This window comes from Balaenoptera borealis (genome assembly GCF_965194805.1).
Source record: "Balaenoptera borealis genome assembly, chromosome: 15".
Taxonomy (NCBI): Eukaryota; Metazoa; Chordata; class Mammalia; order Artiodactyla; family Balaenopteridae; genus Balaenoptera; species Balaenoptera borealis.
In genome coordinates, this window is record NC_138871.1 from 34896817 (window position 1) to 34968905 (window position 72089).

General features: G+C 39.0%; 1 long non-coding RNA gene across 1 annotated transcript; it reads right to left on the reverse strand.

Annotated features, from left to right (window-relative positions):
• Positions 1–25731: 25731 nt before the first annotated feature.
• LOC309612056 lies at positions 25732–56227 on the reverse strand. Its single transcript, XR_014234910.1, has 2 exons — positions 38803–56227; positions 25732–34190 (listed from the first exon to the last, which is right to left on the reverse strand). It is a non-coding gene; the product is annotated as an uncharacterized lncRNA (long non-coding RNA).
• Between the last annotated feature and the right edge of the window lie 15862 nt (positions 56228–72089).

Sequence of the window (72089 nt, forward strand, 5' to 3'; positions counted from 1 at the left end):
GGCTACAGAATACTGCCCACCTGATTCTATTACTTCTCTACATGCAAATCTTTCTCTCCACCATACTGTACATTTCTGAAGAGCAAGAACTTCATCACCCATATATAGAGTATCTTCCACCACTCCTAGAACAGAGTTATATCCATTTGGAAAGGAAGAAAGTTTCAGGGAAAAATGAAGCATTTTAGTAGTTAATGAGAGGGTCAGTAAGCCAGGTCTTGCAGAGGAGATAGGTTCTTCACACGGATAAGCCTTGGACAGGGTATTTGGAAAGTTTGCTTGCCAAGAATCTCATTGATTGGAGGCCATCAGCTCTATGGAAGAAGTTGTGAATGTGAATCAAATTACTTGTGAAGAGTTAAGTCTGTCCACATTTGTCTCCCATTTGAGGGTGTTGAGCAAGGGTGGAGGGACCTACCTTCGGCACACTTACACTTAGAGGTACTCTGTAGGAGGCAGTAATCTATAGTTATGGAATAAAGTTGTGTAGGTATTCAATGAAACTCTATTTTGGGGGTGCTGTGTATAGCTGATTGTTCATTATAGGTAGAGCCATCTTCATTTGGACAATACTATCAACCATAATTCTAGCTCTAGAGAACTTCTTTTTTGGCTTCAGGATATACACTTAGAGAAATTTCCTAAAATCCTTCTTGGAAGAAGCATCTATTGGCAGCTGCTTACTTTAAGGTAATATGAGCCATTATCAAAATGAAACTTAAGTGACATACGTTATTTAATTTTTTAAAAAAATTTTTTTAAGTACTTTTTTTAAAAAAATTAATTAATTAATTTATTTATTTTTGGCTGTGTTGGATCTTCGCTTCTGTGCGAGGGCTTTCTCTAGTTGTGGCAAGTGGGGGCCACTCTTCATCGCGGTGCGCGGGCCTCTCACTATCACGGCCTCTCTTGTTGCGGAGCACGGGCTCCAGACGTGCAGGCTCAGTAGTTGTGGCTCACGGGCCCCGTCGCTCCGCAGCATGTGGGATCTTCCCAGACCAGGGCTCGAACCCGTGTCCCCTGCATTGGCAGATGGATTCTCAACCACTGCGCCACCAGGGAAGCCCCCGTTATTTAATTTTTATTGTTCACTCTTAGTTCTATATTTTATCTTGCTATTCTGCATTTTATGCATTTTTCAAAAATAAAAATATTACATTTTTTAGAAATTATAAACAGCATACAAATTTTAAGTAATAAAGGAATTATTTGACTCCTATTTGGCTGGAAACTTCCTAACCAATTTCTTCCTTTGTTATGCAACTATATATTTACCTCATGCTCAGTGGTTGTACTGAATGGAGATCATCAATTTAAATAATTCATATCCTTAGAAAGGGGTTGGATGATTTGTGATATAAAAAGAAAATGCTGTTTCAATGGTTCAGCTGTACAGTGACTGCATGTGGGATTAATGTGATCTTTGAAAAGGGAGACTGGCCAATGCAGCTATTGTTTTATTCATTCTAAAAACTTTAGAACTTAGTGTACCATCTTTGTAAGGTGAGCAGTATCACTGTTGCCCAACTTCAGGGAGCATTACTCACATTTATTCTTGTGTGTGAATGGAATTCCTGGAGCAGTTGCCTTCTGACATTTACATAGAACACAATTTTGAATGGTGCCTCTTGAAGAATGGTTGCCCCGAGGAATACTAGGGTGGGTATGAAGAGTTAACTAGAGAGAACTAGAGGGGGGAAAGTCTTCCAGCCACCCTGGAATCTATAACAAGTTCTCCCAGATGCTACCCACCAATTGATGATTCTTTCTTACAATTTTAAAATAAGCTAAGTATAAACACAAATAATAAAATCATTATATTCAAGATTGAACAAACATGACAAAGATTCTCTTAAATGAAAAGTTTTTCTTTTCAAGTTTAAAGTAAATAATGGAAAACTAGGTGACATTAAATAAAAATAAAAGCAAAATTTCCTCATGACCAATAAGATGATAAAGTCAATAGCAAGTAACAATGGCATAAAATGATAAACTAATTAAATGATTAATTAATTAAAAAATAGAATATTGGCCAGCTCATGGTTCCAGAAATCTCCTAGATATTGGATTGGAGGCTAGAGAGAGTAGTGACCCATGCGCAGAAAGTTTGCAGTACTGGTTTCCTTTTCCTGTCCTGTCTATCTTTTCTCTTCCTTAGCAAATCAGGAAAGGCCAGGATGGATGAGGGTGCAGTGAACACTTCTGCACAACCTATTTTTTATGTATATGAATTCCTCTCATGACCATGAGACCTAGGCTTTTTAAATTCAAAAGCCAGAAATTGAAAGAGAAAAAAACATTTAACAAAGCTCAGTAATATTTATGAGAATACATACATATTTGATAAACCTCTCAATAAACTAGGAATAGAAGGGAAGTCCCTCAACTTCAGAAGGAACTATTAAAAACCTATAGTGGACTTCTGGTCTGGAGCCAGCAGCAGCGGCGGTGGTGGCAGCGGGTAGAAAATGGCTCTGGTGCAGCACCTCAGGCTTCTCCCCATGGTGCTACAGAGGGCTTGAGGCTCATGAGCCTCACTTGCCATGCCCCACTTGCTCGTGCACTTTACACACATGAGAGAATTGGAAGCTAAAGCTACCAAAGACGTAGAAAGAAATCTTAGCAGATATTTCTGTGTCCCTCCCAACAGGAAGCTTCCACAAGCCTCTTAGGTAACCTCATCCACCAGAGGGCAGACAACAGAAGCAAGAAGAACTACAGTTCTGCAGCCTGTGGAACGAAAACCACATTCACAGAAAGATAGACAAAATGAAAAAGCAGAGGACTATGTACCAGATGAAGGTACAAAATAAAACCCCAGGAAAACAACTAAATGAAGTGGACATAGGTAACCTTCCAGAAAAATAATTCAGAATAATGATAGTGAAGATGATCCAGGACCTCGGAAAAAGAATGGAGGCAAAGATTGAGAAGATGCAAGAAATGTTAAACAAAGACGTAGAAGAATTCAACAACAAACACCTAGAAGAATTAAAGAAAAAACAAACAGAGATGAACAATACAATAACTGAAATGAAAAATACACTAGAAGGAATCAATACAAGAATAACTACGGCAGAAGAACGGAAAAGTGACCTGGAAGACAGAATGGTGGAATTAATTGCCATGGAACAGAATAAGGAAAAAAGAATGAAAAGAAATGAAGACATCCTAAGAGACCTCTGGGACAACCTTAAATGCAACAACAATTGCTTTAAAGGGGTCCCAGAAGGAAAAGAGAGAGAGAAAGGAACTGAGAAAATATTTGAAGAGATTATAGTCGAAAACTTCCCTAACATGGGAAAGGAAATAGCCGCCCAAGTCCAGGAAGTGCAGAGAGTCCCAGGCAGGATAAACACAAGGAGAAACACACTGAGACACACAGTAATCAAATTGACAAAAATTAAAGACAAAGAAAAATTATTGAAAGCAGTAAGGGAAAAATGACAAATAACATACAAGGGAACTCCCATAAGGTTAACAGCTGATTTCTCAGCAGAAACTCTACAAGCCAGAAGGGAGTGGCACAATATATTTAAAATAATGAGAGGGAAGAACCTACAACCAAGATTACTCTACCCTGCAAGGATCTCATTCAGATTCGATGGAGAAATCAAAAGGTTTACAGACAAGCAAAAGCTAAGAGAGTTCAGCACCACCAAACCAGTTCTACAACAAATGCTAAAGGAACTTCTTTAAGTGGGAAACAAAAAAGAAAAAAAGGACCTACAAAAACAAACCCATACCAATTGAGAAAATGATAAAAAGAACATACATATGGATAATTACCTTAAATGTGAATGGATTAAATGCTCCAACCAAAAGACACAGGCTTGCTGAATGGATACAACAAGAAGACCCATATATATGCTGTCTACCTGAGACCCACTTCAGACCTAGGGACACATACAGACTGAAAGTGAGGGGATGGAAAAAGATAATCCATGCAAATGGAAATCAAAAGAAAGCTGGAGTAGCAATACTTATGTCAGATAAAATAGACTTTAAAATAAAGAATGTTACAAGAGACAAGGAAGGACACTACATAATGATAAAGGGATCAATCCAAGAAGAAGATATAACAATTATAAATATATATGCACCCAACATAGGAGCACCTCAATACATAAGGCAACTGCTAACAGCTATAAAGGAAGAAACTGACAGTAACACAGTAATAGTGCGGGACTTTAACACCTCACTTACACCAATGGACAGATCATCCAGACAGAAAATTAATAAGGAAACACAAGCTTTAAATGACACAATAAACCAGATAGATTTAATTGATATTTATAGGACATTCCATCCAAAAACAGCAGATTACACTTTCTTCTCAATTGCACATGGAACATTCTCCAGGATAGATCAAATCTTGGGTTACAAGTCAAGCCTCAGTAAATTTAAGAATAATGAAATCATATCAAGCATCTTTTCCGACCACAAGGCTATTAGAAATAAATTACAGGGGAATAAACGTAAAAAACACAAACATATGGAGGCTAAACAATACGTTACTAAATAACCAAGAGATCACTGAAGAAATCAAAGAGGAAATCAAAAAATACCAAGAAACAAATAACAATGAAAACACAACTATCCAAAACCTAAGGGTTTATAGATCTAAGAGGGAAGTTTATAGCAATACAATCTTACCTCAAGAAACAAGAAAAATCTCAAACAATCTAACCTTACACCTAAAGGAACTAGAGAAAGAACAACAAACAAAACCCAAAGTTAGTAGAAGGAAAGAAATCATAAAGATCAGAGCAGACATAAATGAAATAGAAACAAAGAAAACAATAGCAAAGATCAATGAAACTAAAAGCTGGTTCTTTGAGAAGATAAACAAAATTGATAAACTTTAGCCAGAGTCATCAAGAAAAGGAGGGAGAGGACTCAAATCAATAAAATTAGAAATGAAAAAGGAGAAGATACAGTGGACACGGCAGAAATACAAAGCATCATAAGAGACTACTACAAGCAACTCTATGCCAATAAAATGGACAACCTGGAAGAAATGGACAAGTTCTTAGAAAAGTATAAACTTCCAAGACTGAACCAGGAAGAAATCAGTGAACCAGTAATGATATTGAAACTGTGATTTAAAATCTTCCAACAAACAAAAGTCCAGTACCAGATGGCTTCACAGGTGAATTCTATAAAACATTTAGAAAAGAGCTAACACCCATCCTTCTCAAACTCTTCCAAATAATTGCAGAGGAAGGAACACTCCCAAACTCATTCTACGAGGCCACCAACACCCTGATACCAAAACCAGACAGAGATACTAAAAAAAAAGAAAATTACAGACCAGTAGCACTGATGAATATAGATGCAAAAATCCTCAACAAAATACTAGTAAACAGAATCCAAAAACACATTAAAAGGATCATACACCATGATCAAGTGGATTTTTCCCAGGGATGCAAAGATTCTTCAATATGTGCAAATCAATCAATGTGATGCACCATATTAACAAATTGAAGAATTAAAAACCATATGATCATCTCAATAGATGCAGAAAAAGCTTTTGACAAAATTCAACTCCCATTTATGATAAAAACTCTCCAGAAAGTGGGCATTGAGGGAACCTACCTCAACATAATAAAGGCCATATACGACAAACCCACAGCAAACATCATTCTCAATGGTGGAAAACTGAAAGCATTTCCTCTAAGATCAGGAACAAGAGAAGAATGTCCACTCTCGCCACCTTCAACATAGTTTTGGAAGTCCTAGCCAAAGCAATCAGAGAAGAAAAAGATATAAAAGGAATACAAATAGGAAAAGAAGTAAAACTGTCACTGTTTGCAGATGACTTATACTATACATTGAGAATCCTAAAGATGTCACCAGAAAACTACTAGCACTAATAAATGAATTTGGTAAAGTTGCAGGATACAAAATTAATGCACAGAAATCTCTTGCATTCCTATACACTAACAATGAAAAATCAGAAAGAGAAATTAAGGAAACAATCCCATTCATCATTGCAACAAAAAGAATAAAATACCCAGGAATAAACCTACCTAAAGAGGTAAAAGACCTGTGCTCAGAAAACTATAAGACACCAATGAAAGAAATCAAAGATGACAGAAACAGATGGAGAGATATGCCATGTTCTTGGATTGGAAGAATCAATATTGTGAAAATGCCTGTACCACCCAAAGCAATCTACAGATTCAATACAATCCTTATCAAATTACCAGTGGCATTTTTTACAGAATTAGAACAAAAAAATATTAAAATTTGTATGGAGATGGAAATGACTCCAAATAGCCAAAGCAGCCTTGAGGGGAAAAAATGGAGCTGGAGGAATCAGACTCCCTGACCTCAGACTATATTACAAAGCTACAGTAATCAAGACAATATGGTACTGGCACAAAAACAGAAATATAGATCAATGGAACAGGATGGAAAGCCCAGAGGTAAACCCACAAACCTATGGTTAACTAATCTATGACAAAGGAAACAAGGATATACAATGGAGAAAAGACAGTCTCTTCAATAAGTGGTGCTGGGAAAACTGGACTGCTACATGTAAAAGAATGAAATTAGAACACTCCTTAACACCATACACAAAAATAAAGTCAAAATGGATTAAAGACCTAAATGTAAGACCAGACATTATAAAACTCTTAGAGGAAAACGTAGGAAGAACACTCTTTGACATAAATCACAGCAAGATCTTTTTTGATCCACCTCCTAGAGTAATGCAAATAAAAACAAAAATAGACAAATGGGACCTGATGAAACTTAAAAGCTCTTGCATAGCGAAAGAAACTACAAACAAGACGAAAAGACAATCTTCAGAATGGGAGAAAATATTTGCAAACAAATTGACGGACAAAAGATTAATTTCCAAAATATATAAACAGCTCATGCAGCTCAATATTGAAAAAACAAACAACCCAATCATAAAATGGGCAGAAGACCTAAATAGACATTTCTCCAAAGAAGACATACAGATGGCCAAGAGGCACATGAAAAGCTGCTCGACATCACTAATTATTAGAGAAATGCAAATCAAAACTACAGTGAGGTATCACCTAACACCAGTTAGAATGGGCATCATCAGAAAATCTACAAACAGCAAATGCTGGAGAGGGTGTGGAGAAAAGGGAACCCTCTTGCACTGTTGGTGGGAATGTAAATTGATACAGCTACTATGGAGAACAGTATGGAGGTTCCTTAAAAGACTAAAAATAGAATTAACATATGACCCGTCAGTCCCACTACTGAGCATATACCCTCAGAAAAACATAATTCAAAAAGACACATGCACCGCAATGTTCATTGCAGCACTATTTACAATAGCCAGGTCATGGAAGCAACCTAAATGCCCATCAACAGACGAATGGATAAAGAAGATATGCTACATATATTCAATGGAATATTACTCAGCCATAAAAAGTAACGAAATTGGGTAATTTGTAGAGACGTGGATGGATCTAGAGACTGTCATTCAGAGCAAAGTAAGTCAGAAAGAGAAAAACAAATATCGTATGTTAACGCATATGTGTGGAATCTAGAAAAACAGTACAGATGAACCAGTTTGCAAGGCAGAAATAGAGACACAGATGTAGAGAACAAACGTATGGACACCAAGGGGGGAAAGTGGCGGAGGGAGTGGTGGTGGTGGTGAGAGGAATTGAGAGATTGAGATTGACATATATATACTAATATGTATAAAATAGATAACTAATAAGAACCTGCTGTATAAAAAATAAATTAATTAAATTAAATTAAAAAGTTTAAAAAAAAAACCCTATAATGAACAACATTGAATTCTGAAACACTACAGGTTTTTTCCCTTAAGATCAGGAACAAAACAAGGACGTCCACTCTCACCACTTCTACTCAACATATTATAGGGGTGTCTAGCCAGTTGAATACAGCAAGAAAAAGAAACAAAAAGCATCCAAATTAGAAAAGAAGATATAAAACTCTATTAGCAGATGTCATAATAGTCCCTATACAAAATCCCTTGAAATCTCCTAAAAAGTCAATAAAATCAATAAATGAGTTTAACAATATTACAGATTATAAAACAAAAATCAATTGCATTTATATACATTAACCATGAACAATCAGAAACTGAATTTAAAAATTAAATCATTTACATTAGCATCAAAGTGTGAAAAATTTATGAAAAATATATGACAAAATATATGCAAAAACTTTATACTAAAATTTACAATACATTGCTGAGAGAAATTAAATAATACCTAAGTAAATGGAAAGATATACCATGTTCATAAACTAAAAGACTCAATATCATCAAGGTGAAAATTCTCCCCACACTTACCTATAGTTTCAATACAATCCAAATCAAATTCCAGCAAAATTTTGTAAAAATTGGTGAACTGATTCTCAAAATCATATAGAAATGCAAAGTATCTAAAATAGGCGAGATAACCTGGAAAAGATAAAGTTGAAGAATTTACTGTACCTAAATTCAAGATTTATTCAAAAGCTACGGTGATTGTGGCATTGACATCAACATATACAAATAAGTCATTGGAAAATAGCTGAGAAACAAGAAATAGATCTATGCATATATAGTCAAATGATAATGTTTTCAACAAATGGTGTCAGAACGATTGTATATCCATTTTTTAAAACATCCCTGATCAATATCATTTATTGCAAACAAATATTAACTTAAAATGGATCATAGACCTAAATGTAAAAACTAAAACTTCTAAAGAAAGGAAAGTAGAAGAAAATCTTTGTAAACTCAGTTGGCCAAGATTTCCTAGATAGAACACCAAAATATAATACTCTTAACAAAAATTTGATGAATTGGGCTTCATTAAATTAAGAAATTCTGCTTTTTGGAAGACACTGTAAATGAAAAGATAAGACACAGACTAGGATAAAATATTTGCAAGTCACATATCTGATAAAGAACTTGTATCAGCAATATAAAAAGAACTCTCAAATTCTACGCTAAAAAAGAAATCAAATAAATCCTCAGTAAAAAAATGAGCAACAGATTTGAACAGACACTTTAGCAAAGAAGATATATGGATGACAAAACACATGAAAATGCTCAATATCATTAGTCATTAGAGAAATGCAAATTCAAGCCACAATCAGATACTAATTTACCTTGTAAGATGGCTAATATTAAAAAGACAGATCTTGCCAAATGTTGGAAAATATCTGGAGCAACTGGAATTTTCATACACTGATGGTGGAAATGTAAACTTACATAACCACTTTAGAAAACAGTTTGCCAGTTTCTTAAAAAGTTAAAGATACACCTACCACCTGACTCAGCCTTGCCGTTCCTAGGCATGTATCAAGAGAAATGAAAGCATATGACTAGACAAAGACTTACACATAAGTGTTCACAGCAGCTGTATTTGTAATAACTGAAAAACTGGAAACTTAAGTGTCTATCATCAGGTGAAAGAATCAACAAATTGTGGAACAGTACTCAGCAATAAAGAGTAATGATCCATGCAACAAAATGGATGAATGTGAAAATAATTATGCTGAGTGAGAGAAGCTAGAGAAAAAAAAAGTACACACTGTATGATTCCATTTATATAAAATTCTAGAAAATACAAACTAATCTATACTGACAGGAGTATATCAGTGGCTTTCTGGGAATTGATGGGGGATAGGATAGGGGGTAGAGCTGGAGAGGGATGAGAATGAGAAATCAGGAAGGAACACAAGGAAACTTTTGGAAGTGATGGATATGTTCATTATCTTGATTATGGTAATGATTTCACAGGTGTATATATGTCAAAAATCATTATATTGTACACTTTGAATATATGCAGTTTATTTTGTCATTTATACCCCAATAAAGCTGTTAAAATTTTTAAAAAGGTGTTTAATTAGAGGAGTAGTATGTTCAAGTCATTCAGTGAAAACTGATTGGATTCTAACTATAGATCAAGTTTTTTAAAAAAGGAAGTTTAGAAAAATTTTCTAGATTGGTTATATGCAGATAAAATTTGAAGTTGAAGAAACCAGAAAAGGAGTAACTAAAGGAAAAAGCATAGACTCTGGAGTTAGAAGGACATAGGCTCAGATCCAGGATCTTCCACTTAATGCCTGTGTGACCTTAGGAAAGTTGACTAACTTCTCTGAGCTCAGTTACTTCATCTGTAGAAGAAGAAAGCATGTATCTGAGAGTCATCACGATGTTTAGAAATCACGGACACAAAGTATCTGGTGCAAAGCAGTCACCCCTTAACAGGAGAGCAGGTATCAACTGTATTTGTTAATAGGTAAGAAATATATTTTTGTTGGTCAGACATGAGGTTATAGAGGCCAAAACTGGGGAAGGGAGACAAAGTGAAAGCAGTGAAATATCTTGGATTTTATATAAAAAGACAAGATGTGGTGACTAGTTAGTTTTTAGAAGCATGGGAAGCAAGAATCAATCACTAAAAGAATGATAGCTCCATCACTAGAAGTTTTTCTAGTAATCAGGGGGGAGGGTCAAGGATAGTATAGACTAGTATACATCCACACAGATAGATCCTAAAAGTGGTTTTTTGATGCAAGTCTGAAGTTGAGTCTAGTATATGTTATTAATAATTGGAAGCCTCCCTGGCTGCAAGGCTCACCAGCTTCTGTGTTGCAGCAATGGCTATCAAATTTCAGTTCCATACCCAGCATTGACCAGGGCTGGAGTCCCTGGGAAGGTGCTTCACTGCTGGGGCTGCTAGAGACCAGAATCACCACATTCTACTGCTGCCATAGAGACCACCGGCACCTGTGAGTGAGCGCTGCACTGAGGGGACCGGGAGAAGGAGCTTCTACTTTTCTCCTGCTTTCTGACCTCCCCCGGTGCCTCTACTGCCTGAATTAACAGCAAGCCAGCTAGTGAACAAGCCCAGGGAAATAAGAGTTTGCTGACCCCCAGCCCGGGCAGCACAGAGCAGAACGTAAAAGTGCAGGACTGAGAGGGGACAGGTAAATAACCAGCACAGCGTCTACAGGAGTCACTGCAGAGAGAGAGAACAGGGATGAAGGTGAAATGGAAGCAATGAAGAAAGAAACATAGTTAGAAAGAAGTGAATCAGAAAAATTAAGTACCCCAGAAGTTCAATGAAGAGAGAATTTGAAAAGGCAGGCATTCAAAGGTGTCCACTGCTAGAGAGAGAGCAAGGTCTAAGAGAAGGCCACTGGATTTGATGATCAGCGGTCCTACTGACCTTGAAAATCTAGTGTTAGTTTCTCAACTATTGCAGGAGCAGGTGCCAGATTTCAGAAAAGAATCAATTTCAGCATATAAGATTGTGGGTATAAACTCATCGTAAACTTCAACTCATCGTTGCAGTTTAGCAGAAAGTGTGAGAAGTCAACTGACTTATACACCTTTCTCAGAAATTGGACTCTAATGGGGTGACCAACCTGTTCCCATTTGTCTAGAACTTTTGCAGGTTTAGCTTGGAAAGCTCCTGGTTCCAGGAACCACTTAGTTCCAGGCAAGCTGAGATGGCTGGTGACCATGACCCAGAATGTCTTAGAGAATGTGCACAAATAAGTTATATTCAGATTTCAACAAAGGATGCGGGTGATGGTAACGTGTAACTTCTAATGTATTTCCAGAACAACCATTGTTTTGCTCCCTGGTTCACTAATAATGCAGTCATTCCACTTGACTTTAAATGTGATTCTTCTTCATCCAGGTCTTACCCTTTTTAGTCTGTCTACTGGCTGCAATGACATCCCAAGAGAAACATTCTCCTACTTGGCTTTTTTCAAGCTCAACCTTTTCACGATACCCCAGTTAATTAATATCTGCCCTGGGTCAGCCTGGAGGGAAACGTGTTGAGCTTGGAGATTTCCATTTGAACACTGAACCCCAGGAAGGAGCAAGGCAAATTTATACCAGTGGGTCTAATTGCTAGAAAGATAATTCTGCAAAGATGGAAATCAGCTGAAAGATTAACACTGCTATACCAGCTTGAGTGCCCTGGCTAACAGAGAGAAAATAATGTTTCAATTAAATGAAGGGATACTGAATTAGGTAGATTACTCAGGAGACTGGTAATGGAATACAGAGCCTTTCACCTCCAGGTCACCATTACCAATCTGGTCCAGGGCAGTTCTAGACCATAGTTTTGAGGAGCTGAGGGCTCACCCCAGCCCTTACTGTCTGCAGAACTTGATGAACTGGTCTCTCAAAGCACCTGCATCAACCTCTCAAGGTCACTGTGGTTCACTGAAGATGTAAGAGGAAGCAAAGCCCCTCTTTGGAGGGGAGGGGCTGGCCCTGCGGATAGCCAAGGGCCACTACAGGGAAATTAGGATGGGGGAAATGATTCAAGATGGGGAGACACACAGAGAGGGGGGGGCGGGAATCATGTTTCAACTCTCATAGGAGGCAGTTAACTGTTTCACTTTAGAATTGAGATAGAAGTGAAAATGGTGATTAAGAGTTTGTTCTTTGTTTGGGGAGGGAGTGGCAAGCGAAGAGGAGATTTGCATTAGAAGTCAAAACTTCATTAGAGGGCAGAACAAGATGAGCAAAACTGAGTCATGATATCACTTGTTACCACTCATGTTTGAATATGTCCCAGGGCTTATCTTATTCCACAGAATATTACCACAGACGGATAAAGTCTGATATAAGGAGATTAGCTTAATTCCTGGTGCCAGTGTAACAAAAACCCTCTCCCATAATGGAACCCATATGTCAGCTGGGATCTCCCAGTCATTTATGATCCAGATAAGACTGTCTCAAACTGCACATTCCACACTTTGTAGGAGTCTAAAAAGTCCCCAAGATTCCTGCAAATTCTCAGAGGTTGTGCGCTAATGGTTACCTCTGTATTGAAATTCCTGCTTTTCCTAAATACATTCAGTGGATAGGTTATCTGACCATTTGGGGCCCTCTCTGTCTGAGAAGATCTAAATGAGAAACTCAGCTGCTTCCTCCATCTCCACGATCACTGTATTAAAATGCACAGAGACTTCAGTCAAAATGGGATGTGGGGTGTGGAAGGGTGGAGGCCATTTCTGTCACAGCAACACAGACCACAAATGGGGGCAGTCCCTGATTTTAAAAGTCTCAGAACACCCCACCACAGGGACATTCTCCTGCCCCCTTCACTCAGCTTGTGACTGTCCAACTGCCCCTCTCTTTTCCCCTTGACCTTCTTGAGTGCCCCAGAAACCCCACATTCTTATTTCCTTTGCAATTCTCACTTCCAAAGTCTCTGGGACCGCCTTTTTGAGCATCTTGGCAAGGCAAAAGGGCTTCCAGGTCAGGAATCCACCCTCTAGAGGAGGCAGTCTAGGTTTTAAGAAATACTTTTTTTTTCCTCCCCACTACAGAAATACACCAAAGAACTATTTCAACAGTAGCCCGAGAGACAAAACTCTAATTCAAAAAGATACACGCACCCCTATGTTCATAGGAGCACTATTTACAATAGTCAAGACATGAAAGCAACCTAAATATCCATCGACAGATGAATGGATAAAGAAGATGTGGTACATATATAAAATGGAATATAACTCAGTCATAAAAAGAATGAAATAATGTCATTTGCAGCAACATGGATGGACCCAGAGATTATCATACTAAGTGAAGTAAGTCTGACAAAGACAAATATCATATGATATGGCTTATGTGTGGAATCTAAAATATGATATAAATGAACTTATCCATGAAACAGAAACAGACTCATAAATATAGAGAACAGACTTGTGGTTGTCAAGGGGGAGAGGGGGTGGTGGAGGGGTGGATTGGGATTTTGGGATTTGGGGATTAGCAGATGCAAACTATTACATATAGAATGGATACATAACAAGGTCCTACTGTATAGCACAGGAAACTATATTCAATATCCTGTGATAAACCATAATGGAAAGGAATATGAAAAAGAACATATATATGTAGAACTGAATCACTTTGCTGTACAGCAGAAACTAACACAACATCGTAAATCAACTATGCTTCAATAAAATAAATTAAAACAACAACAAAAAAATAGCTCGAGAAAAGGAACTTCCCAGTTCAGCTCATTTCTCAGGATATAAAAAAAAACATGGAAATGTAGTACCATTCAAATACATTGGCAGATTGAGTTCCCCCAAGTAGAAGGCATAACTAGAATTTTGGCACCTTGATGAAGAATTACATGGAATACTGAGCAGGGACGGGCTGTGGCCATGTTATTAGACATAGACATGAGTGGTCCTACAATAATTCCAAATTGATGAACCAAACCTTTAATAAAGACAGTTTGGGGACATTTGGTTTGAGAGGGACTACTTAGGGTTGAGTGCCTTGGAATGTGTTTCTGATGGGGGCGGGGGAAAGATGTGTAACTTCAATAGAGAATGCAAGTTTATCATCACCGGCTGCTGGAAAAATCTATAGGCATCAAAGTTGTTTCCAGAAAGGTAACTGTGGTAAGTACATAGTTTTTCACTTTCCTATTAAATATTATAGCAATGTACCCTTTAAGCAGAAGATACTGCTTAAAATACCTTCATTCTCATCTAATTCAAGCCATCATTTTACAGGTAAGGAAACTGAGGCCCTAAGAGGCTGGTGGACCTAGGGCAGGAAATGGGAGCTTTTCTCCTTGTCCTCCCATGTTACCATCCCCTGGTTCTCATGCATTAAAGCCATGTAGATTTATAAGAGCAAAAAATGATTTATGAATCCTGGGGAATGACAACGAGGAGAATTTTTTAAACATATGTTTAAATATTCTGTGCCCTTGATTTGATGGGAGATGTAAGAGAGCACGGGAAAGTTGACCTATAGATCATTGGGATGATCCAGCTGAGCCAAATAAGACAGCTTTTCATTAGCTGGGTACTTTGGAGTAGCTGGGATATTTTTATTCTGGTAATGGAGAGATAGATATGGCCTCTGGGAACACTTCTTGGAAATTGTACTTTCTCCAGATGCTCAATTTGGGTGTGGGACAGATTGGCTTCAAGGCCAAAAGCAACAAACATTACCACAATCCCACTGGTCAGAGAGCTGAGGATCTTCAAAAGTTTGGAGGCTTGCCACGAGACCCTTGGGTTTTTGTCATCAGTCTCAACAGCAACCTTAAAATTCTTTTGACAGCAATAGCCATCAAAGCTGATGGTTGATAGAGCTTGCGCAGGCAGGAGTGAGCCATGGCTGCTGAGCTCTGGTAGTTAATGCCCCTCTCCAGACACTCACTCCATCAGGCTCCAAGACAGGCATTGAGCGAGGTTAGCCATTTACCTAATGGTTCCCTACCACTCAGTGGGAGGTAATAAAGTTCCTCCTGCCCCAGGCTGCCACACTTACTGGCAGAAACTGGCTGAATAGAAAATATCTGGGAGTATTTTTAAGTACACAATCTGGTCCTGATAAGTAGTTATCTCCATAAAGCCATCTAATATTAAATTTTATTGAATCTTTTCAAAAGCACACTTGGAAATCTCAAGTTTGGAAGTGAGGGGGGGTGGGTGGTGAGTAAGCCAAGACATCAGAAATTTATTATATGGGCAAATATAATATCAACCTCAGTAGTTGATATGTACGAAGGTCCATATTGGAAATATAGCTTGGAAAGCATAGACAGTTCCTACCCACATCTGTATAGCAAGTGTGTGGGGAAACAGTCTATATGCAAGTCGGTAAGAAATAACCTCTATGTGCAGCAAAATACGCACTCAGAAAACATGTCATTCTAGTGTCAGAAAATGTCAACAGATAATTGCTCTCTTTCTTGCCTGACTTTCATATGCATCACACCCTCACTTACGGTATGTTGGTACTTGCCTTAATCTGGAAAAATCTGAATTCCAGAGTTTGTTGGAAACGAAATGCTGTTTCACTAGTTTTAAGAATGTACTTATCTGTGTATTTCAGTAAACTCATTCATATTTTGAATTTTTTTTAAATTGAGGTAACACTGGTTTATATCATTATGTATATTTCATGTGGACAACATTATATTTTGACTTCTGTATACACTATAGTGTGCTCACCAATAGTTTAGTTTCCATCCATCACCATACAGTGGAGCCCTTTAACCATTTTGCCTAACCCCCTAACCCCCTTCCCCTCTGGCAACCACTACTCTGTTCTCTGTATCTATGTATTTGTTTTTGTTTGGTTCAGTTTGTTCATTTATTTTTTTTAGATTCTACATATGAGTGAAATCATATGATATTTGTCTTTCTCATCTGACTTATTTCATTTAGCATAATACCCTCAAGGTCTATCATGTTGTCACAAATGGCAAGATGTTATCCTTTTTTTATGGCTGAATAATATTCCATTATATATTCCATTACATTACACAAACACACACACACATATACACATATATACATATACATATATATACCACTTCTTCTTTATCCATTTATACAGGGATGGGCAAGATATAGACTGTTTCCATATCTTGGCTGCAGTAAATAATGCAGCAATGAACATACGGGTGCATATATATCTTTTCAAATTAGTGCTTTTGTATTACTTGGATAAATACCCAGAAGTGAAATAACTGGATCATATGGTAGTTCTAGTCTTTGTTTCTTTGAGGAAACTCCATACTGTTTTCCACAGTGGCTGTACCAATTTTCATTCTTACCAACATTGTGTGAGGGTTCCCTTCCCTCCACATCCTCCCCAAAATTTATCATTTCTTGTCTTTTTGATAATAGCCATTCTAATGGGCGTGAGGTTATATCTCATTGTGGTTTTGATTTGCGTTTCCCAAATAATCAGTAATGTTGAACATCTTCTCATGTGCCTGTTGGCTATCTGCATGTCTTCTTTGGAAAAACGTCTATTCAGATCCTCTGCCCATTTTTAATTGGGTTATTCGTCTTTTGTTGTTGAGTTGTATGAGTTTTTGATACATTTTAGACAATAACCCCTTTCTGGATATGTGCCTTGCAAATATCTTCTCCCATTTGGTGGGTTGTCCTTTTGTTTTATTGAGGGTGTTCTTTGTTGTGCAGAAACTTTTTAGTTTGATGTAGCCCCATTTGTTTATTTTCGCTTGCTTCCCTTGCCTGAGGAGACATATCCAGCAAGATATTGCTATGACTTATGTCAAAGAGTGTACTGACTGTATTTACTTCTAGGATTCTTGTGGTTTCGGTTCTTACCTTTAAGTCTTTAATCCGTTTTGTGTTCAGTTTTGTATATTGTATAAGACAGTGGCCCAGCATCATCCTTTTGCCTGTAGCTGTCCAGGACTTTTTAAAATTTTTCCTTTTATTTCTTCATTGACCCAGTGGTTGTTCAGTAGCACATTCTTATAGTCTCCACGTATTTGTGATTTTTCAAACTTTCTTCATGTAGTTGATTTGTGGTTTTATACCATTGTAATCTAAATTTAAAAATAAGTTGCTCATCCTTATATATGGATTTACTTGAGGTTATTCCAGCCATTTTATAATCTAATTTAAATTCTTAATTTTCTTCTCAGTGATATAAAATATAGGTCTCAGTCTATTTCTTAACCAAAGATATATCAGTTCCACTGAGATTTCTACTGTTTCCCTGTTTTCACTGCATTTCTAAATGCTTTTCATCTTTCTACTTGACTTACTTGTTTCTTTCTTTCCTTTTTTTCCTTTGTTTGTTGTATTTTTTGAGGAACATCTTAAAATTGAACTGAGATGATTTAAATGAAGAATGTCAAAGCCAATTATGGATTGACTGGAAATGACAACTGAAGATTTGATAGCTATGATATAATAGGACTTCTCCCTCACAAAGTGCATACATTTTTTCCAATTGTTCTCATTATGAAGATGGCACAACTTTTATATAATTGACTTATTTTATAGGAGAGGTGATGAACTGAACCAAAGGACTAACTGCTTTCATCATTGTCAAGTCACCACATATATTCCCCTGAAAAGAGGGAAATAGCCCTACCGAATTGGTTTGAAGGAGAGATTAATAGGGAATTAGGGCTTGGTCTGGTCTGATGGCCAGTGTAGTAAATGCTGGGACCCAGTCTCCTGTAGTAGTGAATGCCCAACAAATGAAATGGTCGCATTATTACTCTTAGACTGTTCATTGAACTCCATACCTACCAGAAGCCAAGGGAGAAAAGACCACTGACTGTTAAAGATCACAAACTTTTAGCAAACATGCATGTGTACATGTGACCAAAACATCTTGGCCAATGAGTTCACCTAAAACAGAGCTCCTATTTCATGTACATAGAGTACATTTCATTCACTTCAAAGTTTGGAAAGAGTATGGGGCTGAGACCCAGAAGATCTGCGTCCAGTCTGGCCCTGCTAATAGCTAGCTGTGTGACTCCTGGTTTGATAGCGTCTACATCTCCAGGAGTTGCACCCGTGGCACAACTATTGGGAGAGGGAAGGCATTAGAGCCTGGGAGGTAGAAACTTTGATTTCCCTTTTTGGTTGTTGGTCTGTCAGAAAAATATGTTCATCATCTTGAACCCTCCCCTGTGCCTCCCTTTTTCTCAATTTCACCTCCCCCCCAAATCTTTCCTTTGCTAGCCATAAACACAGAATTCTAAAGTGATAGGCTTTCAGGATATATTGCACTAATACATCATCAACATTGTCATTATGATGTATTAACACAATGCATCATCATAGACCTGTCAGAGCCGTGATTTATGACTCAAAAATGTGTTGTAGTGTGGCAAGGCATCGGGGACCCGACTGACTGAATACTTGTTTATTTTTACACTTAAGGGCTTTGAAAGTAAGTTTCACACTACTTCTCCTCAAAGAAAAATTAGGGGAAAACTTTGAAAGGAGGACTCCATTTCAAAACACTGTAGGGGCCAGTGGGTCACACTTAAGATATAAAGGTTTATGTTTTCCCATACCACTTTAAGTTCAGAATCAAACTTCCACACGTCAGGTCATTTGGCTCCCACTGAAGAAATCTAGCCTTTTCCATGCCTTTCCACCCCTCTATTTAGAACTCCTTTAATAGTAAAGTGTGAGAGGTGTGGTAGGAAAGGTATACGTTAGAGGCTTTCTTTTACTGCCAAAAGTAATAAGGATAGTGTTATATTTTATGAGAATAATAAATGTGATTATGCAGGGAAAATCTGCTTGTGCGGTAGCTGGGTGCTGGCATTACACATTTTCTTTCTGAGCATTAAGTTCTTTCATAATGTCCTTGTCAAAGTATTAAGCACATACTGCATGAAGAGCATTGAGCATGGTGCCAAGAGAAAGGCAGAAGAGGTGGAGCCACTGCAGAGAAAGAAAGAAAGAAGGGAATTAAAACCAGCTAAGAAGAAATATTGTATCACTTGAATTATAATAACCCCTTGGAAATGACTGAGATGGAAGAAGATTCATCAGGAAAGGCTGCTGGAAAAGATGAGTCATGGGGCAAAGTTGGAAGGACGGACGCTGGGGAAGAGACGAGAGGGATGTCTGATTGTCCCCAACTCTAGGATAACAGTTCTTTCCAGAATACAGTCATTCCTCGGCATCTGCGGTGGATTGGTTCCAGGACCCCTGCAGATACCCAAATCCGTGGATGCTCAAGTCCCCTACATAAAATGGCGATGTACAGCCAGCCATTGGAATTGGCATCTCTACACTTGACCCCACTTGCTTCCTAGAGCCTGGTTTCTTAAGAACTAAAGGGATATTAAATCTGGGGTCTGCGAACTTGGATTGACTCAGGTCCTTTCAGCCTCCTCTGCATAGCCCACCTCCACCCTTCAATTTGTCTACACAGCAGCATTATCACTTTCACAAATGGCAAAATCTGCAATGATCAGAAATGTAGAAAGTGCCTTTGGCCAAATGTTATTATCGGATCCAATGACCTAGGGCATAGCCCCAAACTTGACAGATCAGAGCAAATGTCACCTTAAGGATATCTGTACACTATGACACACTTTTTCTTATTGCAAAAAAAAAAAAAATGCTTAGTGTAATTACAGCCAGGCCTGGTTCATCCAGGCTTATTCATCTCCATGTCTGGGGAGCCGGAAATGTAACTAGCAAAGAATTCACCAACAGGAGAGGCAGGGAATTTGCCAAGAGTTTGTTAATCTAAGGGTTTATTTTTTTATCCAAACGTAAAGGGAGTTTGCAAACTGGTTCAGATTAACCAGGTCAAGTTGTATATTTTGTTAACTTTAAAACATTTTTTAAAACCCTTTTCACATTAAAAAAAAGTACTTAGAGTTAGACAGGGCTGGTGAGGGTGAAGGAAGGTTGTCTGCTTAATAAAAGTTATAAGGAGAGATGCGTCAGCAGCTTCATTTCCACTTTCTGGTTTCAGCCAGAAACAGCTGCAAAATGTCTCTTCTAGCTCAAGCCTTTTTATGAGTTTTACTAACTTCTTATTCAAAGATGTCTTTTATTGATTTTCTAAGGAATCTTGCCACCATGGAGAGAAGAAAGAACATATATGAACAATTTATGCCTCATTCACCATCACAGGTGAATCAAAATCTTCAAGATAATTTGGTTATTGGCTTCAGGTATTTCTGTTGACTTTTTATATTTTCCAGAAAAACAAAATTACCCAGTTTTCCCATGTATCCTACATTCTAATCACTGAAATGGCTGCCATGATTGAAATTCATCATTGGAGCCCCATTGTCCTCAAGATAACATCTAAGCTCCTGGGCATGGATTCAAATATCTTCATGAACTAGTCTTTCTTTACCTCTCTACCTGTATCCTCCATTATTTCCATGCCCTAAATTCTAAATTCTTGCCGTAATGAACTATCGACTGTTTCATACTTTGTCAGCCTCTCCCTTGTCTCTAAGCCTTGCACGGGCTGCTCCTTCCATCCTTCTTGCTGCAGCTTCCTCATATTTTGTCTGGCTCACTCCTCATCCTCTAGGTCTCAACTTGGGCATCATCTCTCCCAGGATGCTTTCCTCATCACCTTAAGACAAGGGCTAGCTGCCCCGTCTGTGTGCTGTCATGTCAAAGCTTGCCAGGATGACTGATTTTTCCACAGTACTTATCACACTGTCGTGGAATCACCATACTTGTACTTGTGTCCCTGACCACACAATTGGCCCTTCAGATGTATCTGAATCTCAGTTATATCTCCCAGAATCTAACATGGTGCCTGGAATATTCATCCCTCGTATAAATATTTGTTGAATAAACGAGCACAAATAAATAAATATAATAAGTATATCGATTCCATGTCCTGCTGCAAACCTTGCATTAATTTGCATGACTTCTTAAGTATATTAAATTATTTTAAACCCTTTACACATTAACAAGATCCCTTATCTTCACCCCAGCACAAAGCCTTAGACATAGCAAGTGCTCAATCAGTATTAAACAATTGACTAATGAATAGAAGCTCTTTGTGCCCAATGGAATAACTGACATCTTTGTTATGCAAAACCAGAGACCATGCCTAGACTAGTACCCCATGTTGCTGCTGTTTGTATCATGTTGGAATTCTTGATTACTGAAACACTAAAATTCTTTTTTTTTTTTTTTTTTTTCAGTTAAGCCAACTTAGACATAGGCTCCTTGGGCATTTACCGTCTTGATCAAAAATTGGTTCATCATAAGGAAGACTTTGGTCTAGTGCAGTGTATATTTTAAAAGACCCCAGGAAAAGGCACAGTTATCCCTTTATTGACCCTCTTAAACTCACTGGCTTTAAATGTCTAATGAGTGTTTTACCATTTGAGTTTAGGGCTTTGATCTCCATAAAAATGTTGATGGCCCGTGGCAGAGAGGTTCTTAGTCTGCTTGGTCACCAAGACCTGGACATTGGCAACAACACTCTAACCTCTCTTGAATGATCTTAGATAGATTTGTATCTCGATTAAGACCCTTTGAAGGCTAGACAATTAATCCAGTAGCTGGCAGTGTCTACAAAGCCACGACCTCATAACACCCTCTGGCCGAGAGCGGAGTCTAAGGAAATGGAATTGGGTTGGGTAAGATTTGACAGGGGGAGGATTCTGGGAGAATGCTGGGATGATTGCCCTGACCAAGTGTGGTGCTGTTAAAGCCCATGAGCATCTAGTGAGCAGTCTGGGGATACTGATGTCTGGAGTAGAGTCAGACCTTGAAAGGTGAAGAAAAAAAAGAAGAAAGGAGAGGAGAATCAAACACAAGCTACACAAACTTTACAGATTTTCCCTCTAACTATGCCTCAACCAGAGGTGGCATTTGGGAAACACAGCCATGTTAACCCTGGTAACCATAACTACCTTCAGCTAACATAAGGGTATCTTAGTAACTCAGTGGAAAGAGTGGAGACATTTGAATCAGAAAGATTCAGGCTCCCTTTTGTAGTTAGGTGATCTTGGACAGGTCATCTCAAAGGCTCAGTTTCTTTGTCCATAAATAGGAATTGCAGTGCTTATGTCGTAAGCCATTCTGAGGATTAGAAGTAACATATGCCTGAAAAATAGTGGGTGTTTAGTAAGTTTCCTTCCCCTTCAACAGGATTGCAATGTCTTTTCAGTTTGGCATTTAATTCTGAGTTATCATCACCTTTGGCCAATAGAATGCTTTTAGAGCCTTTTTATATAACAGGAGAGGAGAAACAGGGAATATCCATAATTGAAACCTCTTTGATTTAGAGGCGCCTGTTGCCAACACTATAAAGTGAGTTCCATCTTTCTCATGTCCAAGCCATAGGGGAAAAAAAAGGTGAAAATTCAGCCAATTAGTTGTAAGTTCCCTCTATCTCCAAATATCCAGGTATTTAGCCATGTGGGAGAAACAGTATATGACTTGATGACTTTTTCATTTGTCATCCATATGGCTTGGCCATTTAGAGGAAGAGTAATCAGCATAGATACCTATGTCATTTTGAGTCTTCAGGTTTTCTCATCAATCTAGATCATGGGCCAAATTATTAACTCCCTCTTTCTCCCTCAGGAAGTACAAGCATATGTGTTTGTTAATACCTTAATGAGTCTTTTTGTTCTATTTCAGAGCAAGGTTCTTTAACAAGAAGGTTTTAAATAAATTTAGATTTTGTTAAGCTGCAATTAATCTATTTTGCCAACTTCAGTTGGACTATTTTAAAATTCTCTGAGTGATGATATTTTTCATGAATATCACTGTTTTTAAACTCATCTTATACTTTCACAGCACTTTTGAGATGCCTCCTGTCAAATCACATGTAGAATTGCCAACAGTTAAACAGGTTTTTTTAAGAGATGAGTCAGAGAAAAATTAATCAAAGATTTTGAGAGATGAAGGAACCTCAGGTTTTCTAGCCCAATCCTTCATTTTACAGATGAAGTTGAGACACGGAAGGGGTGTAATGATTTGCCCAAGGTCACACAAATAAAATATGACAAAACTGGGATAAAACTCAGCCTTTCCAGTTCAGTTTCCTTCTTCCTAAAAAAGAATCAAAACTCTGAAAAGTTTGAAAGAAGCAGTAGCTAGCACAGTCATGACAAGCTACTGAAGGAAACTGGGACATGGGCTGCACCAAGGAACTGTTGACAGCAGTTTCAAAGAATATAGGGAAGTTGTTCATTAATAAGTAATGGTACATGCACCTCAGTGTTCAGAGAAGCACTATTCACAATAGCCAAGACATGGAAGCAATTTAAATGTCCATCGACAGATGAATGGCTAAAGAAGATGTGTTGTATGTATACAATGGAATATTATTCAGCCATAAGAAGGATGAAATAATGTCATTTGCAGCAACGTGGATGGACCTAGAGATTATCATACTAAGTGAAGTAAGTCACACAGAGAAGACAAATGTCATGTGATATCACTTATATGTGGAATCTAAAAAGTGATACAAATTAACTTATTTATAAAACAGAAACAGACTCACAGACATGAAAATCAAACTTATGGCTACCAAAGTGGAAAGGGTGTGGGAGATAAATTAGGAGTTCGGGATTAGCAGTACAAACTACTATATATAAAATAGATAAACAATAAGGGTCCTACTGCATAGCACAGGGAACTATATCCAATATCTTATAACAAACTATAATGAAAAGAATCTGAAAAAGAATATGTGTGTGTGTATATATATATATATATATATATATATATATATATATATATGTCTGAATCACTTTGCTGTACACCAGAAACTAATACTACATTGTAAATCAACTATACTTCAATTTAAAAAAACCAATAAATTTTAAAATCCGTAAGATTAAAGTTGGGAAAATATTTTTTTTAAAGTAATGGTGAGCCAAAGAAAAGGAGCACATATGACAATTCTAGAATTCTTACTATATCTTACACTAATACAGTGGTTCACAGTTAGGGATGATTTTGTCCCCTAGGGGATATTTGTCATTGTCTTGAGAAATTTTTGGTTGTCACAATTTGGATGCACGTCGGGGGAATGCTCCTAGCATCTAGTGAGTGGAAACCAAGGACGCTCTTAAAGATCCTACAGTGAGCAGGATCGATCCCCGCAACAAATAATAATCCGCCCAAAATGTCCATGGTAACAAGGTTGAGAACCCCTGGGCTAATAGTCCTCAACTTTATCAGAACCAACATCTACTTCTTATAACCACCTTTACTATCCTGAAATGAAATCCATAGGAAATATCTGCAGCCTCGACTAAATATAAAGGAGAAATAAAAGTAAAATAGTTTATAAGAAAATTATCTATAGTTCAGTTTGTAAAACTCAGAGACAAGTACACTGGAAGGTGCTTGTACCTATTCATTGAATCATCACTAAGGATGCTACCTATGGAGGGTTGCTGGTGCACGTACCACAAATGATTTTGCTGCTAATGACATGACTTTCTGAAATGGTGAATAAATTTTAATAAAGCTTTGAACAAAATATGATAAAATAAAATCTCTCACTAATTTTCGTGTCAGTATATGTTAAAACCATGAAAAGATACTTTGTGCTTATATGTAAAACAGAGTAGGTGTCTAGTGGGATGTCCAGAAGTCCTGCAGATCATGGGCAAGTGCTTATTCTACAGGACTCTCTAGCACATCACAGGGCATGTAACATCCCTGACCCCCATCCGATAACTGCCAGCAACACATGCCAAATATTTTAACAATCTAAACCCACCCACACACATTTCTAAAATTCCTTCTGAGAAAGCAAACACTTCCCCTTTTAAGCACCACCAATTTGGACAATAATGTAAATGTATATATATCATAAGAAAATTTAATAATTGACTTGGATATAAAGCAGCTTCCTAAAGAGTAACTTTACTCTTTCCTTGGTAGGCCCTTCTTTGGTTTTAACAAAAAGTCAGATTGACTCCTAAAACTTCCTGTGCCCATATTCTTTTTTTTTTTCTTTAAAAAGAAAATCACGTAACACCTATTTCACAATAATAAAAAATGGTGGTTTCTCTGACGATCTTATTTCCAAATATGTATATTTTTTCTCAAAAAATGTTTCTTTTTAATGAAAGAACTTCAGATTTTATTTTTGATGAATTCACAATGCTTAGTTATGGATATGATAAGCAAAATAGATAGCAACAACAAAACCATCCATTTTCTGAAAAACTACTTCTTAAATGAGTCATAAACGTAGTAATTTCTCTCCCATTAGAATGGATGTGTGCGGGTTCTGATGGTGCAGTGAAGAGCTCTATTTCCAAGCCATAATAAGATTTTACAACAGTGAAACCTCAGCAGTTGATTAACTTCTGTTCTTCAAGCCAAGATACTATTTAAAAACACCAAATTACTACTGATTCTCAAATTCTTAACTTATGTACAAATTGGAAGATTTAAGTGGTCATCTCATAGAATCTAATGAAATGAGCTGGTGGAAGAGAAGAGAATATTTCCCAGGTCTTTTACTTATTCTTGACTAGATGGATTTAAATTTTACTAAAAATAAATCATTGACAACATCTTAAACCATGATCCAAACATGTATGTGTGTTTTAAAGTAGAGGGTAGGGATGGGAAAGTGGATGAGCTCGTGGGGTTTGTAGGTTATTTCTACTCATAATCCTTCATCTAGAGCCACATCAATTTTATCTATTTTATTTGTATGTTTCCAAAAGATTTTGTTCCAACAAAGCATTTCTCCATCTAAAAAAATTTGAAAACCACAGCCTTAAGGGAAATTAGGCAGCAGACGTAAAGAAATATAATATAGGTCAAATTTCATCACAATAAATATTATTGTGACAGAATCTCTATATAGCAAAAGATTTCTGAGCCCTAGGCAATAACACATTCTTCTTAAGAAATATGCAATACAACAAAATAAAAGAATCTGGACAATCTTTTTATTACAATGGCCTTTGACCTGTATTCTTTGCTTGGTGGAAGAGTGAATCTGTCAGTTGGAATTCAGTGTTGTTAGTTTCCTCTAGGTATAACCATTTCCTTTTCTATCTGTTTGGTGTCTGCCAAATGTTTATAGTGAAATAAAAGACCTGAGTGGTTAAAAAGCCACACCTAGAAGTGTGCTCCATAAATCCTAATTACTATTCAACTTTGGTGCCAAGAACAAGAGGAATGATAATCTTAAAAGGAACATTGAGGCCCCATATGATAGGGAGAGCTGGTTCCCACCCAATGTCCATTTTCTCCCTCTTCCTTGTTATCCAAACCCTGATTTTACCTGTATCCATTAACAACTGACATACAGCTTACTTTCCCCAGCCTCCCTCGATATTAAATATGGCTAACGAAATATAAAAATGTGGGGTGGGTTTTCAGAGAAGGTCACTTAAAAGGAATAGTCTAAGCAAAGAAGAGCTTCCATCTTCCTTCCTGTTTCTAAAAGTCAGTGATAATGGCTAGAATTTCCTCTGCGATCTGGGAAAATTCGTTATCCTTGAAGATGAAAGCCATGTGTTATGAAACAGAAAAATCTTGAGTTCCTAGTGCTTTTGGAGAGCCACCCAACAGCCCTGGATTGCCTATCTCTGAACCATTATTGCAGGAAAGAATAAATATTTGTTTGATTTATCCTCTAGAATTGAGACTCTGTTACTAGCAGCCAAATATAAATGGTATATCATCCTATCCTAACCAGTATATCCTTCTTTTCCATATACTTTGGGATTATATTGTTTGTATTTTTCTATTCAGTCAAAGTATACCATGTACCTTTATTATGTACCAGGACCTGTACTGAGACTTAAGGTTTTAGTAACAGAAATAAATAAGACATGCGCCTTTCTTTCATGGAAATATCTCTAATTCCAATCATTCTAATAGGCAACATAATACCCTTAATGGAGATGATAGGGCCACACTAAAAAAATGCCTTAAAATTCTGAGTTTCTTTCGTGTTAGTTTTATTTTTTAACAATCTACAGTTGTTTTCAGGTTCATTGAGGTAGGATTGATACAATAAGCTGCACATTTTTTAAGGCCATAATTTGATAAGGTTTGAAACGTGCATACACCCATGAAACCATCGTCACAATCAAGATAGTAAATATATCCATCACCCCTATGCATTTTCTTGTGTCTTTGCAAAATCCTTCCCATCCACACTTCCCACCTCCAATCCCATCCTCAGGCCAACATTAATCTGCTTTGTATAAATGTGCTAGTTTATTTTACCAACAGTTCTGATGGAAAGACACATGGCTATATACTGGCATGTTTTGCTCAGTCTAGATAGCTCATCTGTTTTCCAGATTTCTAAGATGGCAAGCTATTCTGTTATTGTTTGTTTTCTATAATTTATGGGACTATATCTCAGGTTAGCTACATATGGATAAGAAAGGAGGAATCCTTGATGTTCATCTTTTCAATTATATGCATGATCAATGATAAATATTTTTATTTGTAGGTATGGATGGATACCAAGGTGAGACTTACACATATCACATGACTGCTGGAACAGGGAAGTTACTAACAAGGATTCCCATTTAATTCAGAATTCTTCCTGGCTTCTAGACTCTCTATTTGTATCTGAGGGCATAAAGAGAGTGAATGTATACACACACACACACACACGCACACAACATTAACTTTTTAAAAGAATTTCAGATATTACAAATATAAGGAGCTTTTATGGTATCATACGTTTTTCCTTAATGATTTCAACTTGTATCTTTGACATACAAATTAACTCTTGGTTCAATTTATAAGAAGCCAAAGATTTTGTAGTAATTGTGGGATAAAATTTCCCAAGATATCTTTGAGAGAAAGTACCTTTTTAAAGAAAAGGAATCCCTATACCACACAGTAAGGCTCTGGAAATTGAAAGACATCTAATTCCTATAGGTTTCTAGCTTTGAGGAGTTTGCACAGTGCCAGGTTAGGAAACCTTATTTGAATGGATTTGACTCAAACTCATAAAAGAACCCAGCTCATGCAACGGGGGAAGCAACTTAAGAAAGCCTGCTTGTAAGTTGCCATAGATCGTCATGTGTGACCCTACCTCCACGTGATTTCCTGCTTCTTCCAGGTCATTAGCCACTGATGACTGCTACTGATGGGTACACTACACCAAAGACAGTAGACAAGGGGGGAAGAGTAAACTTTCAGAGTCCCTGTTCTCTAATATATTTCTCTTCCTACTCTTGGACCCCATTCTGAATTCCTCCAAGCAGTGTTATTTAGTTAGATGTTTGGATTAGACTCTCATGCTGCCAACAGCGCATCTGTTTTCTCTCTCCACTAACGAAATCAAGTGTAGGTTGGAAACAGCTCATTGACTATGTAAGAAGATAGGTCCCTGCAAACCAGGGCAGAGCCAAAACCATTAAGCCATTACGTTTTGTGTTCTCATGTTTTATAGCCCTCTTATTCACCCTCTGTGGTAGGAGGTTTTCTGACGTACTTCTGACCTCTCAGGGATAAGTCACTGGCACCTCAGCCCCGTGGCTGACCTTGTGGTCTGGGCTCATGCAGGAAACAAATTAGATGGTGTGATTTGAGGAGTGCTGGGAAATTCTCTCCTCCCGCCTCCTTTTCCTACCACCCAGCCATCACTTTACCAAATATTTAGACTATCTCCCAGATCACTGATACCTGGTCACCAAGTCATCTTGAACTGTCAAGAGTACAAGTGGAATCCACACTGGAAATGTTGACCATTACATTAACATGATGCTATCCAATTAAATGAAAATTCACAAGTTAGAGAATGCTGATCATACCTCTTAAAGCTGTTGGTAGCCTCTCAACCATTGCCACTTCTTTGATTCTTTCACAGTGCCTTGCATTTAGAAAGTGCTCAGTAATTGTTTACTTGACAAAAAGAGATGGAGAAAAGAATGCATGAAACACCGACAGGTGAGCTCTCACTTAGTTTGTGAGACACATAGGGCCCTAACTATTTCCTGACTGAATGAATACCCTGTGTGATATTTGACCAAGCTTGTCATAAATTCTCTTCCAGTGAATTTCTAACCTTAACTCTCTTAGTGTTCATAACATCTTTCATGTTCCTCTTAGAGTTCTAATCTCTGAATGGCTCTGGACCCACGTGAGCAAAATAATAGGATTCCTATTTGAAAAATATAGTGCGTTCCAGCTCACTCAAGTCAAGGCAGTAGTAGGGTAGATGCAGGGACAGTGGGCTAGGAATTGAGATCTGGAGATTTGGAGAGCAATCTTTGCCCTGATGTTCTGAGGCCACCATTGATAGCAGCTATACAATTTATTGTTCCAACAGGACACTTTTGAGTGTGAAATGAAAGTGCTAAGAAAAATTAAGCTAGAGCAACAAGTATACACTAAGCCAACCAGGATACAAGCTCACCTGCAAACTAGGCAAGTTAACTTCTCTGGGAACTTCAGTTTCATTATCTATAAAATTGAGAGTCAGAAAAGATTACCTGGTTGGTTTCCTCGAGAGCCAATCTTCATTTCTCATTCCTAGATTCTCAGCTATGTTTAAAATAGGAATACATACTTTCTCTGATTTTTCACTTCTCTTCCATGTCTATTCAATGGAAATTTCTGGCCACACAAAATCCTCTTGGAGATCAATTTCAAGGAAGTCAGTCTTTCTAATGGTCTGTCTCTAGGTGTACAGCAGCTTTCAGCACTGCCAGAAATGTAGTTATCCAGAGCGCGTGTGGGTCACTATCTCCATGAACTCTTCCCTGAATATATTTTTCTTTTAATTATAGCAGGAAAATAGTGATGAAAATGGTGATGGGAAGACTGTTGCAGGATATTTACTCTTCATAGCTGAGCTCAGTTCCAATTCCTTGGACTCCCTTTTTCTAAAACTGCCTCATTTCCATTCATCACCATCTGTCAGCCATAATGATGCGTTAAACAACTGTATTTTGAAATAGCCAGTAGTTTCCATATGGCCCTTCTTCCCAGCCAACAAGAAAAACAATTTATTCCTTACACATGTATCATTTCACTTGATCCTCACATCGACTCCGTGAAAATTAGATGATTCAGAGAAAACAAGTGACTTGTCTAAAGGGACATAGGTATCAAGCAGCAGTCAGAATTGGATTCCAGTCCAATTTTATTATGCCATGTTGTATCTCAAGAAATCCTGTGATGGATGAGGTAAAAAGATTGATCATGCTTAAGAACTTTTGCTTTATAAAATATTTAAATTATTTTTAAATACCAGAAATATGATAGTAGGAATGGCAAAAACAATATGGTCAGTTATGGTCCAGGTGTGAAATTCTTTTTATTCAGCATTTAATGATTCCTTCAACATGGTTGTCCTTTATCCCCAGCTAAGGGGATGTTATAGATAACTCTTTGAAAAAGAAAAAATCTTGCAGGATATTGGAGCCAGCACTTGCAGATCATCCAATGCTGTTGCACCCTGATTTTTTTTTAAAAAGCACATTTCTCACTCAACCACGTGTAAACGGCCAGAACGGGAAAGAGTATTCAGTGTTGTAATTGCGGATTTAAAAAGAATGGGAAGGGTTTCAATCCTTGAACTTTTAAAGGGCATATTAAAATACCTCATTTTAAAAATGGTGAACAACTCGAGGGCTTGTACATGCTCATTAAGAGAAAGAAAGTTAATGAGACTAAAGACTCCCTGGAAAAATCCACTGGGCTATTTGAATGTATCTTCTTGTTCCTTATTAGGACAGCCAAGGAAACTGAGTTAACCACCTCCCCAGAAAGACTTGGGATTGGAGTTCAAAATTTAGGTGCTTTAAATAATCACTCAGTATGCGCCAATCCACGTTAAATGCTGAAGTATTTATAAATATTTCTTTTAAATACACACATTTTTAAGTTTACCCAGACAGGTGCAGGGATGTATCATGTGCCAACAAACTGTCAAAACTTTTGACAAAGAGTCATTAAGCTGTGGCAATGTTTTTAGAAGAGCACAGGTCTTTGTGTGACATAAAATCCAATGCCAGGGAAAATCACCAGCTCCTTCTGCAGTAATTCATTAAAAAAAAAAAAAAGATTAAAAAAGAATTTTCATCTTTCTGCAGACGTCATTTGCCTTGCGAAGTAATGTAGTCATGTAAACCATTACTATGCCTGACTTAGCCTTAAAAGCCTCTGGACCTAATAAGTGATCAAGGTGTGGGAACCACAATTGAAATTCTGGTTCTCCAAGCAGGGTTAAGAGACTGACAAATTCAAGCAATCTTTGCCAAAGAACAGTGAAGCCACAAGAGATTGGAGTCAGAAGACGGAGCGTGCCTCTGCTCTTTTGAAGAGTCACAACTTAAAACAGAAAACAGAATAATTGTTTAAAGTGTTGTTGAAGCGTTAAATTCATTATATACTTGGAAGTAATCCCTCTTATAAGGTGCGTATAGTTTATGGACTGATTTTGATATTGTTTTGTACTTTTCTCAGCTTTAAGCAATAGGTTACCGGTATCAGAAATAGATATGCTCAAAGCTCTCGGGTGAGTTTCATGTTTATCAATCAGCCAATATTTACTACAGACTCAATAAAGGCAAGGTGCTCTGCTAAGAATCAAAGGATTTTTTAATCACATGAGACAACAGCGATAGCAACAAAAATTGTGGTGTGACCTTGGCCTTCAGAGTCCATCCTCTAGCTGGGGGAGTCAGATACCGACACCTACCAACATAACCCACAAGTACAAGGTAATAAAATGTTAAGCACCCAATGGAACAGCTACATAACTGGTGGAGGAGTTCAGGTAAGGGATAGGTCACTTTAGGAAGGACTGATCAAGAAACTCTTTAAATAAGAGGAAGGATTGAAAGTGTGCTCTGAAGACTGGCTAAGAATGTAAATAGAGAGGTAAAGAAAATAAATAGAGAGGTAAGGGGTGCAATGTTGATAAGGGAAACAGCTGGGGTAAATGAGCAGATGTGAGTAATGTATGATTTGAGTGGAGAGTTATGGTAGACGAGTTTGCTAATAGAGGCAGAGAAGATGAGAGTCTTTAATGCAGATTAAGTAGTTTGGACTTTCTAGGCATTAAAAGTCAGGGAAGATTTTTGAGCAGGAAAATATCTATAAATACATATATTTAATTAGCGTATGAGGTACCAGTTGGATTTAAAACACAAAGGTTAAAGTTGAAGGTACCAGGTAAGAGTTTATTCTGAGTCTTAGTTTGAGGTTATAGTTCAAGAAATCAAAATTATGAAACCCTTAGGATGTCTGAAGCACCATAGTAGTTGCTCCAGGACACAGAGAGTTGAAAAACAAATCACTTGCCTTTGAGAATTAGAAAAAATTACCCTGGAATATCAAAAGAAAGAAAATATCTCTGGTTATGTCAGTAAATTTTTATGCTCAAGTACAAGAAGACATGAATTCTATGGAACAGGAGAGGAAAAGTCATATGAATACAACAGAATAAAATGAAAAGGCAGAACAATGATTAAAAAAAATAAGAATGGTATATAAGGAAATTAAAAATATTATAGCAGGAAAAAATTTTGGAGATTAAAAATACAGAATTATAAAGAAGAAAAAAGGAAATTTATGAAATGGTGGACAAATTTAAGAAGTTAAATTATTTTTAAGAAAATATATGTAATGTAGTTAGTAAAACTTCAATAATAATATTGATTGGAAATTCCAGAGTACATGAACAGAAACTAAAATCTGAAAATTGAGGAGACTTGAGAAGAAATAAAAGCTTGACTTATGTCCCCTCTTATATAGAAAGACTTTAAAAACTATATTTTTTTACTCTAATTAATACAAAATAGATTAAAGAATGCTTTTGAAAAATTGAAAAGTAATCAATAGTTGAATTAAAACAAAATATACTCTTCCTAATACACTAGAAATTAATATAGCAAAGAAAGTATGGCTTATATTCTGAATTTCAGAAAATAATAAAATAATAAGAAAGCATGACTAAAAGAATTATAGAAAGTGACAGAAGTAAGGCCAAATATAACAGTTATAACAAGTATAAAAGAGTTAAATATTCCCTTTTTAAAAACACTCAGTTTGAAGAAAAAATCTAACTACTTCAAATAACAAGAATATATCTAAAAAAAATACAAATAAGTTAACAGTAAAAAGTTGAACAAAGCAAATTATATAAATAAAAAGAAATGAAAGGGTTGCAACAGTTACATCATACAAAACATTAAGGCAAAAATACAGAAAGAGAGACAGTTAATTCATGCCAATACAGGGTACAACTCACTAATAATATATATTGTTATAATTTTCCATATAGGTAATTTTATTATATCGAAATATAATTATATATAAAATATAAAACAAGTATATAAAATATTCACAAATAAAATTTTTAAAAGTCAATAGAAGAGAATTAAGACAATCTTTGATGAATCAAGCAGCAAAACATAAATATAAAAAAGATATAATAATATAGATACTTAGCTTAATAACTCTATCAGGCTTTGTATCCTCCAGTGAAAGAATACAAGTATAACTTGCTTTTGGTGTTGTTGTTTATGTTTGGTTTTGTATTATTTTTGCAATATCCCTGCAGTGTTTACAAATTCAATCATTTAATTGGCTACACCCATACACACACACACACACACACACACACACACACACACAAATCTCAGCAATTATTGCAGATATACCTCCCAGAGAGGCACATTCTAAGATGGAGATTAGCATTTAGAAGGTTCAACCTCTATGGAAGGGAAGGGAAGGAAAGGAGGCAAGTTTGGACGAAGGAGTAGCAGAGCTGTGAGTTGGAGAACAAGATCAGTCATTGAATTTGGCTTCCCAGGGAAGGGAGTGTGACATTGGGTGCGGCAGCTTTTCAGTGGAGACAATCCCCAAGGATTGTGATAGCTGAGGGCTATTTACCTGCTGCAATCCCAGGAAGAATAAATATATTTTTCCATTGCTGAAAGAGAGTCTGAACTGTGCATCACAATGTCCATCACGGAAAGCTTAAAAAATGAGAAATAATAATGGTCATATTTTCCAATAGAAAAGGAATAAAGCTACAGGTTAAAAATAAAAATATAAATTAACTCCTAAAACTAGAGTATTAAAATCTTGTTTCTAAATAGATTTGTTCAAAGAGAAAACCAAAATTGCAATTACTTCACATTAATTAATAATGAAAAAGAGTAACTACATATCAAAATATAAAAGATGTGACTACATATATGCAAAATAAGATATATTTTCTTAAATGTTTTATTTAAAACGTATTACCTCATAGTGTTAAGAAAATTAATGAACAAGCTGAAGACAGGGAAGAAATATTTGCAGTACATATGTTTGACAAAGGATTTCTATCCACAATATGTAAAGAGCTCCTACAACTCAATAGTAAAAAGACAAACAACCCAATTTAAAAATGGGCAAAAGATTTAAACAGACATTTCACAAAAGAAGATATATAAATGGCAAAAGTGCACATAAAATGATGCTTAATATCATTAGTCACCAAAAACATGCGAATTGAAATCACAATGACATACTGTCTCACTCCTACTAGAATGGTAAAATTAAAAAGATTGACAATATCAAATATTAATGAGGATGTGGATCAAATGGAATTCACATACATTGCTGGCAGTAGTGTAAAAGTTACATCCTCTGAAAAAGTGGCACTTTCTGATTAAGTTAAACTCATTACCTGCCCTATGACACCCATTTCTACTATTAAGTATTTACAGATTGCCATAGGAAAACTTGTACAAGAATGTTTAAAGCAACTCTACTTACAAGGGCCTAGAACTGGAAAGAACTAATATTTCATCAACAGGAAGCTAGATAAACAAATTGAGGCATTCATACAATGGATTATGACTTGGCAATGCAAAGAAATGAATCATGAACATATGTAACAACATGACTCTCAAATGTATGATTTAATTTATATAGAGTATAAGAACAGGCAGGTGATGAAAATCAAGGCACACGCCTCTGGAGGTGGACCTGTCTGGAAAGTCACATGATAAAACCTCCTGGGATGGTGGAAATGTTTTAGGTCTGGATTTGGATGTGAGTTACATGAGTGTATGGATTTGACAAAACTAATTGAACTGTACACAAAAATTCAAATGCATTCCATTCAGTGCATTCCACTCTCTGAAGATCATACCTCAATAGAAAGAACAACAACAGTGTTTTCAAAACTTTAAGAATTTTATTTCTATGTTATTTAAGTAATTTCAGAGCATCAAAAATATGGAAATCTCTCTCATTTATTTTCCAAAGTTCCTGTATCTCTGATTATAAAACCTAGTATTGTGGATGAAACACACACACACACACAACCTCTACCAAACTGAATCTAACATTATGCTAAAAGAATTATAAATTATGAGCAAATTACCTTTATTTATGGAAAATGAGTATAACATCAAAACCAAAGTATTAAAAAACACTATCATTTGATAAGTGTTTAAAAGAACTTGATAGGAATTAACATTCATTCTTGATTTTAAAAAATAGCTAGATGGGGATAATAAGGCAATTCCTTAAACATTAAAAAGTCTATCACAGCACACCCATCCTCAATATCATAATAATGTGGAATACTGGAATCATTTCCATTAAATTCAGAAACAAAATAAGCCTAATATTTCAATAATTATTTATTTCTATTCTGGAAGTTCTTTTGTAATAATACAAGAAAGACAAAGGAGTACAAGCTTTAAAAATGTGAAAATATGGAACAACTAATAATTTTCTCATAAGTGTAAAAAGGATGGATTACTTAATAAGTAGCTTGGTATAATTTCCTAACATTTAAAAAAGATAAATTTCATAGCATACTGCAAATAAATTAGAAATAAATTACATTTTAAATTAAAAGCAAACAACCACAAAGCCACTAAAAATAATTATAGGTTAAAATATACATAATTTTATGGTGGTTGAAAACATTGTAAGCTTAAACCTATGGCAAAAGCCTTAAAAAGAAAATAAACAAAATTTGGGAAAATCTCTTTTAAAAAGTCAAAATTTTCTAAGGGTTTTTTATCACAAATATATAAAGAGCATTTGTTTGTAATTGCTGTAAATTATAAGCAAAAGACAATATGAAAAATAGGCAAATGACATGAATAGGAAAATGAAAAATAAAAAATAAAAGTAGCTAAAATTTGTTGCTAGTAAATTTAATTAATGAATTCCTGTTTTAACCACACAAATCAAATTGATAATGTTTCAAATAAAAATGACAATATCTGTAACCAGCAAGACATTGAAAATGGCCTAAATGAATAGAAATATGTAATTGTCTAAACAAATCATGATATGACTGTATCACAAACTACTCTGCTTCAATTATAATCATATGTTGTATAAGAAAACATCAGTGGAAATAGAGACAATTACTGTGTCATGAACAAAATATGTTGCCTGATATCTTTGTAACTTGACATCATTTTTGGAAAAATTAATATTCATTTTTAAAAAGACTAGAGCATATACACCAAAATATTAAAAAACATTGTTTCCCCTGAGTAATAGAAATAAAAATGAATAATACATTTGTCTTTGTGGTTTTTTTGCTATACTGTCCAATTTTGTCTACATCAAAAACGAAATAAAAAGATGTTTTTTGCAATCAGAGAAAATATATACATAAATGATAAAGATAAGTGCCATAAAATTTTAAACCTAACCATAACCTTGATTAATAGAGGTAAATTTTCTTTGTTATTCTTCAGCTGAAAAACAGACAGATGAATTTTCTAATCCTGATATACTGTTTAAAGCAGAAAAAAAGGAAGAAAAAGTAAAAGAAGGAATACCAGCCTAAGCTCTGACAATAAGACAGATGAAGTTTTTTGTTGTTTTTTTAAAATTTATTTATTTATTTATTTAATTTTTGGCTGTGTTGGGTCCTCGTTTCTGTGCGAGGGCTTTCTCCAGTTGCGGCAAGCGGGGGCCACTCTTCATCGCGGTGCGCGGGCCTCTCACTGTCGCGGCCTCTCTTGTTGCGGGGCACAGGCTCCAGACGCGCAGGCTCAGTAGTTGTGGCTCACGGGCCTAGTTGCTCCGCGGCATGTGGGATCTTCCCAGACCAGGGCTCGAACCCGTGTCCCCTGCATTGGCAGGCAGATTCTCAACCACTGCGCCACTAGGGAAGCCCCCAGATGAAGTTTTTATCTCAGAATTTTATGTGTTCTTAATACCAAAGATCAGACTGATAGTAAGTGTCCAAATTTAATTACTGTTATTGACACTTTAGGACAAAATAAGAAAACAAGAAGATAGCTGCCCAGAGATAGATCCTACAGAAGCACATATTTCCCTGGAATATAAGTAGCAGCAACCATATAATGTAGGTTATTTTTTAATCAAGCTGAGCTTCATCAGCTGGTGTGAGTGAGAGTTACATGAAGTATAGTAATTTAACATGACTACTAATGTTTTCTGAAAACATTTAAGTCTGGATCCAACATGAGCTATCAGCATGGATACCTGTGCAAGATCCAATTTTCTGTTGGCCCTGGAAAGTGAAAAAATATTCTCCAAAGTATCAGCAGGGTTTGCAAGGTAGTAAGCACAAAAAATAGGAAATAATTTCAAGTGGTTCTAAATGGTACTTGGGAAATGTCTTTAAAAATAAATCCTTTCTGACTCTTCATTATGTTGCACAAATGAGAGGCCCAAAGATTATGGCTCAATGCCAATTTTACATTCAAGGTCAGATAGGCAACAATCAGGCGATGATATTTTATTCTCCCACACATATGAAATTCTGTTTGAACTCATCAAAATGAATTTATAGACGTGCTAGACTATCCAATGAGAAGATTGGGTGTAAGTAGGACAAGTTCCCTACTTGGTTTCCTAATGCAAGTAAATTACTAGCCAGGCATGATTTCACTTGGTACAGAGGGAAAAGAAAGTTAATAATTCTTGTCCCAACCTTGACCAAAATACAGGCCTGAATTTTTCAGGACAACAAATTTTAAAACCTTGGCAGTGATCATTCAGGGATATTTCTGAATAGGATACATTCACATGAAGTCTTTTTCCCTTTGCCAGAATCTCTATAACTGCTTGGAACTTGGAAGAATGAAAACAAAATATCTGAGTGTAAACGGGACCAGAGTTGAATATTTATCCACTGCAATTTAATCTGAAGAGATGCTCTTCTAGCATTTAGGGTCTGGTTGAATCCCACAAAACCCAACAATATTTAGAACTAAAATGGTTCTCTGTCCTTAGTTCACCTCTCAATATCATACTTACGTGGGTGTAAGTGAACCTCATGATGTTAAATTCCATTTTACATCCATTCCATTCCAATTGATGTCAAAATGGAATTTAACATCATCTCCTTTGTGGTTGAAATCATGTTGTATTTTTTATTTAGAGAGTTTCTTCTTAATATTTTAGAGGTATAAAGTTATAGAGTCCAAAATATTCCTCTCTGGGCATGGAGCAGAGGCTCTGAGAAGGGGAAGGACACAGTCTTACAAATGAATAGCCGGCCGAAGAAAATGTTTTGTTAATCCTTAATAGCAAAACAATAGAGGAAAGATTTGAGGATACCCCATATAATTAATAGAGTAGAACTAAGCATACCACACATGCCTCCAAGAAGATCACAGAATGCACTGTGGAAAAAAAGCAATACAATGGTTAATCACTTCAGAGAAATCATGCAGAAAGTACTACATGTACCACATCCAAGATAATGACCAAACCTCTTCAAAATCATCCCATCTGGTAAATGTCTTCCAAAGCTCAAATTGCACCAGGCCATCCTTAACTGTCCTTGACCCTTCAGGCACATAAAGCTAGTTTTACTTCCACTGCTTCGGCAATGAAAGCTACATGCAAGTAAACAACAACAAAATCCTCTTGTTCTCCTAAAAGACTGAAAAATGTCTGTAAGCTTACGAATGAAGAGGGGAAAGGGTGGCAAACTACCAAGTTGGATTTTCAAAGGGGATGGAGTGAGACAATGGCATTTTGGGTCATACTAAGAACACACAGAAACTGACCTCATGCACAAGGAAGATGATCCAAACTCAAATCAGAACCAGGCAGTTCAGAACAACATTCTCAGGAGCAACACATGATCTTCTGGAATAATGGGACTAAGAACAAATGATCTGTAATCGTGTTAAGTATTTATGTGTTTAAGAAACAGACTTTTCCATCTAAATTACTGGTAAACCATCCATCCAACTCTAAGAGAGATTTTATGTCTCTGCTGTAATTCCTGAAATCTGTGTTGCTATCCAGTGTTATCCAAACTCATAGGATTGAGCTGTTATGATTTTAATTAAACTTGCAAAGTGGCATATTAGAAGCGGATCTAACCAAAGAGACAATGAAGCAAGAGGGTGAGGCTTAAAACAATATTAACAACGAGTGTTTTGTGGTTTCTCTTCAAATACCAAAGGAGATTGAATTGGAGTGAGGAGAATATTGGCTAATAAATATCCAGAGGAAAAAACAAACCACCTCTATTTTCAATCTGTAAGTATGAGGGCAAGGAATGATGTCAGTTAAGTATTGTTTATAATGTTTCTCTAAGTTCAATTCAGCATAATGAATTTGGTGACACCCCAAGCAATTCTGCAGCAAGGTAAAATTTTGCACCCAGGATATTTTATTTGTACAGCATATACTAAGAGCTGAATTTTCTTAAAATATGCGTAGAAAAATTCGGAAGATAATGCCAACAGATTCTTAATTCTTGGAAGGCTAAGTGTACACCACCATCTACTTCAAAATATAGATAGTTGAAAATGTTAAACAAAAGGTTAATGGTCAATTTTACTTCCTTTTTCTTGCAGCTCTTACTTAAACAAGTTGCACACATAAGTGATGCTACAGGCATAGGATTTTGCATTAAGTTTGCAATGTCAGGTTTGTTTATAAAAATCATATTTTTAACCACTGGCCCCTGGGGCTCTGTTCTGGGCATTTACAAGTTCCAAGCAGTTCAATTCTGATTTTTAAAAAGATAGCTCTTTTTTCCATGAACTTTCAATGGAGACATTTCAGATCTTGGCACAAAACATTTGGTTTATACTTTTTGTGGCCTTACAAACTTACAATTAAGTTTATTTGCTTAGCACAGAAAGTGTACTTCTGTTTGCCATGACTGGCGGGTGCCCACTGCCAGCCCTGGGGAGACCTGCAGAGTTTTTATTCCTCCTCTCTCTCTCTCTCTCTCCCTCTCTCTCTCTCTGTGTCTCTCTCTGCCTTGGCACCAGTACTGTGAAAAGATTTCCTCGTAGTGCTTTTGAGAGCATTTACCACAGTTTTGTTCCTATTCAGAACTTTTAACTCCATTCATAAACCTAGTGGTCACACGGTAGTTAATAAGGGGCAGAAATCTTTAGAGTCTTTTCCACTGTGGTTGAAATCGTGGCTTCTGTAATTTATGCCCAAGCATAACAATGCTCCTAAGCAGTTGTGGAACACAAGAACTCCCATTCCTGGATTTGCTGCCATTTCAAGGAAAATGCAAAGACGTTGCCGAATATTTATGAGAAATAATTGCATGTATTTGTTTTGCAGTCCATTGTAACCTGGCAACATCATGCAGTTTTTGCTTTGGTCTTAACCACAGAACTTAAATTAACATTTTTCTCCATCGGTTTTTTTTTTTCCCCTCTTTTTAGCTCAAGAGCACCGAAACATAAAGTAAATGTGATCATTATGAGGTTCTAGAAATATATTGTAGCTGGGCTTCCCAGATAAAGATGTTCATTAAGGGGCTATGTTATGATGAACGCTATGTGGATTTCTACAATGTATCTTAAATGTCAGTATGGGTTGGAGGCCAAATGGTCATGACTCTCACAGCTAATTACTCATACTCAGTCCAGGAAGAACTGTTGTTTGCAATGTGGCTTAGGCTTGTATAAACTTGATTCTTTGAAATCAAAGAAATTGTCCATGGCAAAATTATGTGTGTGGTGCAACTCCGCAGGGTAAGCTTTCAGCTAGGGTTGACCCAGGAAAATGGGCAGAACGGAGACCGTTCTCTAGGCTGCTGTCTATAACTACCGCTTTGCCATCTCCCCTGTCCATGTACCTCTCCTGAAGCCCATTCAGAGAACTCTAGAATGTTACCTGAGCTGCTATTATTTACACGGCAATCCCTGAGTCAAGAGAAATGTCATTTTTTATATGGCAATTTCTACCAGCTCTGGAACTGAGTTGAGAGTCATATTTGGAGACGGTGCCATTGCATGAGGCACCATCGGTGATCGTTCCTTTCATAACTTGGTAGTGTTAGAACTCAGAGCAGCATCATAGAGTCACAGCAGTGGGGAGGCTGACGGACATTTCTCTAAGTCTATCAGTGCCCCCTGGAAGACTCCGTAAGTGTAGACAGTGGTCTATCATCTTCAAAAAGATCTGTGTCAGCATTATCAACCTCATCGCCATTTTCAGTGCCAACGTCAAAGACCATTCACAAAAAGTCTGCTTGTCAATAGTACCAGGATCACCCTCTTATTTAAAACATAAATAAATAAAATGTATGAAACTTCACCCTTGTTCATTAGAAAAGCCCAGCCTAAGACATTATCGTGGATATTTGTGGGGTTTTTTAACTTAATGCCCATTTCCTCTTCTTGGGTAGCTCTTGGATTTTCTTTGGGAGAATTGTCTCTTTTCCATTGTAAGTAGTTTTAGTGGGATGGTAAAGCAACATTCTGCTAGACAGTTGAAGAAGTCCTTGGATATTCTTTCCTCTTTCATTCTCTCAGGTCTTAATAATGATCACATCACACAGCAATCTCCTTGAGTATAAGCTAGAAATTTTAGAGACATTTTCATTTCCCGACATCTCAACTCCCATAGCCATCAGGCTCTGTTGATCACAGTCTGTAAATATTTCTTGAATCTCCTTTATATCCCCATCTCTCCCTCCTACCAGAGTGAGGGCCCTTGGTGTTGGTCCCTACACTAACGCGATGGTCTCCTCAGCAGTATGCCTGCCTCCTGTCTCTCCCCACCCCAGCTCTTTGCAATAATAAAAGTAACTCTTTAAGTAATTGATCCCTTACGATGGGCCAGACATTATGCTAAGCACTCTTAAAAATCTAATCTTCACAGCTCTCCTGAAGTCGATACTACTTTTCTCACTTTATAGACAAGGAAACCAAGGCTAAGAGATATTAAAAACTTACCTATGATCTCCCAGATACTACCTATTCTAGCCAAGATTTGAATTCACCTCTGTATGCTCCAAATTCTATGTTTTAAAGGAGGTAGAAATAGTCACATGTTACAAATGTCATTATTTATTTCTCTGCTCAAAATTCTAGTGATTCCTAAACCATTGCCTGTACGATAAAGTCACAACCAAGTGAGGCTTTCCAGAGTCTGCCATGGTCACCTGAGACCCAGACATCCAGCCATCCCTAACTGCTTGGTGTCCTTCAAATTAGTGACGTTCTCATTCCTTTGCATCCACTGCTCCTTCAGTCAGCAGTGCTTGTTCTGTTTTCCTCCATTGGAAAAATCCTTGTCTTCAAGATGCATCTAAGATGTGATTTCTCTCTGGGATCATCCCTGGATCCCCTGGCCTAGTGCTTATTCAACTCCCTGGGGTACCCATCACCCTTTGACATTCCTCTACTGAGTCCTCCTCGCACTGTACTCTGAGTACTTGTGGGCACGTCTGTTTCCCCATTAGGCTGTGACTTCTTCAAAAGTCTAGGCTTCATTGGTTTTCTATCCTTCCTGCTTCCACCCTGCCCCACCTTATTCTCCACATATGTCAGGTCATATCATTCCTCTATTCAAAACCCTCCAGCAAACAATTTCCTATTATATTTAGAATAAAGTCAGAAACCCTCAACAAGGTCCATAAAGCCTGAAGTCTGTCTGAACTCACCCCCGCCTTCCCTCTCTTTGTCCAAGTTCAGCCACATGGCCTCTGAGCCATTTCTTGACCAAGCCAAGGACACACCTACTCAGAACTCTGGGGCTGACCATTCCCTCTGCCTGGAAGGCTCTTTGCTCAGAGGTCTACCTGGACACTCCCCTCGCTTCATTCAGATCTCTGCCAAATGTCAGCTCCTCAGAGAAACCTTCCCTGACCACTTACATAAAACATAGAGAATTGCAGCCACCATCACTCCCTTCACCCTTCTTTCTACTCAGCACGGACAATTATATGTCATTATATGACACACCTGGGTGTGTATCTATCTGTCTGCCATGTCCACTGAAACGCAAACCCCATGAGGGCAGGCCTGTGTCTGCTTTCTTCGGTGCTAAGCCCCAGGGCTTTTACCAGCCTCTACTAAGTAAGCATAAATGAATAAGCGAGACTCCTCCCCGACTTTCCAATGTTTACAGCATTGCCAGTTACACTGCAGGGGCTCAGAACATACTTAGCATACAGGAGTGAGTTATGGTGCAGAGCATGAACAATTGCCATGGAATGTTCCCTAACAAACTTGATAGGTCAAAGCTTCTTACCTCCCAAGGGACATTTCAGAAGCTAATTAAATGGTAAGGGGATGCTGATTTGATAGACAGTGAGGCAGAAGAGAAGGCAAAGAGAGTTCCAAAAGAGAACTCTTGAAATCTTTTAGAGATGTCATATTTCAGCATCTGTGATCCACCCTGTCACAAATGTCTCCAAATCTAAGTCCTTCCTGATGTTATCGCCAGAGAGAAAGCAACTTCTCCTTGTTAGCCCATGAACCGCTTCATAGACAAGAATGTTCAAAATCAGGAATCCCTAATCCTTTCCTCTCTAAGTGAAATGAAGCTGGCATTCTCATCTGGGACCATGTCTCAGAAGTGTATTTAAGTCAATTGCAGCATAATCTTTGAGCCATCGTTAATTCTTCTTGACCTTTAGGAAGCCAGGTGTCATGAGAAAATACCTCTTTTACTGTCTGCCATGGTTTTCATGATGTATTAGGAGACCCTAAGATCCCTTCCCAACTTCATTATTTCCTTTTTTCTGAATGTCCTGATGCGTGTTTGGTATAAAACATTAATCCATCATCTGCAAATGACTCCGGTTTCATCTTTAGCGACAATGCTACTTACCTGATATTTATTTCTTATAAATAGAAAATATATTCTCTATATTTCAGTTCTCAAGTCTCTCTCCTTCTCTCTCTCTCTCATGACTGATGTTTGGAATCTGGGTGACTGAAAGGGATGTCATTATATCAGAAAGTCTATACAGATTGGGAGGGAGATTATGTTTTGAAGGAAAAGGGGATAAATTCTGTTTTGAACATTTTGATTTCAAGATGGTTTTAGAAAACTAAATTCAACTTCTCCAGAAGCAGATAAATGTAGGAGCCTAGAGCTCTGGTCATACACCACCATCTTCCAATTCATCCCAAGCAATGGTGAGAGATAACTCTTGCTCCAACATACCTTGGTAATCTTTCCTCCACTACCAAGAAAAGAAAATTCCCCACGGTTTCAAAGATAATTCAATCATACCCAAACCTAGGTATTGAGGAACTATTGTGTTCCAGGCATTGTCCTTAGTTTTTTAATATATTCAAGGGTTGACATAGTCCCAAGCACTTAATCCAAAGCCTGGGTCTTTTATCATGTTGAGGATGTGAAACCCTAGCACATGATTAGAATGCTTTGTACCCTCCCTCCTCCTCTACCCTCCCTTTTCCCCTCTTTTGTCTTCTTTCCCCTCTCCCCTTCCCTTTTCTCTTCTCTTCTCCCTCCCTTAATCTTTCCCACTTAGAGGAAATCTTACTTTCTGGGTCCAAACTCAGCATTCTCTCTAGCTCACCTTCAGTACAATGATTTTCGTCCTGATGGCGTTGACAAAACTTTTGTACGTCTTTCCCACCTGTTTGTCAAGTTTCCCACATTGGACTGAACTCTCCTTCCGTTTGCTTTCGCCACATTACAAGACACGCAGGGTGAGATGAATGACTTGGCAACATCCCTCAAAAATCAAGGAGGAAATCAGCAAAGGGTCAGCTCCAACCAGCTGTTCTCTGGACTGACCTCATTCACCTTGAAATCAGGTCACTGGAAGCAGAAAGGGGAGAGGAAAACCATACGCATGGCTGCATCGCTACATCCTCTGGGAGAGAACGTGTCTGTGTGTAGTGGGAGTGAGGGAAGATTTTTGTGCCAAGAGGAGAAAGCTATGCAGTGGGACCAGAGGCAGACCTGCCTTAGCGGGTGTGACAAAAATCAGGAGAAATAGTCCACTCAAAAGAATTCTCCTGCACCTACACTGGAGGATGGCTAATTCTAGCCCACAGTGTGGGTTGCCTCATTTCTGCTGGGTTGTAACGTTAGGTATGTGCGCATGCAATTAAGATTTTCCTGGCGTCACCCCCACTTAACCCAATGACAACGGGGAAGCAGGATTTCTCCATCTTAACAGCTAGTTCAGAGCCCAAGTGGCAGTCCACTAGCAGCCAACGTGAGGAGAGGCTGAGTGGCAGTTCTAATTGACCATTTCTACCCAGGATCCTCTTAAGAATGTACAATATGAGCTGTCAGAGCCCCCTGCCAATCACTAGAAATCTGACCCAGAGAAAGCACCATCTCAGAGCGAGGGCTGTTTATACATCCAATGAATTCAGTTTCCATTGTATTATTTTTAGGCCACGGCAGAGAAGAGCCTGCCTAATCATATCATAAAATCATGAATTTAGTAGATTATAGATGATACCTTCAAACCTAAATATGTCCTCTGGCTGCCCAAACAAGGGGTCACTTAGCGTTTGACATCATCAACCCTTAGAGCTCCAAGTTTCTTATTAGGGGTTACTTGGGAGATTTTGCAGAGTTGCAGCTTACCAAACACTCCGGAGGAGTTGCTGTTTTATGACACAGGGGGACAAAAACCTAAAAACCTAATTTGCATTGCGATTACAGTAAACAGGACTTCTATATGAGCTGTTTTCCTGGAACGCAAGGGATGAAGGCAATTTATGGAGACATGTTCCATGCCACATGTGCCTGTTTTCCTCTCCGTCAATGAGAGATATTTTACTCTGACACAATTTCAACACACGTCATAAGCAATGGGGGCTGGAAAGAAAGAAGCCCACAAAGGCAAACTAACTAGACAGACAAGAGCTCATCTGTGGCACCTGTGAGTGCTCAGCTCCAGTGGAATGATCCGGCCATAATAAGGCTAGACACATGGATTTCTAAACGTCTCTACAAGTGGCTAGTTAGCAAGGTGGCCACACACCCACAGATGCGCTGACAGGGGAACTACAGGAGAAAACACGTGTTTCCGTTTGCAGCTGCCATCTCCACTCCATCAGGGGACACAGCCGGTGTCTTCTCTCCCCAAGTTAACAGGAGGCTGTGGGAAAGATGACAGAGCTTCAGATTCCCCACCCACTGAGCAGGAGGAAAAGGGGGGTGATCAGACTGAGAAACGCCCTTCCAAATTCTCCATCCATGAATGGACACACACAGGTGTGTCTCCATTTTTCAGGCTTACATTGTTCAGCTTGTTTCTGAGCCGTGATGAATTCTGCAGGAAAAGAACTATGGCAGCTTAAATTTTTGTTCCCAGATACTCATGGCCCTCTCCCGGCAGGAGAATCCCCTATGGACGGGGCTTGGCCATGCAACCTACCCTAGCCAGTGAACTGCATGGAAAGTGATGTGTTTCACTGATGTGTAGAAGTTTTAGGGCCAGTATGTGGTCTCCAGGCTCTCTTTTTCCTCCTGCTTAATGACCAGCAACGTCCAAAAGCGGAATTGCTCTGTCAGCCTGGACCCTGGAGTGAAGACAACGTGTAGCAGTACTAACGTGGACCCAAGACGAGTATAAGCAGGAAATAACCTTTATTGCTGTGCACCACTGAAATTTGGGGGTCTTTTGTTACTGCAGCATCATAGCTTAGCTAATTCTGAGTCAATTTAAGAAAGGACTACCTATAATATATCTAAGAGTGGGTGACATCTTTGCTTGCGAATGTCACACATTTCCTTCCTCTTGTCATGATCTCTTTCTTACCTCTAGCCCATTTGTGTCTGGATTAGTTCTAACCTTGGTTTATTCATCTGATCTTCCTCAAGCTGGGTATCAGGCTGGGCAACTCTCTGGACCTCAGAACTGAACACACGTTAGGCTGATGATAATACGGCTAATTCCACTGGAAGAAACAACTGTGGATCTGACAATCATAGAACATATTATTCTCTTTGAAAATCGGTTTATTATCTTTGCAGTGGACACATTTAGCCAGTTTTATACAAAAGTATATAGATGCTATCTCTTAATATTAGAAAGATGTGGTCAGAGAACTATATGACAAGAAAGACCTATGATAATATAACATAATCTTTTTAGAGACTCTATATAGAAAAAAGATCCCAATCTTAAAATGGTTGGGAATCAGGAATGTTTCAAGAATGAGAGTAAATGCTGTATTTCTAGGCATAAAATCCACTGCATAGCAGGGTACTTTTATCTCATTTAATCCAATTAGTATACATTGATTACCTTCTATGGGCACATCATTATGTTTTTTGCAGGAAACAGTTTTGAGGTTCACACATGTTCCTTATTTGCTAGTGAAAGGCAATATCCACTTACATCTCATCCAAAACTCATGAAATTTTATCTTATTCTTCTCCTTTAGGTTTTAAGCGTTAATCACCTCAGCAAGCAGAAGATCTAGATCTGAGTGGGTGAGAGTTTCTCAACATTATCAGTTACACCATTAATTACAAAAGACAAACAGGGACAGAGAAAGTTAATGGCTTGACATCACAGTTAGGAAGCAACATTCCAGAACCATAAAATGTTGGATTTGAGTAAAAGAAAGCATCTGAAATCCTGAGACCCAGAGAGGTTTAGTAACTCACAAACAGTAGATCAGAGTAATGAGTTTTTGTATCCTCCCCGGCACATTGGCCCTTTCCCTATAACTGTGTGCTGAGGATGGGCTAAAGAATCCCATTTGAGATGAAATTGGCTTCAAAAAGAACATAGAGTATGGGAAAATTAGGAATATGGAAATTATGAATACCAACAATCTATTCAGAATAGATGCTTTATTTAGAAAAATCCCAACAGTCTCAGCCTTTGCTTGGATGTCTCCAGTGACCAGCAGCTCGTCTGTTCTGTTGTGGGACCTCGTTGATTAGTAATAAAGAATAAACACCTTCCTCATGGGCATTTCCACAAGCTGGTCACAGTTTTACTTTGTTCTACAAGATTAACCTAGTCCAGCTGTTTCCATACGAAGAGAGGTGCCATTGTGTCCCCCCCAGAAGACATTTGGCAAAGGGTAGAGAGACTTTTGGTTGTCCTGACTACTAAAAATGCTACTGACAGAAATACTAAATATGGTATAATGCACCGAACAACCCCCCCAACAAAGAATTATCTAATCCCAAACTCCAATAGTACCGAGATAAAGAAACTCCGATCTAGTCCAAACCCTATTTGATACAAAGCCCTTCACATATTTGAAAGGAGCTATGCTATTCCTTCTAAGTCTTCTTTCTGCTAATACCTTCAGGTTTCTCATCATCCTACGTATGACTCAGTTTCTCCATCCTGTGGGGACTCTGTTGGACATGCTTCAGTGTGTCCTCATTAACTGCCTCAACCGGAAGGGCACGCTATCCTCTAGATCATTCATAGATCCAAGGGACTCTTAATCCCCATGATCACAGCACCATATGTGTTCAAAGCACGAAGTACCAATAAACCATCACAGAAGCATGAAAAGAGTTTGCTGTCTTAAATCAGAGTGTGGACTCAGCAAGCCTTCGTGGTATTTAGATGATGGTAGAAATAGCAGTAATTGCAAAAATAACATCTACTGTGTACTGAGTGTTGATGATATGGCAGATACCTTCCTAAGGTATTTATATGCATTATCTTATTTAATCCTCCCAGAAATCCCACGTGGTAGGTTGTGTTATCATCATTTTTACAGATGAAGAAACCAATTCCTAGCTAGGTTAAAAAACTTGACGAAGGTCATGAAGCTAGTGATCAGATTGGCCAGACCCAAACCCAGATCTGCCTAACCTCAAAACACAGGCTCTTAATCCCCTCAGTGTGCTCTAACCCATCCTCTTCAAAACATGGATAAAATGGCACATTTTGCAAAAGAGTAACAAACTACAATGAATTAGTTAATGCATCCATCTTAACATGCATGCACATATCTTGGCAGGAGGTCTCGCTCCTTTGCAACCTAAGACCAGAACATACTTTGCAAGAAAACAAAGCTACTAGGATAAATAGGTCTCATATTTTAAGAGCCAAAAGCTTTGTGCGTTTTTAATAGTCTCTCGGGTAAAAACAAATCAACAGCAATGTTAAGAAAAGAAAGGTTTCCAACATTTTCATGGCCCTCTGTTCAAGAAAGTTGTCCCACTCAAAACTAAAAACACTGGACTGGACCATCCCAGATTCATGACTATCCTGGGACCTTACATGAGAGAGAGATGGCTACAAATCTTTGTTCCTTTGACATACCAGGTTTATTTGTTTCAAAGGAGTTTGGGTAGTTTCTGCCTAGTCCTTCTACATTTGCACCTTAAGGACCAGAGCTTTTAGGCTTATGACTCATGGATTTTTTTCCTTAGAAAAAGGGTGGACTATATTTTTTCTTTTGGCAGCTCTTAAATTAGTCAAGTTACCATGTAATCTTTGAGTTTTACCAAGTGGCTTCAAGGATTAGATACTGAGAGCTCAGGAAAAATGCTTGGATTACAAACTTTCAATATGTTGCAACTGAGAGCTGGTCTTTTCTTTCTTTTACAATCCAGGAACATATTTCTGCCATATTTATATAGCACTTTACTGAAGACAAGGAAAACTGCTAGCAGAGATGAGGGAGAAGTCACCTGGCATTTAGAGGGCAAAGCTCTTTTGGCAGCAGAGCTCGCATTAAAACTCATCATAATTTCACTTTCATTTTTAAACTGAAGAGTCTTTGATATTGGTTGCTTTTTGTCAGTATAAATGTCTCCTCTTTCCTTACTCATGGGATGACCTCAGTTCTACTCTGTAGGTGAGTACATCCCTGCCACGTAACTTTCTTAGAATGTACTTGAAAAAGGATGTCTCTTGCTTTCATCATTTATCCACCCCCATGTCCCCAGATGTCCCTTGAAGTTGGATTCTCCCAGTGCCTTTCCATCTGCCCCTAGTGATTGGTTGTTACTCCTCCAAAAACAAGACCTGCGTTAGCCATAATGGAAGGGAGAGCTGATCCAGCTCAGTGCCATTAAAGACAGACCAGAAAATCCAAACCCCTCCTAAATAATGCCAACTCTTCAAGTTGCCCAATGGGATTTCAAGTCTCTAGTAGGGATCAGAAAACCTTCCTTGTAAATGCATGCTGACCATGCGATTGAATAAGTATTGCTCTTGGGTCCCATAGTCTTCCCTGCCTGACCAACTATGTCAGCTAGGATTTATGAGAATTAATTGAGATAAGGGTCTGAAATCTCTTTAATCATGGTAAGGCAGCTCAAAATTCAAAGGATAAATATTACCACTAAGTAGGAGGCTCTGGTCAAAACAAAATCCCCATTCAGGTGGATTTGAAGAGGAAAGATGCACCAAATAAACATTCCTCAGATCAAACACTATCACTTCTTGGGAACATTTCTTGAATCCCTCGGACTTTATTGAATCACCCTCACCTGTATTTTCCCGATGAACTTGCACAGCACTTCTTATGTGTTATCTTTTATAGCAATGATTGGTGATTTTCTCATCTTTTCCCCTATTGGATTGAAAGCTCCTTACTTGCTCCTACTATGTGCAGTGTTGGCTACATGACAGGCACCCAACAAATGCCTCGATTTAATTAATAAGTTAGCTAATTAATAATTAACACAAGTCAGCATTTGCTGAGTGCCAAATAATGGGCAAAGACATGTGGTTTAGGATTCAAAGGAGGGCTGAGAAAACACAAAATATGTTAGTAAGATAAAGGATCTATAGAACAGTTGGGATTCAAAGAAACACAGGGATGAATTTGATCCATCCATCCATCCATCCATCCATCCATTCGTTCAATAAGTATTTCATCTTACTACAAGCCAAGGAAATGCACAGACCTGGAGATTCGATTTCAGCGAGGGGAGATGGCACGGGAAAACCTTGGAAAGTCCTAAATATAAATATATTTATAAAGTAATGAGCAAAGAGGTTTATCTGGAAGGGAGAAGTGAGAAATTAAGTTTTAGAAGGAGGCTGGTGTCAGATGGTTCCAGGCATGGTCTGCTTGGCTAAAGAGTTTGTACTTTCTTCTATAAGCCATGAGGAGATAGTTTGCAGAAGGGCAAGATAGATGGGTTGCAGAGAGCAAGGGCTGGTGGCAGGGAGACCTGTTTTAGGAGACTGTTATAGAAATTCACGGAAGAGGCAGAATCCACAAATAGGCTGCTAGCGAATTACACCCTAGAGTCTCCCTCTCTGCCCTAACTTAAGCTGTGGATGCTCCTGTGACGATATCATAATTATGTTGCTTTTTAAGACGGAACCTGGGCAAGAGGAAGAGGAACCTGTGGGTATAAGAGTTAAGCAACATTGAATTCAAGGCTTCGCGCTATTTCAGCTTGGGGTAGCGTCACTCAAGTGGTTAAGGAGACTGGTAAATCCTGGGGGAGCTGTCAGTTCTCTCCTTGTCTAGGCTTCCTTCTATACCAACCACAAACATCTTAGTTTGAAAAGACATGTGTTAGACAATGACAGTGCCCACTTACAATTATGTCTTTATTCCTGAGTGGAATTAGATTACGAATAGTCCCCAACATAATTCATATATTTGCTTATTCATTCATTTTCTACTAGCATGGTGAAAATGAATAAAACATAGACCTTCTAAATTATTAATTTTTTCCTTGGAATTTAAAAAGCAGAATTGATCCTCCCAACGAAACACTGACATGATTATTATTACTTGTGTCTTACAAAGTTTGTATTAGATAAACTTTGTACCCAATTCAAAAATATTTTTAAGATATTGGGAGTCATTCAAGAAGCTTTTTGATACACACTAAGAAAATCAAATTTTTCCTTCTCCTAGCAATTGGGTCAAGTGACATAAATACCCAAATCAAATGGCAACCTTATCTTCCCAAACGTTTTCCAAAAGACTCTCCCATTTGGGGTCCAACAGCTAGCTGTCTGTGACTAGTTCTCCTATATCATTCCTCCATTCCTATTTTTACTTTAAACGCCAACTCTTTTTGCTGTTTCCTACAATGGTTTTAGCCTTTCTTGGTAATCTAATGCCCCAGCCAATTTACTGAGGTAAAGATGTGTTTATACAAAAATTGCTATCAGGAAAACAGTTCAAGAATTGAGAGAAGTCAGTGTACATTTTAACTGACAACTCCATAAATAGATGGAGATGGAGTCACATTTCAGGGTCCTGAACTGCTATGTACATTGCCTTGTTCTCTTGCTTGGACCTAAGCATGGATTAAATTCCCACAAAAACTTATTCAACAAATCTTAATTGAGTGCCTACTATGTACTGGGCACTGGGCTGGGCCATGAGGCTGCACCAAGGGGCAAATCTGCAAATCACCACGACGGGTGCTGCTTGCTAACTTATACTTTATTTATCCACAGGACTTATACTTTCCCAACTTTCAATTTTAAGCTCTGAGAGGGCAGAGACCATGCTTCATTCATGCTTTATTCACCTTTACTTTTCTTAGACCAGGCATGGAATAGACATTGACAAGGAAAACCAGAAATTTTCCTCCATTCGTGATTTCCTTTGCTTTGCATTCCTCCAATATGTCTATACTTACATGAGTTGTCTAATCTAGACTTTGACACGCCAGTTCGAGTTGGTTATTTATACATGCAGAAGTTCAGCTTTCTCATCTATAAAATGGGTCTAATGATAGCTGCTTTCCTACTTACAGTGGTTATTTTGAAGCTTAAATGAGAGACTGGCCTATGAAAGCTTTTTGTAGACTCTTAATAACATAAATGTAAGAAATTATTTTATTTACTCCTAAGATGGCTCGGAATTGTACCTTGGTTGTTTCAGAAAGGAAAGTTTTAGCTCTTCAAATAAAGCACAAAACTCTTCGAAGACCGGGTTCCATATTGCCTACGGCAATGGTGGGCTTATGACAACACGAGAAGATGAGAATGAATGGGGAAATGCAGAGCACTGGTACCATAGCACAGTCATAGCTAGTGGAGAAAGACATGCACGTAGAGCTACCAAGAAGAACATGAGTATATTAGGAGAGCAAACCAACCAGGCAGTGAAATCTATAATCTGTGTTACCTCTTATGGTCACCTTTAAATACATGTTACATTTGAATCCATGGAATGTGGCTAGTTAAGGAACTGAATTTTTAACTATTGACTTGTTTTAAATTTAAATAGCCACCTGCAGCTGGTGACTACCCTACTGGACAGCACAATTCCAGTCTCAGCTTGGCCATTGGTTATGCCATTAGCTGTGTGACTCCGGGAAAATCTGTTACCTTCTCTGAGCCTCAAAGTCTAGCAGAGGAAAATAGATTAAATCATCTCCCAGGTATCTCTTTCAGGTAAAATATCGTGTGAATCAGAATACAAGAATAACAGTTAAGACACAAGCGCTAGTCTCAGCTCCATACAGATTTCATACTTGCATGTAGCATGTGGAAAATCTATGTAAATGCTAGTTCTTAGCCTCTCTGTGCCTCGGCTTTTTCTTCTATAAAAAGGAGATAGTAAGAGAAACTACCGTTTGGGGTTATGAGGATGAAATAATTTAATAAATAGAAAGTAATAGCACAGATCTTGGTGCACAGCAGTGATGAAATGCTACAATAAATATCTAAGTTCGGTTCACTCTCTCCAGTTTCTTTATGTGATATGTGCCATCTCAACTGCACAGGCTTTTATGAGAATAAAATGAGCTGATACGCACGATCAATTTGAAATGCTAAAAAAAATGGACGCATATTAGTTTTTATCTTATTTTTTTAAATCATGGATTTGGTTAAGATTTAGGTTAAATCCAATCTCTCATAATGCATTCAACCAATATTTACAGAGTGCCTATAAATAGTGCCAAGGACTATTTTTCAGGCTGCAGCTTATTGTAGAGAACAAAACAATGGCCTACCCTTGGAGAGTTTACTTTCCGATTTGTGGGCACATGCGCAAACACACGCACACACACACACACACACACACACACACACACACACTCATTCTTTCTGTTCTCTCTAGAGTCAGTCTGCCTCAGTTTGAATCCCAGCTCTGCTACTGACCACCTGTGTAAACTCTAAGAAAGTTGCTTAACTTCTTTAAGCCTCTGTTAGCTTATCTGTAAAAGGGGACTAATAATGGAAATGTTTAAGGACGAAGTGAAATAATGAGGGTAAAGCACTCAGCGCAGTACCTGGCACTCTGTAAGCGGTACATAAATGGTAGCTATTATTGTTTTTATTATTAGAGCAGAGAAAACCTGCTTTCCTCCTAAGGCTCAGTTCTTAGCTGAGTTGTGGGTCATGCACGTGAGAGGCCGTGGACGATCCCTTCTCCTGTTTATCATGTTCCTCTGGGACTTCTGAACAACTGTCCATCTTGAAATCCCCCAGAGAGAATACTCAGCAGTACCAGACTCTGAGTTTTTTGGATTGTTTCGAAGAAGAAGGATCCTGATCTAATCTGCCTCAGAAAGTGGGTCTTCCTTAGGGGAGGGAGGGGAAATGGGGAGAAACAACTTACACATTAGAAGGTGTAGGGGAGAGTAGGGGTGCAGGGAAGGGTACATGGTGAAAATGGAGAAGCCTTACCACCTCCTAGTCTGTATTCAAAGCTGATCAATCCCTGCATTTCCCCAGTATTTTCCTGAGCTGCTTTTTGCTAACATCAGTCAATGCCTAAGGAGAAATCTACAGGGAAAGTGGAGGTCGTTCTGCCAAGTAGTTATTAAAATAGTGGTCCTCGCCTCCTTGTATAGGCTGCTGATAACACAGCAGCAGAATCAGCCATGAGGACCCCTTCTCTTTTCCACACTTGGCTTAAAGGATCTTTTTCGTGATGTTTTCCTCCTCTTTAAGACTCAATTTGATGCTCATTTTGATCTTATTTTTTCAATGCATGCAAAGAATTGGGAGCTGGAGAAGGATGTACCTTCCTGAAAGATGACTCCAGATCCTCACTGCTCTCGGGAGAACTTGTGAGTATCCAACCCTCAAAATCCATGACAAATCAACAGAGCTATGCCCTAGAAATAGCCAGGCTGACTGTGGCTAGGTGGCTGCGTGTAAACAATGTTTCCAGAGCTAAAAGGATCCTAGGCTGTTTATATCATGGTTTACATCCCCCATGTCTACAATATCACCATTGCTCCTTCCTTTGGATCATAGCATTGAAGACCTCAGATAAAACGGGAAACCTGCCAGGGAATTGAGCTATGAGACCCTATCAGTACTCCCTCTTCAGAGGCCCACAGAGAGGGGGACTTGGATATGGGAATGAACCAGGGTGAGGGATCCAGGAAAGCAATGGAGGGCTGCTCAAGGTGGGCTCTCTGCAGTGGGTAGGGGTGAGGGAGGCCTGTTTGAGAATGATAGGGCCTTTATGGGACCTTAAATGCTGGGGGTCAGGTAAGGACAGGTACAAAAAAAAGGAAAGAAAGGGTCTGGGAAGGAGAGAGAAATTCATCTCTAAGGCCATCCCCTCCACTGTTTTGCTAAGGGAGCAACTAACTGCCTTGTTACATAAAGGTCAGGGTAACCCCATAATTCATGGAGTTTATTTTCCCTTTCTGGAAGTTGCAATTGTGAACTTTGGAGATCTGGCAACAGTAGGCAAGGATGCTGCCAGCGGGAGGAAAGATCTAGTACAGTCCTGCATGGGCTATCGCTTGCTCAGATCTTACGGCAACCTTGCCTTGTATGGCGTTGGAGCCATGGCTTTCCTTCCAAAAGATCATGTCCTCCCTTAATCCCTTGTCTGTATCTAAAGCCAGGCACTCCATAAATGACTATCATAGCTGCTCCGCCGAGTGTTTAGACAGCAATAGAGAAGGGACTGAAGCCTTGGGACAGCGCAGGACTCACTCACTCCCCCCACGAAAGCCCTGGGCTTGAATTTCAGGGTCTGTTCCCAGTGTCACACGCTGATACCCCTCCCCTCCTGTTTGGATACTTTAGTAAATTAGCAAAGGAACAAAAACAGCTTCTTTTGCACATCTCCCCTTTGCCCTCAAAAAACAATTTGGGAGACCCAAAACTTTTCATTAGACACTTGTAGTTTAACAAAGCATGTCACATTCCTCTGGAAAAAGGGTGACATTTATTTCTTTATTTTTCCTTATTCCTGAAGCGGCTTTAATCTCATGGCAGAGCTCATGCTGCGTTGAAGCTGAAGATGTCACCCACGATAACCATGAACTGCTGTGACAGTGGGAAGGGAGGGGAAGAATTGCCTCTCCGAGTGGGGTAGGGGCGCTGAACGCGAGAGAAAGGGAAAGATGCATTTGATTGTGTTTACAAGATTCATTCACAGCCCAGCAGGCAGTATTCACACTATAATATTCACCCTAACACAGATAATTTGATTTTCAACCTGGTTATCATGCTTTCAGACATAGCAATACATGAAAATATATGCTTTAGCAGTGCATGTTAAACAAGGTTGCACACTTTAAGTCGGAATATATTAGAGGTGAGTGCTGAAGTTAGTGACTGTAGAAGTCTCAGAAATCTCCATTCAGCACATGGCATAGGCTTTGAAATGACTCAAAACATTTTTTACATACTGTTCCAGCTGATCACTGTATATGTATATATCTATCTACATACAGGATGCAGTGAAAATGATAAACTTGCTTGCTTTTTAAATTTTTCACGGTTTGAAGAGTCTTTAACTTTCTTTAGAATCCCAAAGCAAAATGGAAATTTAACCCCACCCATACACCTTGAAATGATACCCATTACTATTATAACTAAGTAGGGGGTGATGTATTGTCTGGCCCAAACCACTTACCTGGTGAGGGAGGAAACAGCCCAGGTGCTTTAGGTGACTTTTTCAAGGTCACACAATTAATAAGTGAAGAGCTGAGGTTAGTTTCCATGCCTTCTGAATTTGTGTTTCCTGCCTTCTTTCCTGCCTTTGGAATGGAATTAAATAAAATATGGGAGATAGTCATACAGTTAAAATCAAAGTTTTTTGCTATGGCCCATTGAGCACATAGGCATACCCACCAAGACATCGCCCATCCTGGCCTCCAGTCCTACGGGCCTGAGAGTCAGCCAACACTTGTAAAAGATTAGTTCACTGCAAAGATTGCTTCCCCAACGCCTTCATTCTTCTACTGCTTACGATATTAGTCAACAAGGGATATTTCTTGGCTATGGGGAAGCCAGAATGGAGAGAATTGGTCTTGGAAGACCTTGGTCTTTTAACACTATAGTGTGACCTCCTGAGACAATATGACTCCCAGAGAAATACAAATTGAAGGTCCAGTAGATTGACTTGTCTTCGTATGGGTGATGAATCTGTTTGTCAAGTGTGATGAATACAGACTTTGATTTGGGTCCTGGGTCAAACACTCACACTTCACAAGCTGAAGATAATTGCTCCCCAATGCTAATAAAGCAAACAGATGCCTGGGACACATCAGGAGACAGGGGTCACCAGGGGAAGGGAGCAGGCAGATGGGGAGGGCCTCCCCTCTCCCCCTCAACCCATTCTGGAGCTTTCTGCACTCTGCGGGGTCCACATTCCCTTCACATCCCAAATCACCAAATTATTTTGCTCTCAGAGGTCTGAGCAGTTAGAAGTCGATAGGACCGGAAATCGCCCAGGAGGCTAGGAGAGCCACTGAAGTTTGCTAGGACTCAAGAGTTGGCAACCCAAAGCCTCCATCTCCAAGAGGTCTGAGCGAGACCTGTGGGAAAATGACATAGGCAACCTGGGAAAGGGTTGCCTGAAATAGGTGTTTTCTTTTTACTGCTGGAAACAGGCATTTTAGAATTGCCTTGTTGTAACGTGTTTTAAAATGAACGTGCTTCTAAATAGTCTAGGAGGTAAATGAATGTAATTCATAATTGTTTGCCAGCCCTGTGCAACCATGGGCTTCCAGCAGGCTGGGACGCTGTCTGGTTTGCCCCCAGCATTTGTTAACAACATGGGCTTTGGGGAGTTACCGAGCCTCTCGGGGCGTCAGATTCTCCACCTGTAAAAACTCTCATGTCTCCATTACAAGGTTATAAGGATTTAAATTAGCTCATTAGAATAGAGTACTTAGAACAGTGCCTGACACATATTAAGGGCTCACTAGAATGTTTGGGTCCATTTGTTATTTAAGTCTTAGGCCAGATAAAAGACAGCAATCATACCACTCAGTCATTCAGAAATAGCTCCAAGAACCAGGCTCTGGTATTTCTTCTGGCACCACCCTCCAAAATAAGGTGATGTTCTCACAAACTGCATCCTGCTTCAGAGAATATAAGACACTTGTTTGGTGGGACAGAACATGCTGCTTGCCCTGTACCACACAATTAATAGTGTTTAACAACCATTTTTATTAGGATGAGAGTGGTGACAATAAAATTAAAGGAGCACAGACTCAACAACAACGAGCCAAAAAAGGAAAATTCAAGCGCCCCCCACACACTCACACCTAAATGCGGAGGCAAAACAATCTTTCCTCTCTTCTGTTTTCCTGGGCTTTCTCCATAAACTGAGCTCTACCAAGACAAAGGAAAGAACTGCTCCTTGTAAAACTATGGTCTCCATGGCTACTTCCAACAGGACCGCCTGATTTTTCCAGAATCAGAATGCTGGCTTAGCCAAACCACCGTCTGCTCCTGAAGAAGGATTGCCCCAGCCCCAGAGCTCAGGAGGCCAGCCGTGGGCCCAGGCTGACTTGGGCTCACCCTGTGCTCTTGCAGCCTCCCCTCCCTTCCCCACGTCTGGGCAAACCCTGGCGGGCCCCAGCTTGCAAGCCTGCCCCTCCCCACAACGTGGAAAGCATCAGCTCAGCGGCGGTTCAAGCGCGGCAGCGATGCTGTCATCAAAGCCTATGCTCCCACCTCACGCTCGGGAAAGCAGCTGGTGAATGTTGTGTCTTGCGCTCCAGATGGACCAGGCCCAGCGCTCAGCATATCTACTTAGACAGGTGTTTGACCCTGCGTTTTCCAGGTGGCCAGAGGAAGCTGATCACTTGGGGAAAGAGGAGGCCATGCGGGAGAGGGATGGTTCCCTGCGCCGGCAAGAGGGCAGAGCCAGCCACTTGGCTTTCACCCATCTGTTCACCAGACATGGTCCTAAAGCCAGAACAGGTCCTCCTGGGGTTCGTACTTCCTTTGGATTTTAACGGAGAGAAAGGGGATTCTGCTGTCAGTTCGCACTCTTTTGGCAACCGTGGTCTTTTGGTCTGGGGGACTTAACTAGGTCACCAGGATTAGTGGCAGCTGGCGTTTCCAGTCAGAACATCTCTGCTCCATCGGCCCAGGCTACCAGGAGTGGTGTAAGAAACTGAAGGAGCTGCATGGTGTGTTTCTCCCCAGCGCTGCCGCGTCCACCTTCATGAGCGGAGGGCAGTGAAAGGGACGCTTTCTGGTCACTGGAATGACATCCACAGATACCCTAGCCGGGAAACCACAAACAAAGACAAACAAATGAAACAGCTGCTCCTTGGAAGGCAGAAATCAAGGAAACATTCAAGCAGCTTTTTTGCAGCAAGAAGATTCACAAATGATGTTTCATACAATCAGGAGCGGAGGGGACCGGTTACCCCTGTCTCCTGGGGGTTTCAATGACCTGAGCTCCCGTGCCGACACAAGGTACAATGCCATTTCCAAGGTGAACCCGGGAAACCCAAAAGACTAATTGGAAGACCCTTAGGGAAACTAGCACAATGATACGAAGGAAAACACACAAGTGTATAAAACTAAAAGACCAGAAGAATCTCCCACGAGGACTTCCCAAGAGAACAGGGAGGAGAGAAAGCAAGCCTGCAAATTCCCGAAGACCCCCTGTGAACAAACTTGGCACTCTGAAACTATCTTCAATGTTGGGGGGGCGCGGAACCATCTTTCTTAAGTCCCCTCCAAGAGCTCAGAATAAATGGAGTACATTTGTCATAACATAAACGGGAGAAAGGGGTTGGGAGGGGGTGGGAAGGGGCCTTCTCATGAGGCCACCTGGCCCAGAACTGGCACTGTGGGACGGCTGCTCCTTCTCCTTGGGTCCTGTGACCCAGCAGACGCTGGCAGGGCAGGAAGGCAGCTGTCAGTTTTCACATGGCACTCAATTCTGGCAAGGGAGCAGGTCCAGTGGAAGCCAAAGCCTCGTCAGGAGCCCATCAGCCCCAGGATGGCGGAGCTTCTGCGGACTGGTCTCAGGTCACAGGACTGTGGGAACACATGGCCTCTTACATCTGACTGTACAAGTCATAATCCTTCCCCTCTGGAAAGCCCAAGGAAACCTATTGCTGAAATTTGGGATGCAGAATCCCTCTATACCACTAAGTGAGAGATATTCCAAGGATCAAGGATGGTGTTTTCTATTAGCATTTATTTATAATTCATATTCTAAATTGTTTTAAAAGAGATTAAAGAATAATAAGGTGATATATATATACACACATACACACACACACACGCACACACACATAACCATGACACTCAGCTGTGGCACTATTAAAATTTGGGGTCAGATAACTCTTCATTATGATGGGGGGTCAGGTGTCCTGTGCATTATAAGATGTTTAGCACCATCCCTGGCTTCTACCCACTAGATGCCCCTACTTGCGAATTACTACATTTAAATGAAGATGCTACATCGATAGATAGTATGTAGATATACAATGATCAAAAGTTATAGACAGAAATAAGGAGTCTAATGTTTTTAAAAATTCAGCCTTAACTTTAGCCTGTTCAGGTTCACAAAGAAGGAAGCCAGGGTGGGAGCTGGGCTGTGACAGTTCTGGTGTCGTTGATGTTTACCTAGCACTTCTGCCCAGGTTTAGTATAGTTGCATACGTGAACTCATTTGGTACTTACCGTTATCCCTATTTTACCAGTGACAAAAATGAAGCTTAGAGAGGTTAACTAACTTCTGTAAGGATGACCAGCTAAAAAGCAAGAAGACCACGATTTGACCAGTTTGGTTGACTGAACTGCTAGACCTATACTGTCCCACATGATAGCATGAGCCACATGAGGCCATTGAACACCCGGAGGGTGACTAGTCCAAAATGAGATGTGCTCTAAGTGTAAAACAACACTCCAAATTTCAGAGATCTGTTGAAATGATATTTTGACTCTGTTGGATTAAACGAAATACATTATTAAAATCAATTGTACCTTTAAAAAAATTTTTTTTTAATGTGGCTACTAGAAATTTTAAAATGCGGATGTGGCTTGCATTAAATTTCTATTAAACAGTGCTGTGCTAAACAATATTATCTCCCCTGGCATCAGTTTTAAGAAAGGCTGAAAAGGAAAATTATGTGCTGTGGGCCAGGAGGTAGATACCCAGAGCAAGGGAACAAGTATCGTCCCCTTTTGTGATCAAACTAAAAATAAATACAAGGAAAACCAAAGAAATCTTTTTAGAAATAAAGTTATCTGTAAATTTGGTAAAGGGTCAAATGGGGGGAAAAAAGAGTTTCAAAGTATCTATTATCAAGTTCATATGTCAGCCCAGTTTTTCTCTTCGTGGATATCAAATGCTGATTATTTGATCCCACAATCAGCCCCAGGTGGACCTGCTGCTGGGTCAGCTTAAGCACGCCCTCATTTTCTTCTTCATGATCACTCCACTAGCCTCAACTTTGCGCATTTCAGCTGGTCCAGGGCAAAGGCAATTTTCCAATCATCTTATAGCTCCAGTCACTGGCGAATTTTTTTTTTTTTTTTTTTTTTTTTAAATCTTACACAGATTTGTCGCTCAGAATGAGTCTCTGGGTGCTTTCTTGTTACCTGTTCAACCCATACGGTCCCTTGTGCCTCTTCCCTCATCTGGAAATATCATCTTCCATCACAATCCCACCTCTTCTGCAAGGCCAGGCCACGGGCTCAGCAGGTAAACTGGTAGACTGGGGGACCAGCAAAATGGTCTTGATAAATAGTACCAACTTCATAGAGTTGTCGTGAGGATTAATAAATGAAGGCAAGTACCACCTGCAAAATACTACCTGGAGCGTGCTAAGTGCTTCCTAAATTCAGCTGCTGGCATTTTCAGTTGTCTTTGGGTTAAAAGGGGGCCAAATCATGTATGTGAGGAAACTCCTTTTCCCATCTACCCATGTACCTGTGCTGATTCTCTCTCTCAACCATTGGGGAGCTCAGTGTGATGGCAGAGAGCGGGCAGTGCACCAGGGATGGAACCGCAGCAAGAGGAAAGCTGCTCTTACCACATTGTTATTAGAGTTTGATGAACAACTCTGATCATCACACAGTTTAAAATTATGGGATTCAGGGCCAAAGCCGAGGGATTTGTTTCAAATCGGTAAATCCCCAGAAGAGGAAGTCTCTAAAGCAGACGCCAGGAGAGCACACCCAGAAGACACACGCAGCGGGCTGCAAAGGGCTTTGTTGGAAAGGCATGGGGGCTGCACTCCATTCCAGCATGGGGCCAGGGTTGCGGGATAGAACAAAAGCAGGCAGCAGGCTGGATACAGAGGAATGGTATCCCACCTCCCACTCAGTCAATAATGAGAGATGGATGATGGTACCCGCTGAATAACCTCACTTTGCAACTTTTATGCGAAGGTTTGACAAATGACACCAGCAAAAGGTACAAGGGAGTGATTAAAACCAGCCCTGGTGAAAGGCAGAGATAAGCATCCTGGGGCTCAAGTCTCCTTGAGTTCCCCCCATTTCCACCTCCAATCCCTGACACTGCCTTGAGTTTTCCAGAACTTTTTCCATCTAATCACGTCCTTCTTCCTTTCCTCTACTGCTCCCCATACACGAACTTGTCTTTGGGACCATTTTATCCAGTCCAGTCTGTGTGGCTGGACTCAGAATAAAAGGCTTCATTCACTCACTCATTCATTCATTCAATGCACCAAAATGTTCATCAGCTTGCTGTCAAAGCAGGAATTTTCGGCATGTGTTTAGCAATGACAATTTTCCCAAAATCCTTACAAAGAACATTTCCTGTTGAGGAAAATCATGTGGAAGTCCTATTAAAAACAGATTCTCAGACCTCAAAGGAGATTTACTGAATCAGAATTTCCCTGGGAGATGGTGCTCTCTGGGGAGACCCAGTGAGTCTTATCATACAGAAAGCCCAGAGAGATGGCTGTGCTTTCTTGTACCACTTCCCTTGCAGGAAGCTGTGGCTTGAGGTGGAGAAAGTTGCCTCTCATGCTCTGATCTTTAAGCTCTGTCCCCTACTTGGCTGAAACCTTCCGACAAACTCTGATTCAAATGGTGATCCATGAAAGGGACAAAATCCATCAAAGGCAAAATCACAGGGACCCAGATTCTCAGACATGTGGATGGTTTCCAGGAACAGAAATGAACCGGATCAGAGCCACTGCAGCCAACGAGGGCTGTGCCTCCAGAGAGGCCATGATGTGGTGAGAAATGTCCGAAGGCATTGACGATGGCAAGGAAACGAATTACGCTCAGGAATGGTAACCCTCAACGTGGTCTCAATCTCTCCTGCATTACGCAGAGGTGTTGGGAAATGTCACCCTACCTGCTGGTAAAGATGTGTCTTTACGTCCTTCTACCACACTCACTGGCAGGAAAGTAATTCACCAAAGTCCTGTTTTTTAGCATGTTCTGACCTGCTTCCAGGAGTGACAAAAATATGGAAACGAGCTGCATATAAACACCTTGAGGAACTGTGCTTAGGAATCCAGGCCTAAAATAACAAATGACTTGACTCCAAATATGTGGGCAGCTTGTCAGAAATCAAGTCTCCCTCCCCCCTTTACCCTGGGTAAAAGGAGATATGGGCTACCCTTAAAAAACCTTTTCTTTGTCCAGGCAGTGGGTCTGTACAAACCATCACTGAACTCGGTGGCCTCACTGGGCGCCACGTTGATTATTTCCTGCACAAACTTCGCGGACGATGCTAAGATAAGCCAGAGCTAAGTTTAGCACGCAGTTTATTGATACTGGCCCTTAAAAATAAATAACAAAGTGACTCCTACAAACTCTTTCTTCCCTGTCCCCAACCATCTCCATATGCTTTACGTCTGCTGTATTAAACATAATACCATTATTATTACACGTCAGTATATGTCAAGAAACCCCTGTGAGGAGGGGCAGGAGGAACAAGTGAACACCCTTCCAGGGTGGCCAGTGGGACACGGGACAATTAAAGCATTAAGAGGAAGGATCTATGTACGGGGTTCTCGGGAGGCCTGCAAGGCTGCTACAATCAGCAACACCTGTGCAAACTAGCAGAGAGAATAATGGAAAGGTAAGATTTCTGAACCTTCCAAGACAAGCCAAACTCGTTGAAGATGACAGCTGTCATTAATACAAATGTTTATCGCACTGTTATGGGAGGCTAGTAATAGGTGTTGGAGGGTCAGGCTGACCTGGAATACTGAACAAGAGCACTCTGTGGGCTCTGACCCTACCCTGGGCACAAAGGGACAGCCAACACATACATCAGACTGAGGGTCACAAAGGATCACCTCAAGACATCCAAAGAAGGAAAGCTCCCCAGTAGAAGAATGAGCTTAGTGTTGTTACCTGTCTAGTTGATGACCTTTTCCCTTTCCCTTTTTTTTTTTTTTTTAACTGTCCTTCAAGGAGGCTGAAAAGCAATTTTCATGTTATGTCTCTAAGTATCGTTTTCTTCCTGCAACAGGGTTCTGAGCATGCGCAGTAGGAATGATTTAACACTGCGTTGACGACTTGCTACAGAAGAACGTCATGTGGAAAGGTAGACTGCCACAGCTAATGGGCTCTTGTTTCAAAGGGATGCTGTGTGTACATTACCAGCGTATTCAGAAGGTGCAGAAAGGCCCAGGCAGCCATTAGGAATGGAGTGTTGTTGATGATGAAAAGGCACTTTGCCGGGGAGGGAATGGTGGGAGAGAGAAGGCTTATCTGTCTTTTTGATTAGAAATGCATGCTTCCTTTCATCATCTGAGCTGAAAAATTGGCTTCTGCTCTTGGTTTATGAAACCATTTTTCTTTTTCCTTTCTTCCCAGGTTTGCAAACTGCTTAATAAATTAGTTACTGTGAGGTACATGGGTGCCACAATAACCTTAGAGGCTTTTCCCAAATGCAGCCTTAATATTTTATAAGTATTTAAATAGATTTATTCAGTTCGATCTGGCTGATTTATGAAAGCTGGCATTCTGGCACGAAAAGGGGGTTCCATGCAGATTAAAGCTGATCCAAACACATTTAAGAGGTGCTCCCAATTCATATGAAGTTTTTCTTTTAGGAATTAAGAGTAAAACTTTTGGATACAGTTAACTGTGCAAACGAGGTAAAGGAACATCCGAAGCACAAAAGCTTGAAATGGGAGCATCAGGCCGGTGGTCACGTAAGGTGTTTGGAACAGTTCATTCCTTTATTCGTTCACTCATTCAACCATCACCACAGAGAACGCTGGGAATTGTGCTAGGCGCTGGTGACTTTCTGTCCTCTGTTTGGTCCAGCTTTAAAGATTATAAGACAAAACTTAGGCGTCTATATAGCTCTCAACCCACGGAAGAGAACAAAAGTCAGATCATCTTGTGTAAGTTACCATTCTGAACTGCAAATGAAAGTGACCACCCTTTTTGATAGAAAGGACAAAGATTTTTGGCTCCAAAGGGTGGTTCTTATCTCCAGTGAAAGTGAAAGAGCCTGCTGGGAGTTCCTATGAGATGACTCCCATGTCAGCAGGTCAGGGTTGGCCAATACCACCCCCCAAGCCAGTCATGCCTTGGGCATCCATTATACCCTCTGCTGGAACTAGAGCTTCCAAAGACCACCCCGAGCCTCTGATCGAAAAATCAGATTCCAGATTCCAGCAGCATCAGATGCTCAAACAGAATCCCTCCCTGTGTGTCCAAGTAATCTGTGCAAAGCTAAATTCTATTCTACTGGATTTAAAAAAAAAAAAAAAAAAAGCAGACTTGTAGATTTATATCGGGTCACGAAAGCTTCGGAGAAAAGTAGTCAGAATTAAAGAGAACATAAATCATCTTTTCAAAATATATATTTTTTTCTTATTTACCAGATTTCTGCAGGCATAATATTTGTCAAGTTTTAAGTCTAAAGAGTCAGACATCCAATCCTAAAGAGGATGAAATATGTTAGAAAGAACACAATGATCAATTTCAAGCAGCATAATAGATAATGCCCCAGTGATACTTTAGAGAGTATATGAACAATTAAGGTAATTATCCATACCAAAAACTATTTTATGGAAATGTGCTACAAAGAAACAAAATTACATTAGGGTCTAAATGATCAGAAAGCAGCAGCCTCATGGGCAGTCTTTCTAAGGCCTTACCTTTTCTTTTCTCTGCTACTATCTGTTTCACTAGGAGAGCTGAAAATTATACCATTTGTGTTAGCATCAAATGCAAATGGAATGATTGTCCCTTCTCTAATCAAAACACATTTGTGGATTGAAATACCACATGGGGCAATTTTCAGTTAATCACGGATGTTAATAAATATGACTCTAAGCTCATAAACAAACATTACTTTGGCGAATATAATATAGGAAATTATTGTTAAGCTTGATCAGACATGTAACAAAAACTGAACTTTGAAGAAAGTCAGCAAATTAGCCATCTGAAATAGAGATGGGCAGCAACAGTAATGAAAGATTAGATTTAGCTAAAATGCTTCGACAAACCATGCATTAGCCCTAGGAAATATTTAAAGCTGGCTTTGCTGAAAATGGCAAATATTAAGTATTATCATAGTATTAGTTTCTTTAAAGAGCAAAACCCAGATGCTTAGTGATTGGAGATTTAAAAACTGGAAAATCAGGTTTACCAAAGTCAGTTACCCAGAGCCTGAGTTATATTAAAGCCCCTAACAACGAACGGTGTTTTCAAATGAAATAGAAATATGTAATACTCATTCTATTTCCATCACTGAGTTTATAAACCAATTTGAGATTCCTTCCTTTAGCCTTCCCTAAATGTAAAATAGGTATTTGTTTTGGTGACAAAATATCTAAATGTCTATAAAAGTATTCCAATCCTCTCTAAGACCAGGGTTAGATTCAGACCTGCAGAGGCAGTAATACAGGAAAACTTTAGACACTATTTCTGTCTCCTGCCATACACTTAAAATAAAACACTACGCTTAAACCCCAGACTTCTTAGGTATGTAAAGCCAAAAGATCTTCTATCTAGGTTTACTCATTTCAAAATTCTAATATGTTTGTTTAGAAAAGCTCTAATATGAGCTTTTCTCTTTTGCAGGAGTGAGGAAGCCTCCACTTGCTTTCCCGGTACCCTACGTGAAGTCTGCTGTTGGGTCACCCAGCACATGAGAGAAAAGGCCTTGAAGTGAAAGTAGTGTGAGCGAATATTAACATCTAGGTTTTAGGAAGAAGAAGCGGTATTTTATCTGTTACATTATCTCTAGGTCAATCTGCAGATTAAACGCTATGTATCTATGCAGCTAAGTGAAGCATCTATGAAATGCAAGTTTCATCTGAAAAACTGCAGTGACAAAGTCCAGAATCAGCACTTCCTTTGGATGATACGGATAACTATCTCTCTCCCCTACTTTCACTGAAAATGTAGACGTACACCTAGAAAAAAAAGAACCTTGAGTAACAAATGAGTTCATACTAAGGGGGCCATTTTCAATATGTGTGGAATCATTTTATGAGCTACCTTCCACTTTTTAGAAACTCCTATATCCTTAAGCCTGGCAATTAATAATATGGCTGGTAAGAGTAATAATTGTATCTATTTACCAAATACTATGTACATATCAAGATCTGTATAGTGTTGCTTTAACTTACTAATCACTTAGAACAATCCTATAAGGCAGATACTATTTTTAATCTGCATCTTTTCAATGAGAAAACTGAAGCTTAGAGAGGAAAAGAAATTTATCCTGGTTAATAGTCACGTTGGGATCTGAACCTAGCCAAACTTCAGAACTGCTGGTGACGATCAGTGAAAGCATAACCTTTTCAAACATACACCGTTAGTTTTCTGAATTCCTTACGTTAAAATATTCTGTGCAAACCAAAATTGCAAAATGTCCCCATTCTACACTGTATAATAGAAAATAATTACCCCTATTTAAAAAAATAGAATTTCTGTTTTTAGCTTTACGATCGCAGCTTGTTGCCCTGTCTTCTCCATTATCAAGGAAATCGAGTAAAAGAAATATTGTTCTGCAGGTCTTTGGCTGAATCCATTTGTCCTCCTTCCTTACTGAAAACCAGACTAAACATTTCGAATGTCTACATTTTAAAATTTCCAACAGTAATGAATAAACTGTACCTGGGGCGCTCTAACCAGCCCCCCAGATGGTTAGCATTTATTTTATCAGCATTTTATTCTGATAAAACTGCACCAGTGCACACTCATGGCCTGACTCTTTCTGGGTCCATCCATCCTTGGACCTTTCTCATACGAAGTCCATGAAAAGCACGGGCTGCTCCAAAATTCACTGTTGGAAGACCATGAAGAAGGCAATGAACTTTCAAGGCTTAGTATCTTACAGGACCCTATAAATGAAATAGGTCAAGGATGAAGCACGTAAGTGGCTGGGAAAAAAAAAAATCTCTGTTTAGTTTATACAACTTTAGCTTTCCTGTCTGTTCAGATTCCATATAAGGAATAGTAACTTTTCAAGCCCGTAGGCCTGGACATATTTCTTGGCCTTATAATTCTCACAGTTCTAGACATTCCAAGGTAGAGGGTCATTCAAACAGAGTTGTAATTTCTTGTGTATATTTATTTCCAAAGTATCTTATGCATAGTTTCCCAATGAAATCATAGATGGGGGCTAGGAGCATGCTAGCTGGGGTTTTTTCAAGCATGCCCAGAAGAAGCAGTCGAAAAGAACTGCTCTGGGCTCCTCAAGCAAAAGGGCCAGACTTGAGCTTTCCCCACTGTTATCATTCACTTGAACTGCAGATTTTGCCTTGGACTGATATAAGAAGAGGAGAGAGGAAAGGAGTTCATGAGATTTAAGGAGTGAACTTCCCTATAAACAGCCAAGCCAGGTTGCTAGGTTATGATAGAGTCCAATGCGGATATGCTGAGAGGCCAACCACCAGCATTCAAGTGTCTCCTCAAATCCCAACCACTCAACTGCCTTAGTGCTTTGGTCATTTCATCTGTGAAACGGGCGGGACAGACCAACATGGCGGCATGTTCTCTCCAAATCTGGCAACTACTAAGCATTAAAAGTCAACTTTTTCATACTTCTTTTCCTGTACTCAAAAAGTAACTAAATAGTGTATATATCGTTTTACATCTTTAGTTGAAATTTGAAAGGCAGGATGCCTCATAATGTGAAGAAGTTTTGAAACTCTACACAAATCCAGGGCTCATTGTTACTAACTCCAAGTTAGTAACAAAAGTGTTTCTTAAACTTTATTTCAAACGCTGAATTATCTAAGGAAAATAATAGGTCACACTCTATGCATTTAACCAGTATTTACCATGATCCACTTGTTCATTAAGTCCCTATTGACCAGATATTCCTCTAGACATTTGGGATGCATCAGTGAATGACAAGTGGATCGGTGCCCTCCTGGAGCTTACAGTTTCATGGTGGGAGAAACCCAATAAACAATAAAGATAATAAATTAGAAAATTCTCCTATAAGTTAAAGCATGTTTAGTGCCAGGGAAGAAACAGAAAGTTCAAGAGCCTAAAGGATGGGGAATTTGGGAGTTGAGGTTTGGTGATAAGGTAGGCTGCCCTCTCAAATACAGTGGTCAGCAGAGGCCTCATAGAAAAGTGACTGATATTTGAGCAGAGTCTTCTAGGTGGTGAGGAAGTGAGCTATGCAGATATGTGGGAAAGAGCTGGCCTGGGGTTCAAGGAACAGCAGATAACTATAAAGATGGTGGCTTTCTGCCCCAAGAAGCAAGAGAAGCCTTGCAGGGATTTGCCTAGAGTGATGACCTATGTTTCTAAATTTAAAAACTGTATTAACATCCATAAAGATGTCTCTGGACAGTTAAAATATATACATATGTAAGCACAGTCTCCTATTCTTATTAAGGCTACCAAACCGCCATCCATCGGGCACTGAACCCTGGTTTTCTAGTTGGAAGAACAGAACAGGGTTGCTCCATCTAAACTTGTTCACCCATTAATCCTAAAGCCTAACTCAAGCATTTGCAGAATTGAATTCTACTGGTGTTTGTTAAGTGCCCACTCCTGGGCTAGAAAATGTACCAGGCACAGTTGGGAATAAAGAATACCGAGGGCAGAACAGAAGGGCGTAAAACACACAATTTTATCACTTGACCTTGCTCTCTTTCAGGCTTTTCATTTCCAAAACAAAAGATCTTCTATTTCTCAAAGATTTGGTGAGGATTCAATGGAATAACGTGTCAAACACCTAGAATAGTGTTGGACACACCTACTACAGTTCGTCACTTAACAAACGCTACTTATCTCTCACCTGAATCAATGAAAGAAGATGTTATTATTTTAAAATTAAACTGAGATGAAACCAAGGAGGTACCCAGTGTGCTAGTGGAGAATTTAAGTGTACCATCAGCAGAGTAGCATTTTAAAAGACATTCAGAAAGAAGTTTAAGATGGGCTTGGAGAATATGGAACCTTTGTGCAGCCAGAACTTAAAGTCAATCAGAGTGCAATAAAGACAAAATAGACAATGGCCAAAAAGATCTCCGCTCTTAAATTACATTTTCAAGAAACTCTTCTTAATTATATCTGACGGAGACTACGGAAAATACAACCTGGTGTTGGAAAGCTTAGGTGTAGCCATTTACTTCTGCTGTGACTTTGATCAAAGAATGAACCTGCTGGGACTTGAGATGGAGAACAGTCTAGCACGGATTGAGTTACAGAGATATTTGGGTGCAGAGAATCCCCAAAGTTGTATTACGTAAGAAGCTGCCTCCAGTTGCTAGTACATTCAGCATGGAGGTTGCTGAGGGTGACATTACACCCAGTATCCCTGGGTCCCCAAAGCTGGGCCCATGGCCAGTCAGAGCCCTAGCCTTGAAAGGCAGGATCAGGCACCATGCTATGCGCTCAGCCATAACTCGGTCCGCTTTCTGCATGTGTCTGTCTGCTCTACACCACCCCCATCCTCAGACCCCATACCCTTTTGCTGCAAGGGCTGCAAGATCCAGGATGAGAATTGTGGCTTAGAAGACTCCATAAGAAGGCTTCTGGGCTTGAAAGAAAGCAAGGATCCAATGGAGCCTAGAGGCAACATAACTATGATACCCAATTAGCTGGGAGTTCATTTAGCAAACACGGTTCCCTTTATTTGATGTACTTTCAGCATTGCTTATGAGCTATATCCTACTTAGGAGTATGAACTCTGCAATTATTTCCCTTACATTATGAATTATTTATCTAGTCAATCTAATATTCTTCCCTTATGCATCTTAATACCTCAGTTAACTGTTATGAGTCATTTGTTATTTGTATACCAGAAAACTGCTTTCCAAGTTACTACTTATTGGTCATAATCAATTAGGGAAGTTTTTAGACTATGGCTGTCTTATATAAATACACTGGTAAAGTTCAGCTCCTATGATTTCTGACAATTAAATTGTTCTGTCACTTGGGGACTCTCATTAATCTCAACTTGTCATCCTTGTTTATGCAGGTTATAATGGGCTATGTGTGTAAGTGAAATGAGACACTGAAAGCCTTTGGCTTTTTAACTCTTTGATGAGAGTAGAATTGAAATACTTCCTTTAAGTGGTCACTTTGATTTGTACAGTCTGAAGGAACTGTGTTCTGGACAGCAGTTCATCAACTCCGCCGTAACCCACAGCAA